Below are 72089 nucleotides of genomic sequence, written 5' to 3'. Positions count from 1 at the left end.
CATGCTCATATGCGTTCTAAGGCAGCAAAAAAATGGTATATCTGACGGGCACCGGAGCTCATGTTGAATGCAGACGAAGTTCCTCTATCCTGAAAAAAGTTGCACAACTCATTACGGACTGTTGAGAAACTATGTTTTGATGATACATGATAAATACATGATATGCTTTCATGAGATATGATAAATATGATATGCTTTCATATGTGAAACTGAATATGTTATATTATGACTGGATATGATGTGCTATGTATTTAACGAGTATTTGATGCAAGGTTATTTCACTTAAGAAGAGTGAAGACAACTTGATCAAGTGCAACTATTTGATGCAATCATACTACTTTGAAGAAAAAGCTTGATGGGCCATACATTCATAAAGATTATCCAAGAAGATCGGCTTCCTCAAGATGAAGACTTTTTTCTTCTTTAGAGTCATATGTAACAGAACCTTCAGAAGCATGCATATTTCATATTAGACTATATGCTTTGAAATCATACAAGCCATTTATTTACAAAAAGTTAAGCTTTCATAAAAGGATACGTTATGTATATTGTAGCATTTTAAAAACACCTTTTTGAAACAAATCATTGTACTTCCTACAAGCATTTATGAAAAAGACATTTTGACAAGATATAATAGCTCATGATTTCAAAAGCATTAATTGTACTTTCTTACAAGCATTTATGAAAAAGACATTTTGATAAGATATAATATCTCATGATTTCAAAAGCATTAATTGTACCTTCTAACATGCATTTATGAAAAAGACAACTTGAAAAGATATAAAAGCTAATGATTTCAAATATGAAAGAAAAAGACAAAATGAATTAATTCATAATACACAAACATTTACGTAAGAAATTTTGGTTCATAATACATAAGCCTTTATGTAAGAAAAGACAAAATGTGAAAAGATGTATTGGTTCATAATACATAAGCATTTATGTAAGAAAAGACAAAATGTGAAAAGATGTATTGGTTCATAATACATAAGCATTTATGTAAGAAAAGACAAAATGCATTAGTTCATAATACACAAATTTTTACGTAAGAAATTTTTGTTCATAATACATAAACATTTATGTAAGAAAAGACAAATTATGAAAAGATAATACACAAGCATTTATTTGAGAAATGACTATTTGTAATATAAGTATTACTCAAGCATTTAGTGTACTTCACAACCATTCATTTTAGAATTGACGATTTGAGAAAATAAATATTATTTTATTAAAATAAGAAATGACCATTTCTTTCTGTAAGCATTAAATGCCACCTCAAAAAGCATTTGAGAAATGACTATTTATTTATAAATAAAACCCATACTCAAGAATGTCGACTTACTTAAAGTCATCATTCCTTCTGTAAACATTAAATGCTATTCCAAAAAGCTTTTAAGAAATGACCATTTATAAATAAAGTACTCAACAAACATTTATCACACTTACATACATTTATTATAAGTGACGACTTGTAAGAAAAATATTAATATACTAATATTCATTAAATTGAGTAAAGACAAAATTACATGATAGAATATATTCCAACGTTCAATGTACTACAAACCATTAAATTGAGTAAAGACAAAACTACATAATAAACTACACTTCAACGTTCAAAAACACTACAGAACATTTATTATGAGAAAAGACCTAATACAAAGAATAACTCATTTAAAATACACCAACGAATAGTGTACTCCAAAAATGCTTCGTATGGAAAGAAGACTTTTTGAAAAAGCAATATAGTACACTTATCTTTTCACACTAAGTTGTTTTTGAAATGACCTGACTTCTCATAACCCAAAAGGACAATCATTTCAAAAAGACAACGACTAGTTTTCTAAAAGACTATATACAAACAGAACAGTGTGAAAATACAAGTAAGCTTTCAACGAGAAAAATTTCTGGTCGACACTCTGAGAAAAGAGCTTAGAAAAAGAAAGAGAAAAAGTCAAGAAAAGCTCTCAGAAAAATACAAGAGTGTGTAAGAAAAGAAAAAGATCATTCTGAGAATCTTCATACGTGCATTCATACTTTGCATATCATTTTGAAGGTTCTATAGGAAAGTGTTGTAACTTTCTGATTTCTGATTGTATCCCTTCTCTGTTGAGAGAAGTAGACCTCTGTGAAAGAGGGTGTTTTCCTTCTCTGTTGAGAGAAGTAGACCTCTGAGGAAGAGGGTGTTTTCCCTTCTCTGTTGAGAGAAGTAGACCTCTGAGGAAGAGGGTGTTTCCCTTCTCTGTTGAGAGAAGTAGACCTCTGAGGAAGAGGGTGTTGTACTATTTATCCGGTTACTCGGATGTTATAGTGGAAGGCTCAAGTGTTTTATTTGGGGACTGGATGTAGGTCAGTAACTCGGCCGAACCAGTATAAATCCTGTGTTTATTGTGTTGTGCCTTATTGCCTTATTTTTTATTTTATCAATCTGCATCGTATTTCACTATTCACCCCCCCTCTAGTGGAATTTCATTTGGTATCAGAGCAGGTTCTGCTGGTTTCGACATAACAAGTCTTCCGGCACAAAAATGACATCAACCTCTTATGCTCGTGATATCGAAGGTCAACACTCATCTCGCCCTCCTTTTTTTAATGGCACTAACTATGGCTACTGGAAATGTAGAATGATCATATTTCTCAAGTCTGTAGATTTTGCTGTATGGAATATCGTAGAATATCCATATTCTTCTCCTACATCAGACTACTCTTCATGGACTGATGAAGAAAGAAAAATGGCAAACTTAAATGCAAAAGCCATGAATGCTTTATATTGTGCCATAGACCAAAATGAATTTAACAGAATATCCATCTGTGATTCTGCTCATGATATTTGGCATTCTCTGAAAGTTATTCATGAGGGAACAAACAGAGTAAAAGAAGCTAAGATCTCATCATTGGTTCGAAAATACGAACTTTTCAAGATGATCAATGATGAAACCATTACTGAAATGTTCACTAGATTCACCAATATCACCAATGATCTTAAATCTCTGGGAGAAACTCATTCTCAGACTGATAAGGTAAAAAAGATCTTGAGATCTCTCACAACTGACTGGGAGAAAAAGACTACAACTATTGAAGAAGCCCAAGATCTTTCCAAGCTTACTCTGGATGACTTAATAGGCAATCTTATGGCCTATGAAGTTCATATGAAAGAAAGAAGGGAAGAAGAACAACCTACACAGAAAAATCTTGCCTTTCCAACTCTCTCAGAGGATGATGATTCAGAAAAAGATTCTGAAAATGCTCTTCTTACCCGAAGATTCCAACGCTTCATGAGAAAGGACAGGTTTTCCAAAAAGCTCAAAGAAAAGCAAGATAAAAAAGAAGAGACTATGTGCTATCAATGCAACAAGCCAGCTCACGTAAGACGTGATTGTCCTCTCCTAAAAAGAAAATCCAAAATCGAGGAACCAAAGAAGAGGTTCTTCAAGAAAAAGGCTCTACATGCTCAATGGGATGATTCAGAACCATCCACCAGTGAAGAGTCAAGTGATGATGAAGCTGAAACTGCAAACATGTGCTTCATGGTAGAAGAAAGCTCTGTAAGTGAAACTTCTGACTTTTATTTTGAAGAACTTCAAAATGCTTTTCAAGAACTTTTTGAAGAATCCAGAAAAATAATTCTCAAAAACAAAGTTTTAAAATCTGAGAATTTAGAGCTTTCCCAGAAAAATGAAAAACTCAGTATTGAAAATTTTGAGTTGAAAAAGAAAAATTTTATGCTCACTTCTGAAATCACTTATACTAGCTTCAAGACTAAAAATCTTCAAGTAGAAATTTCAGAATTAAAAAGTAAAACTGAAAACCTTATGAAAACAGTTTTCAAGTTTACCAAAGGAAAAGAGAACCTGGACAAACTTCTTTCCTCTCAAAAATTCTCTTTTTACAAGAATGGTATTAGTAACTCTCATTATAGTAAACCTTCTTGTATGAATCAAAATACCACTTTTGTCAAAGGTTCTATTGAACCTAAGCAGAAGTATTATAATTTCAATTCCATGCACTCCTCTAAGATTATAGATAAACCCAAATCAAAGTGGATATGGGTTCCAAAATCTAACAAAAAAAGACTCGATCGGGTACCAAAAAGAGTTTCTACTTGATCTATTGCAGGCATTGAAAAAGAAGAACAGATGGATATCAGACAGTGGATGTTCAAAACATATGACAGGACATCCAGATCTTTTTATTGTTCTTCATCATAAAGAAGGAGGAACCATCACCTTTGGAGATAACAACAAAGGTTTGATAATTGGTATTGGCAATATTGGTAATATCGATAAACCTCTTATCAAAGACGTTCTCATTGTTAAAGGTTTAAAACACAATCTCTTAAGCATCAGTCAAATGTGTGACATAGGATATAATGTCAGTTTTAAACATGATGCATGCCTCATAGTGGACACAAACGAAAATATTGTTTTAAAAAGTATAAAGAAAAATAATGTATATGAATTATACTTAGATAATATTACTGAACATTGTCTCATAAGTAAATAATGACTCTCAAAATTTATGGCATATGAGAATGGGACATGTTAACTTTAAATATATCTCTAAAATGGCTAAAAATAACTTGGTTCGTGGGTTACCTAAAATACCATTTAAAAGAGACTATTTTTTATGATGCTTGTCAATTAGGAAAATTGTCAAAATCATCCTTTAAATCAAAGAATGTTGTGTCAAGTAAAAGACCTTTAGAGCTTTTTCACCTGGATCCTTTTTGTCCTTCTAGGGTAGCTTGTCTTAATCATAATAAATATGCTTTTGTCATTATTGATGATTACTTAAGATTCACTTGGGTAATATTTTTGAAAAACAAAAGTAATACGTTTTGTGAAATTAAAATTTTATGAAAAAATTACAATATGAAAAATCCTCTTCAATTGTTAAAATTCGTAGTGACCATGGAGGAGAATTTGATAATGATTTTTTTTTATAACTTGCATGGTATTTCACATAACTTTGCCTTTCCTAGAGCTGCACCTCAAAATGGTGTAGTAGAAAGAAAGAATAGAACCCTTCAAGAATATGCTAGAACTATACTTTAACATAACAATCTTGCTAAATATTTTTGGATGAAGTTGTTAATACTGCATGCTATATTTCAAATAGAGTACTTATTAGACCTTTGTTAAATAAAGCTCCCTATGAATTATTCTATGACAGAACTCCAAGAATAGACTACTTTAAAGTCTTTGGGTGCAAATGCTTTATCCTGAACACAAAAGATATCCTTGATAAATTTGATGATAAATCTGTTGAAGGCATATTTCTAGGATATTCAAGTCATAGTAAAACATACAGAGTTTTCAATAAGAGTACTAATACTATTGAAGAATCTATGCATGTCAGTTTTAATGAATCTATTGGTCAATCTGTTCATAATAAGACTAATGATGATGATCTTGAAAGTACAGATTTTCTTTTAGATAACACAGCTGAATCTAATGAAGATGATCATCAAAGAACATTTGCTGAAATCAGAGATCATCCTCAAAAGCAGATTTTGGGAGACCTGACCAAGGGGGATCAAACAAGAGCTCAGTTAGAACATATTGCAAATATGGCCTTCATTTCTCAACTTGAACCTAAAAAGATTGATGAAGCCATCATAGACGAGTTCTGGATGCTAGCAATGACTGAAGAACTTAACCAGTTCCAAAGAAATGATGTGTGGGATCTTGTACCAAAACCAAAAGATCATCAAATCATTGGGACAAGATGGATCTTCAGAAATAAGCTGGATGAATCAGGTAATGTTGTAAGAAACAAGGCAAGGCTAGTGGCTCAAGGATACAATCAGAATGAAGGTATTGACTTTGATAAAACATTTGCTCCTGTTGCTAGATTTGAATCTATAAGAATGTTTTTAGCATATGCAAGCTATATGGATTTTAAACTATATCAAATGAATGTTAAAAGTATTTTTCTAAATGGTTTTATAAATGCACAAGTTTATGTAAAACAACCTCCAGGTTTTAAAAATGAACAATTTCCTGATCATGTTTTTAAACTAAAATGTGCTTTATATAGATTAAAACAAGCACCTCGTGCGTGGTACGAAACTTAAAACTTTTCTATTTTACACTCGAACTAAACACATTCAAATTAGACACCACTTTTTAAGAGAACAAGTCTTAAACAACATAATTAAACTCGAATTCATACCCACTAATCAACAATTAGCAGACATCTTCACTAAACCTTTGAAACATGAAGACTTTACACGAATTAGAAGAGAATTAGGAATATGCAAACTAAGCGACTTATAATTAATCACATTTATTAAGACTAAAACTTCTTATGAGTTCTATTAAAATCTTATTTTTCTTCTTATCGATGTTTTTTTTATATATGTATTTTTTTTTAACTATTCAAAGTCAAACTATATTCACGTATACTCTAAACACTCATAAAAACACATTCATCATGACACATTCTTTATGTCTTTCAACTTGTCATCTTTCAAGCACACATCAATAATAACTCCTTGTCCTATTTTCTTTTCACTCATATCCATAAGAAAAATTAATATTAAATAAAGCTATCATGACTCTGTTCACATCACTCATCTCATAACACCTTTTATCACTTTTGTCTTCTTGTGAAAACCTCTCTTACGATAAGCTATCCGAGATTCAACATGATATTGTGTTCCTCACTTATGTTATTTTTTCAAGTGATATATCCCTTTTCATGACTTCCTTTCCTCCTATTAAGACACTTCACTAAACTTTATGTTAAATAAATTGAGTGTTTATCCTTCTTATTTTCTTCACCACCTTTTTCAAAATCAAGCTGTCATATTTCACGTAAAATCTTACTACATCATCTGTTATATTATATCCTAAGTACAATCTATTATCATCCTTTCATCCTTCACACCTTTTATTAAAAATTATTCGAAAAACTTGTCCTTCATTTTTTTATTCTCATAAGTACTATTAGTACCATTTTTTTTTCTCTCTCTATCTCATACGAAGTGAGACTCCATCCGTGATCTTTGACCTCTTACAATTTATCTTTTTCAAAAACTATGTTCTTCAAGCAAAACATCAATTCCTATCAATCATAACTTTACTTTATATCATACATCAAGTGTTTGTTGTCCTTTATGACCACTCTTATCTCTCTACAAATTCGTATCACCCTTCTTTATGTCTACTTTTACTCCTTCCACGCATATCCATAAAAATACTTCTTATATAAGCAATTATTACTCTTCACTCATAAATATTTTTTGTCTCCTCATTTCATCTCTCGAATACATTTTTTTATTATATATTTTAGATTTTTGAATCCGACTCCTCCATGTCTATTCTTATTTTTTAATCTATCATTTATCAATTCTTATTTTTTTTTCAAATATACTTTTGACTCTTTCTCTTTTTGTCTCATCGTCTCTCTTACCACTAGTCAAAGTCAAAGTGTGTCCTTCTCATATTTACGTATACTCATAAAAATTACAAATATGAAAACACATTAATCATGAAACATTTTTGAAGTCATTCTTTTCTTTCAAAAATGTCATATCTTTCAAAGAACACATCACATGATCACCCTATGACCTATTTCCTTTCATGTCTATCCATAAAAACTATTTATATATTAAATAAGCAATTATGACATTTCTTTATCTCTTTCATCTCATATCACTCATTAATTATTTTTGTCCTCTTCTCTATCCATGTCTTATTTGAAAATCCATGTATGTCATCACTCTCTTCATACGCCCAACTTAAAATTTCTCATTATGTCTTTTCAGCTTGACTTTATCTCTATTCATCTCTCTCACATGAATTGAGCTCACTTCCTTCTTTACTCTGTCTCAAAACAATGGATCGCCCCATGTATTATTTGAAATCCATTTCTTGACTTGTTGTCTTCAACTTGCTTCAACCTGGTCTATAATATTAACTCTTCGACTCTGATCCCTCCTTTTTGTCAATGACAAAGGGGGAGAGAAAACCTACCTCTCCTATGTAGGAAAAAAATGTTTAACTCTTTATCTCATACACATGAAGTATACACAAACTTTTTTTATGTTAATTCTGGTGTTTTTTTTATGATTACTATTTCTATGCATTTTTTATTTATGATATCATATTTAAATCATCATAATATATATGGCTTAGTGACAGGGGGAGCATATATTGTCATTATCAAAAAGGGGGAGAATGTTGAGAAACTATGTTTTGATGATACATGATAAATACATGATATGCTTTCATGAGATATGATAAATATGATATGCTTTCATATGTGAAACTGAATATGTTATATTATGACTGGATATGATGTGCTATGTATTTAACGAATATTTGATGCAAGGTTATTTCACTTAAGAAGAGTGAAGACAACTTGATCAAGTGCAACTATTTGATGCAATCATACTACTTTGAAGAAAAAGCTTGATGGGCCATACATTCATAAAGATTATCCAAGAAGATCGGCTTCCTCAAGATGAAGACTTTTTTCTTCTTTAGAGTCATATGTAACAGAACCTTCAGAAGCATGCATATTTCATATTAGACTATATGCTTTGAAATCATACAAGCCATTTATTTACAAAAAGTTAAGCTTTCATAAAAGGATACGTTATGTATATTGTAGCATTTTAAAAACACCTTTTTGAAACAAATCATTGTACTTCCTACAAGCATTTATGAAAAAGACATTTTGACAAGATATAAAAGCTCATGATTTCAAAAGCATTAATTGTACTTTCTTACAAGCATTTATGAAAAAGACATTTTGATAAGATATAATATCTCATGATTTCAAAAGCATTAATTGTACCTTCTAACATGCATTTATGAAAAAGACAACTTGAAAAGATATAAAAGCTAATGATTTCAAATATGAAAGAAAAAGACAAAATGAATTAATTCATAATACACAAACATTTACGTAAGAAATTTTGGTTCATAATACATAAGCCTTTATGTAAGAAAAGACAAAATGTGAAAAGATGTATTGGTTCATAATACATAAGCATTTATGTAAGAAAAGACAAAATGTGAAAAGATGTATTGGTTCATAATATATAAGCATTTATGTAAGAAAAGACAAAATGCATTAGTTCATAATACACAAATTTTTACGTAAGAAATTTTTGTTCATAATACATAAACATTTATGTAAGAAAAGACAAATTATGAAAAGATAATACACAAGCATTTATTTGAGAAATGACTATTTGTAATATAAGTATTACTCAAGCATTTAGTGTACTTCACAACCATTCATTTTAGAATTGACGATTTGAGAAAATAAATATTATTTTATTAAAATAAGAAATGACCATTTCTTTCTGTAAGCATTAAATGCCACCTCAAAAAGCATTTGAGAAATGACTATTTATTTATAAATAAAACCCATACTCAAGAATGTCGACTTACTTAAAGTCATCATTCCTTCTGTAAACATTAAATGCTATTCCAAAAAGCTTTTAAGAAATGACCATTTATAAATAAAGTACTCAACAAACATTTATCACACTTACATACATTTATTATAAGTGACGACTTGTAAGAAAAATATTAATATACTAATATTCATTAAATTGAGTAAAGACAAAATTACATGATAGAATATATTCCAACGTTCAATGTACTACAAACCATTAAATTGAGTAAAAACAAAACTACATGATAAACTACACTTCAACGTTCAAAAATACTACAGAACATTTATTATGAGAAAAGACCTAATACAAAGAATAACTCATTTAAAATACACCAACGAATAGTGTACTCCAAAAATGCTTCGTATGGAAAGAAGACTTTTTGAAAAAGCAATATAGTACACTTATCTTTTCACACTAAGTTGTTTTTGAAATGACCTGACTTCTCATATCCCAAAAGGACAATCATTTCAAAAAGACAACGACTAGTTTTCTAAAAGACTATATATACAAACAGAACAGTGTGAAAATACAAGTAAGCTTTCAACGAGAAAAATTCTTGCTCGACACTCTGAGAAAAGAGCTTAGAAAAAGAAAGAGAAAAAGTCAAGAAAAGCTCTCAGAAAAATACAAGAGTGTGTAAGAAAAGAAAAAGATCATTCTGAGAATCTTCATACGTGCATTCATACTTTGCATATCATTCTGAAAGTTCTATAGGAAAGTGTTGTAACTTTCTGATTTCTGATTGTATCCCTTCTCTGTTGAGAGAAGTAGACCTCTGTGAAAGAGGGTGTTTTCCTTCTTTGTTGAGAGAAGTAGACCTCTGAGGAAGAGGGTGTTTTCCCTTCTCTATTGAGAGAAGTAGACCTCTGAGGAAGAGGGTGTTTTCCTTCTATGTTGAGAGAAGTAGACCTCTGAGGAAGAGGGTGTTTCCCTTCTCTGTTGAGAGAAGTAGACTTCTGAGGAAGAGGGTGTTGTACTATTTATCCGGTGACTCAGATGTTATAGTGGAAGGCTCAAGTGTTTTATTTGGGGACTGGATGTAGGTCAGTAACTCGGCCGAACCAGTATAAATCCTGTGTTTATTGTGTTGTGCCTTATTGCCTTATTTTTTATTTTATCAATCTGCATCGTATTTCACTATTCACCCCCCCTCTAGTGGAATTTCACGGACAATGTTGGGAATAACTTCATTTAAAAAGTACTGCATTTTGTCCTCAAGACGCTGACAGACACCATCCCAAGACATAGAAGGGTCATTAGGATGTTGAGAGTTGATGCTGGCGGGAGAACTCTGTGGGCCCGGACTGCAGGAGGCAACGACTGGTGTGGTGTTCATGTTACTCCCAAACCTGAACACACGACTCTTTTTGGGTTCACCGGTTGCAGTCACCCATGCTGCAGGATCAAAAGGCGGATGCTGAGTGGAGCCATCGCCATATCGCTTTACCATTTGTTGCTCGTATGACTCCTACAATGTAATGATTAGAATATAAACTAATAATTAGAATTACAATGTTTGTGATAACATAATTTATAGTAACTTGTCTATTACAATGCTTTTTAATAAAATAAATACATACCGATGTCACTCTCGCCTTCTCTGATACGAACTCTCCCGTGGTCTTACGTTTATGTGTTTCAACAAACACATCCTTGTATGGCACAATGCCTTCTTTTTCTGCTTCCTGCGAAGTGAAATGATAAAAGATTTAGTTAACAGATTTACAACAATACTTATAAAATTGACAATATATATATATATATATATATATATATATATATATATATATATTGATGAGTTACCATTTTCTTCTGGTGGCTCCCAAAAGTCCTAGATCCACTTGTGTGTAGATGGGCTTCGGGCATTTTCGCTTGATTTTGTGCAGCTTTCGCTGAGCGGTTTCGAAATGCATCCTCCGCCCACTTGTCGCACATTCCCTCCCAATAATCTCTCCTGATAGTAATAGGGTCATGGCCCTTCCACTGTAGTGGATCATCTATTCCGCCAGATGTTTTTTTTGCTGCAGTCTTCATATTGTGCAGCATGTCTACAAATTGATTGGCAGACACCTTCTTTCACACCTTCCTTACATCATGTTCCTCCATCGTAGTCGCGAAGCAATTCGAAACCTATATATATTTTCAGAAAGTTAGTAGACATGACTATAAAAAAAAATTAAATATGAAACACATTAACTATGACAAACAACTGTATATCGTGAATGGGGACTACAATCTGTCTATCCCCTCTTTTGGATACTCTTTCTATTGAGCGACCGGTCCTAGTAGATGTTGAAGTAGTGAATTCCTAATATCGTGTACTACTTCTTGTGGCTCAAACCTCGTGCTGCACATGAATTGGTACACAGTAAATATCAATATACAATATTTATAAGATATGCAATAAGTGAAAACGAAATACTTACGGTCGATTATCGATATACACTATTTGAATGAGTCTTCTTGTGCCAGACTAAGAAAACCCTGCATCATGTGTTGGCTCCTGACTTGTATGATCAACTGGTGTAGGTGGATCATGTACAAGCGAAACATCATCTGTAAAAAAATACGTTAAAAATTCTTAGAATACACATTTCAACTAATCAAGTATCCAATTAGTTAAATGATATACCTATCAAAGGAGACCGTGAAGATGAAGGCTGAGACTGACTACACTAGATGAACGACCACTGTAATTTCCACGAACCATATTCTAACAATTAAAAAATGTCATGCAATACATTCAAATTGTTTCAAATCATTCACATCAAGTATTTCAATACATTCAAATAATTCAAATCAAGTATTGCAATATATTCAAATCATTCAAATTATTCACATCAAGTATTGCAATAATACATTCAAAACATTCAAATCATTCACATCATGTATTGCAATAATATATTCAAAACATTCAAATCAAGTATTGCAATAATATATTTAAAACATTCAAATCATTGCAATACATTTCTATACATTCAAATCATTCACATCAAGTATTGCAATAATACATTCAAATCATTCACATCAAGTGTTGCAATAATACATTCAAAACATTCAAATCATTGCAATACATTTCTATACATTCAAATCATTCACATCAAATACTGCAATAATACATTCAAAACATTTAAATCATTGCAATACATTTCTATACATTCAAATAATTCACATCAAGTATTGCAATAATACATTCAAAACATTCAAATCATTCACATCAAGTATTGCAATAATACATTCAAAACATTCAAATCATTCACGTCAAGTATTGCAATAGTATATTCAAAACATTCAAATCATTGCAATACATTTCTATACATTTAAATCATTCACATCAAGTATTGCAATACATTAAAAACATTGTAATACATTCAAATAGAGGTTTGTATTACAAGATTTTGCTCACTACCTCGAGAATTCTTCCTCATCACTTGTTTGACTTTCATATTCTTTTTTTTCTTCATCTTCTTCTTCATTGTTTGCCCATCCACTTGGTATATCATTTGGATCACATTCTTCTATGAATGTTTCATCGACCAATGGCGATATGACATGCATATCATGCGCAACATCGTGACCATAAGAGAAGTCATAGATATCATCTGATTGATAGTAATCACTTTCTTCAGTTAACTTGTCTTCTTGTAACTGATCATTCTCAGGGTATAGTTTGGACTTCACCTTGCAAACTGTCCACCATTCATTTCTATCTGACTTTTTTATACTCGGATATGAAGTATAATAAACTTGTTGAGCTTGCGAGGCTAATATGAATGGTTCATATGTTCCAAACCATGATTTATGATTCACTTCCATAATGCCTGAGGCTTTGTCGACTCTTGTTGCAGTTGGATCAAACCAATGATACTTGAATAAAGTTACCATATTATTTATGCCTAAGTAAGTCAACTCCATTATTTTCTCTATAACACCATAGTAATCATGTTATTTTCACCGTAGCTGCTACCCTTGACACACACGCAACTATTCATCATTGATTTGTTTATACCATAGTCTTTTGTATGAAATCGATAACCATTTACGATGTACCTGTTATAACATTGCACAACTTTGGTTGGACCATTTTGTAAATCAATATTTCTTGATCTTTAACATCATCATGGCGGACCTACACACAAACATAAACAATGATTGTGATCACGACCAATTAAGTAACTTAGTGTTGTTTACAAGTACACAATTTATGTGAGCGTCCTTACCAACTCTTTCAACCACTCCACAAACTTAGTTTCACGTTCTTTTTATGCTTCTGCATCAGTGAGATGCGAAACTTCTCTTCACAACTCCATATCAAATCGTCTGCAAACCACAAATACTTATATTACCAAACCGTGTATGCACGTATAACACATAAAAAGATTTAGAATTGTGTTGCGTCTACATATACTTACTCGATGTATGGGTCGATCGCTGAGCAATTAAAAAGAATATAGATCTGTGATGCGTCTTGCTCTCGATCTGTCAAGAGTCTTGATCGGAAACTACCAAATGCATGCCCAAGTGGTTGAAATATCAACAGTTTGTCAACTACAATTACTTGTTCTCCATCATCATTACAAGGCGGGCATGTGTAACGTGTTGGAATGTGAGGTTCAAAGTACATAGATGAGAAATTTGAAATCTCTTCTAAAGTGTACTCCTCACAAATAGAGCCTTCTACTCTTGCTTTATTACAAACATTTTTTTTGAGGTCAAACATGCATCTGTCAAAAATATACATTTTAAATTTGAAATATCTGTCATTGAAGAGACAAATATAAGAAAACATATACCTTTCAAATGGGTACATCCATCGATATTGCACAGGACCACCAACCCTTAGTTCATATGGAAAATGTATGATCAAATGTTCCATAACATCGAAAAATGCTGGTAGAAAAATCTTTTCTAGCAGACAAACAGTAGTGATGACAGAGTCCTCAAGATTTTTTACATCAGATACTACGACTTTCGATGCATACAATGTTCTAAAAAATCCACTCAACTCAGACAATACCCCCCATATAGGTTTGTCTAACATATCAAGGAATGCTAGGGGTATCAATCATTGCATAAAGATATGACAATCATGGCTCTTCAACCCATATAACTGTTCATCGTCAACCTTCACAGCCCGAGCAAAGTTAGAGACATATCTATCTGAAAATCTCAACTGCCTCAACCATTGACATACCTGCTTTATTTGATCAGGTCCAAGCACGTACCTTGCCTTTGGTTTCAGTACTTTTCCATTATACTCTTTAAGTTCCAATTTTGGTCTTTTACATATTACTTTTAAATCCATATGGGCCTTTGGATTATTCTTTGTTTTCCCTTTAACATTCATTACTGTATTGAACACATTTTTCTCCACATGCATCACATCCAAATTATGTTGTATCAATAGGGTCGGCCAATATGGTAGTTCCCAAAAAATAGATCGTCCAATTGTGATCCTTCCCAAATCCAAGGAAGGGCGTCGGACTACGGGCATCTGTTAATACATCTAAAAAGTATAGCAATCTTCTTAAAATCTCTATGCCAGACAATCTTGTGGGTGGACCTTTCATTTCAGTTGTGCCTGCTCGAAACACATTCCTTTGTCATCGTAACGAATGGTCGCTGGGTAGAAATCGACGATGACACTGAAACCAGAAAGGCTTCCTTCCATGTGTCAATCTAAAAGTTTTTGTATCCTCTATGCAGTACGAACATGCCAACCTCTCATGTGTGCTCCGACCAGATAACATATCATATGCAGGGAAGTCACTGATTGTCCATAGACCAACAACCTTTATATTGATTTTTTTTTTGGGGGGCATCATACGTGGTAACACCATCATCCCACAGTACTTTTAGTTTATCAATCAATAGCCTTAAATATACATCAAGATTTTGGCCAGGTGAGGTCGGACTAGGGATCAATAGAGACAAGAAAAGATTTGGACGCTTCATACACAAGCTTGGTGGAAGGTTGTATGGAGTTACAAATACTGGCCAGCATGAGTATGAAGTTGATCTACCCCCAAATGGATTAAATTCATCTGTAGATAGACCGAGTCTAACATTTCTCACTTCCATTGCGAAGTTCTGATGAGTACGATCAAAGTGCTTCCAAGCTTCGGCGTAAACAAGATGCGTGATCTTGTCTTCATCATGTCGAACTTTATTTGCATGCCATATCATGTGTTTAGCTGTCCTTAAAGACATATACAATCTTTGCAATCTAGGAGTGATAGGAAAGTAGCAGATTGACTTGTATGAAACTTCTTTTGATCTCGTGCTACCATTGCCTCTTGTCTTTGGCTTGAACTGAGGATGCCCACATGACGGGCATGATATGTTGTTTTCCTGATCCTTAAAATACAACATGCAATGATTTCGACAAGCATTTATCTTTTTATACCCCATACCTAAAGCGTTGACCATAACTTTCGCACGATAGAAATTTTGTGGCAATTTCTTATCTTTGGGCAACATACTCTTCACAATCATGCACAAACGGTCAAAACATGATTGACTCAAATTATACTCGGACTTCAAATTCATTAGTTAAAGAACTGTAGACAAGATAGTGTGACTCTTGCAACCGTTCCAAAGTGGCTCATCAACATCTCTAAGTAAATCATAAAATCTACTAGCTGCATCGTTTGGTGATTCTTCATCTACTGCAGTTCTTATATCACTAGGACCCATAGCAGAACCGAGTTCTATTCCTGCGGCATCAAATATCAAATCTATATATGGATTATCATGCACCACATTCACCCGTGCATCAAAATTGTTTCTAAATTCTTCTCTATGAAACGTCCAATTCTGATAATCACTCACAAAACCCTTCCTGTATAGGTGATGTCTAACGCCATAAGGTTCTACAAATTGATTATTCTTACAAATCTTGCAGGGACACCTAATCCGACCAGTGAGATCCACTGTACTGACACTTGCAGTTGCAAATTCAATAAAACTTTCAACACCATCCATATATTCATGCAATAACTCATTGTCAACTATCCTACGGTACATCCATTCACGGTTTGCAGTCATTTTGTCGTATGATGTTACGAAATGTATCCTAACCAGTTAAAAGACAACCATCAGAATGCTATGATAAAGAAAATATCAAATTTATCATGCAATATATGATGTCATACAATCACAAGAATTATGATACATGCATTGATAACTTAATATTTTCATATGCAAACTATTTATAACATGATACATTAATTTGAAGCATACTTTCATTATACAATTTCATATGGAAGTCATAATTAAATTGAAAGTAACTACATGCAAGCATGGATACAATCACATCAAACATTGCAATACATGGAAATCATTCATATAAAAAAAATGTCAAACATGTACCTACAACAAACACACTTCAATATCTCGCTAACTACTACCATGAAATCCATACTCTAAAAATAAGAACACTTCTATTCTCGTACATTAAAATCATGCTCAGCATGATCTCCAAACTCCAACAAAGCAGTCTTAGATATCAACAACTAAGTGAGTGTGTGAACAGTAAACTGTTGCATCCAATAAATTAAATAACATATGATGCGCTTGCATCACTTACTCATCACGGGTATTCACTCGATTTGCCTTGTTTTTTTCACTTACTTAATACAGGTGGCGGGGCACAAGCGGGTTCCATTGAGAAATCTGTAAGAGACACTGTGTTAAAATGAAGTCACTTCCTGCCGAAAAAAAAACAAGGCAAGGTCGCCCCCTAGCCAGAAAAGCAGGGAGACGACCCCTGCCTAAATAAAAAAATCACACGGGGCGACCCTCTTCCCGAATAAAAAAAAGACAAGGGGGCGACCCCCTGCCCGAATAAAAAAACGAGGCATGGGGGCTATTCTTGCCGGAAAAAACAAATGAGGCATGGATCGCCTCCCTGCCGGAAAAAAAAAGAGGCAGGGGGCGACCCCCTGCCCGAATAAAAAAATGAGGCACAGGGGCAACCCCCTGCCGGAAAAAAAAACCCATGCAGGACCCGCCTCCTGTGCTGGAAAAAAAAAGTGGCAACGAGGTAGGGGGTCGACCCCCTACCTGGAAAAAAAATGAGTGGCAGGAGGGCGACCCCCTGCCGGAAAAGCAGGGGGGCGACCCCCTATCCGAATAAAACAACGAGGCAGGGGGGTCGACCCCCTGCCCGAATAATTAAACAACGAGGCAGGGGGTTTACCCCCTGCCTGAAAAAACAAAACGCGGCAGAAGGTCGCCCCCCCTGCCGGAAAAAACAAACGAGGCAGGGGGCGACCCCCTGCTCGAATAAAAAAATGAAGCACGGGGGCGACCCCCTGCCGGAAAAAAAAAGTGGCAACAAGGCAGGGGGGTCGACCCCCTATCGACAAAAAAAATGAGTGGCAAGAGGGCGACCCCCTGCCGGAAAAGGGGGGGGGGGGGGGCTACCCGAATAAAACAACGAGGCAGGGGGGTCGACCTCCTGCCCGAATAATTAAACAACGAGGCAGGGGGGTCGACCCCCTACCGGAAAAAACAAAATGCGACAGGGGGTTGCCCCCCCTGTCGGAAAAAGAAAAAAGCGGCAGGGGGTTGCCCCCCCCCCCCCCCAGCCGGAAAAAACAAACTAGGCAGGGGGGTCGACCCCTTGCCGGAAAAAATAAAATGCAAGGCAGGCGCCCCCCTGCCGCAGGTAAAAAAAACTGGGATTTACCTGCGGCGGGCGGGGGACGACGGACTGCGAACCGGGGGGTGACAGGCCAGGCGGCAGAACGAAGAGCGACGGGTGGTGGCCGACGGGCAGGGGAGTGCGTCGGGCGACAGAACGGGGGAAGACGGGTCGGGCGGAATGGGGGGCGACGGGCGGCGGCCGGCAGGCTAGAGAGTGCATCGGGCGGTGGAGGATAGCATCAGGAGACGGAGGGTTGCGTCGATCGGGCAAGAGAGATGAAACAGGAAAGAGGAAAAGGGGCTCTGATTAGGGATTTACGCAAAAATTAGTGACAGATTTGGCGACGGCTTAATTCCGTCGCAACTCCATCGTAAATTTATATGACCCCTTAGCAATGGAATATTTTCGTCGCTACTTGCATCGCTAAGTAGCGACGAAAAACTTTCCGTCGCTAAATCTGTCGTGTGTTGCGACAAAAACAGGTCGTCGCTAATCCGCCGCTACTTAGCGACGGATGTTTTTTCGTCGCTACATTCATCAATGTTACAAATCTTAGCGACAAATAAGTTTCCGTCGCAAAGTGGCGACGGGAAAAATCCGTCGCTAATATCCGTCCCTAATTGGCATTTTTCTTATGGTGTAAAGCCAAAGAGCAAGAACGTATTTTCCAATTACTCGCTGGCCTTGGATCTGATTTTGAACAAATGAGAAGTCAGATCCTTATGAATTCTGAGCTTCCTTCATTAAACTTTGTCTTTGCTACTCTTATGAGAGAAGAATCAAGAAGGAAAGTTATGAACCACGTTAGCAGAATTGAAACTCCTGATAAGACTACCTTCAGTGTTAAAGCAGAGTCCTTGAAAACTCTTGATGATCATGGAAAGGGTAAAAACAAGAAATGGTTTTGCACTCATTGCAAAAAAGAGGGACATTCACATGAACGATGATGGGTTCTACATGGTCGGCCTGGTACTGAAAAACAAAAAAAGGAATAGGTGCATGCTGCTACAGAACAAAGATCTGATAACACTCAAGCTTTAGACAAAATCTTTGATCTTCTCCAATCTTTAAAAGATGGACAGGCTGAAACTGCTTTCTCCCATTCTGCCATATTCTCTTCAAATAAAGGTATATCTTCTAACTCTTATAACACTTGGATAATTGATAGTGGAGCTTTAGAACATATTGCAAAAAATGTTTCTCTTCTTGAAGATTTCAATTATGATCATGGAAAAAGACTTGTTACTGTTGCCAATGGGAAAGTCGTTCAAGTGGAAGGGGTTGAAAAAATACACTTCTTTAATAATTAGTTTATTTCTAAAGTTCTTTACATTCCTCAATTTACATCAAACTTGTTGTCTGTTGCGAGAATAATTGAAGACTTTGATTGCACTATCACATTTTCTTCAACTAATGTATTGTTTTAGGATCGCCAGATGATGAGGACAATTGGTGAAGGAAAAAAAGTTCATGGACTTTATATTCTTGAGCAAAATTGTAGAGCTTTAATGACAAGGGGAGAAGAAAGCAAATCATGGCATCTTCGGCTTGGACATCCATCCAATTATGCTCTTGAAAGCTTATTTTCTGGTCATAAGTTTGATTACAATAATTGTGATATTTGTAGACTTGCAAAATTATCACATCGTCCTTTTCCTAATTCAGAGACTGTTTTTTCTTGCATGTTTGAATTGATTCATTTTGATGTGTGGGGACCAGCCCTCATTGACTCATATTCTGGTTTTCGATATTATGTGACCTTTATAGATGATTTCTCCAAACTTACTTGGATATATTTGTTGAAAACAAAAAATGAAGTGCTTTATAAATTCAGGGAGTTTTACAGGTTTGTTGAGACTCAATATGGAGCCAAAATTAAAGTTATTCGGTCTGATAATGGAACTGGATTTAAAAATTAGTTCGAGTTTTTTGCAAAAGAAAATGGCATTGACCATCAATTTTCTTGTGTTGGAACACCTCAACAAAATGGAGTCACCTAACGGAAAAATAGGCATCTGTTGGAAAAAACTTGTGCCTTACTTTTTCAAATGAATGTTCCTAAATACTTCTAGAGTGATGTTGTTCTTACTGCCTGCTATCTGATCAACAGGCTTCCTAGTAAACGTCTTGATGGAAAATCTTTGATGAAAATTCTCAAAGGAAGGAAATTAAGTTTTAGTCATCTTAAGACTTTTGGATGTTCTGTGTTTGTATCCACCAGCCCATATGAAAAGAACAAATTGACTCCTCGTGCTATTAAGTCCCTTTTTTTAGGATATTCTTTGTCCAAGAAAGGAGATAAATGCTATGATGTTACTCATAGTCGTTTATATATCTCTAGAGATGTTAGCTTTGATGAAGCTACTCCCTATTTTTCATAAAACTTTGATGAATCCAAAAAACTTCATCAGGGAGATATGGTATCAAATATATTTGATTCTATTGTGCTTCTTAATGTTAGTCCTTTTGATGTTGCGATACCAGTTGAAGCCGGCAATAGTGAAGCTATAACCCATATTCAGCCAAGTGATATCCAAGCCACACAGCCAAGTGATTAATTCAATCAGCCGGAGGAGCAATTTATAAGAAGATTAGAGAGAACTTTTACGCCACCGAGCTATCTTAGAGATTTTGTCACTTACATGACCACTGAGCATCCTATTGAAAAATGCATTGGTTACAACAATCTCTCAAAAAAAGGTATGTTTCTTTTCTTAGTTCTATTTGTGCAAGAACTTGCCACCTTTAATGAGGCAAAAAGTCAGGATATTCGGGTTAAAGCTATGATGGAAGAATTATATGCCTTAAATAAAAATGAAACTTGGGAAATTTGCAAGCTACCCAAAGATAAAAAGGTTGCTATAAGAAAAACGTGGATTGGTGACAGAAATTATATGTCGCTAATTTATGACAGATTAGTGAATGTCATATTCCATCGCAAGTCCATCCTAAATAAGCACTGATTTGGTTTTGCGATGGATTATATTTTGTCGCTAATTTTGTGGCTAAAATAGCGATGAAATATAATCTATCACAAAACATCAAAAATCTATCGATGAATATTAGCGATGGATAATATATGTCGCTAATCCATCACAAAATTTAAAAAATAAAAATAAAAAGAGCCCTGAGGCATACGCATTGAGGTGCACGCCTCATGCTGAGGCATACACGCTTTGAATTTTTTAGTCAAATGAGGGTCAAAGTCCTCATTTGACCAAAAATTAGGGTTTTTTTACGCAGTTTTAACTAAGCTAGTAGTAAAAAATTAGGTCTAATCCATAAGACACTGGGTCTCAAACATAAGCTCAAAAAAATTTCTTCTGGGGGGCACTGCCCCCGACGACCCCCCGCCTGCTGAACGCACAGCATGACCCGCACCGGGGGGAGCCCCCGGACCCCCCATACTGCAAGGGCAAAAACTCTAAATCAAGCTTCATAACTCATCAGTTGGACCTATGTTAAAATGAGTGAGTCCAAACCTGAATCCGACTAAGTAATATAGGTATCAAATCAAGATTCGGGTTTAATTGGATTTTTATAAGAAAAACTATACCCAGATCTGATAAAATGAAAACATGCATTTTCTAATATATATATATATATATATATATATATATTAACATTTGGTTGTTAATGCTAAAATGCATTTTCTAATTATGACATGATATTGTTAATGCTAATATGCATTTCATTGTTAATGTTAATTTTTTATTTAATGAATGCTCATGTTTTATTTCTTAAATACTTGCATTAGTGGCAAGACCACCTAAGTTGGCAATTCCAAGTCTATTACATCTACGAAATGCAGAAAGCAAATATGACCCATGTCAAGAGGAGAATCAGGCCAACATGTACTCTTTTATGTGCCAATAGAAAACCGTGTGCAACAAAACAAAGCAATAGAAGGGCTTTAGAAGCATTCAGTATTTATTTAACAGGAATCAAATGTTCACTAGCAAATAAAGCATGGTTAATGAATTACCATGGCTAACAAACCCATAATATGAAACAATTATGCCAAAGTGTATTGCACCAGTCTCTATCCACTTTACAGCAAAAACATATGTAGCTGTTAGCCCCCCCTGTACATAGCAAAGAAAGAGAAGTAAAAAAATCAATTTAAGGAAAGCATACTCAACAGTTTTGAAGAGAAACAATCTAATGAGACACTTCAGGATAGGCAGATAAACAATAATATGGAAAAGGATAGTTCCCTATTTTTCAAGTGTTTCTCACAATGGAAAGAACCATCAGATTCTATGGCACACCAACTAACTGTATGGCTTTGAAGGAGATGAGTTTTCAAATGGCAGTTGAATTATAACCTTAATGGTTATTCTTATATGGTCAAGAAACCAAACAATGTTAAAGAATTTATAAAAGTCATGTTTAGTGATTACAAGCAATAATGAAGATAATAGTCAAACAATCTGATGGTAAAAATGTATGCTTAAGGAAATAAGCAAATGCAAAAGCATGACGAAAGGAGTGCAGAGAGCCCAAATCAATAATAGCAATTAATATACAGAAAAAAAAGTCTTTACTGGTCTCCTTTTTATACTTCCTTCAACATGTATGTAAACACCCCAAATTTTCACCCTCATCCAGTGTTTGTCCATTTCATAGGTCATCACAGATTATTGTATATCATTGCATGTATTCTGCATTTCATTTCATCACATCTCATTGCATTACATAGCATTGCATGTCATCCCATCTCATTTTCGAGATCCAACACTCCTGTTTTCAAAACATTCAATCCAGATTTGAATTTTAAAGCTTTATTTCAAAATCAATTTCAAAACCTGGGTTTTTATTCAATACTCTGTCATTTTCCAACCCCAGGACTTTATATTTCAAAATATTTTCTCAAGGAAACAATCTGGATTCATTTCAAATTCAAATTTTAATCAATTTCAATTCACAGATGAGACCCATTGAGGTGGTGTCGCTTCTGAATTCCTCTATTCATCAAATTTCTCAAATTTTTGAAAGTTTCAGTCCGATCAGGACTCTGTCTCAGAGTCCTAATCCAGTCAGGAGTCTGTTTTTAAGTCTGTTTTACTTCCATTTTTAGTCTTTTCAGATTATTTTCAAAAGTTAGGTCATTTTACAGAGTCCAGTTAGTTCAGGACTCTATTTTAGAGTTCGGTCGAGTTAGGAGTCTAACCCTGACTGTGTTTTCTGACTTATTTCATCATTTCTTGATAAAATCTTTTGAAAATTCTTTCATTTGGCTTTTAAAATCTAAAATCTCAAAGTCCTAAGAGTTCAGGACTCTAACCCGGAGTTCCAGTTCACTTGAGACCCTATTTTCAAAGATCTTGAATTTTAATTATTAATTTTAACCCCTTTTCAAAGGTATTTTCAGTGTTTATTTCAAAATTTGCAAAACTCGATGTGGGCCCACTCAGTTGGTACCATATCCAGAGGAGTCCTGACCCAGTTAGGACCCTATGCCATTTCAAAAATTTTAATTTCAAAGTTTACTTTTGAAAATCTTTTGAAAACTTTCTCAATTTCAAGTTTTAAAATCATTTTTAAAAAAAAAAACTCAAGTAGGGCCCACTCGGGGTGGCGCCATATTCGAGTAAGTCAGGGCTAGACTAGGGTTAGTCATTGTCCTAGTTAGGTTAGAGGTTTAGAGGAGTCAAAATCAATTTTAAAAATCCATTTTATTTAAGTTTTAAACCATTGGTTTTAAAAGGTTTTAAATTCAGGTTTTAAAAACCAAATGTGGGTCCATACTAGGTGGTACCACATTTGGACTTTTTAGGGTTTAATTAGGTGTTAATTAAGGTTTAATTAGAGTTCATTTAGGGTTATAAAATCACAAAAAATCGTTGCCTTTAGTGGATTTATTAGAAAGAGTCCTAAAAAAATGAAAAACCTCTTAATTAACCCTAATTAAGTGACTTTTTGAAAAACTATAAAAAGGGACCTAAGGGGGGCTCTTTTCTCTCAAATTTTCGTGGCCTCTCTCTCCTCTCCAGCACCTCCACCTTCCTCCATTGCAGCTGCAAGCACCAAGGTAATATTTTTAATATTTTTTAGTTTTATTTAATACTTTTTCATGTTTTAAATCAATTTTAGCCATTGGTGTCATCCCCTTCATGGATTAAACCATGGATTCAACCTCAAGAACCATCAAGAATCAGCAAGAACGATCCAAGAAGGTGATCTAACCCTGTTTTGGATGATTTACAGAGATTTTAATCCATTAGAATTGATTTTAATATGATTCTTTACATTATTAACCAATAAAATATATGATTTACCCCTTTTAATGGGTTAAATCTATGTTTTAAAGGTGATATCAAATTCCAGCCATTGATTTCCTGTTTTTATTTTATTTTCATGGTTTATTTATGTTTGTTTTACGTTCTATATCATAGAAATAAGTTTTATTTACTGTTTTATGGTTTATTTTATTTATTTACATTAGTTAATGCATGGTTTGTCAAGTTTCTTAAATTTCTGTGTGTTTTAGGTTTAGAACAGTAAAGATAATGTTATTTCGGATTGAAGTTCTCATTGTTTATTTCTGATTTTTTTATATGTGGTGAATGCATGAGTTATTGAGTTACTGTAGAAAAATCAGAGGTTTTGGATCTCGGAAACCCTGTCAAAAAAATCAGACATCAAATCGGGTTTTTAAAGCTTTAAAATCGTGGTTAAAATCAAGAAGGTAACTTTCTGTGATGATATTTCTCTCATCTTATATCCGATTTTAGATATGTAAAGTGCTCTGGATTCACATTGAATTTATCTGGCTTCTGTGAAATTTTCAGATTTTTTTATCACTGTTTAGTATTTTTCCCCTTTTAGAGAATCTGTTTTTAAATTTAAAGCTCGTTAGGGTTTACAAAAACCCTAATCAGACTTGTGTTAGTCATAAATCCCAAACCACAGATCCGATTCTAGATCTGTAAAATGTGAGTATTGTTATTTTTATGTCTACTATTCACCACTAAAATTTCAGAGATTTTTGTTTAGTATTGCTATTTATGTCTGTATTTTCAATCTGGAATAGCGTTTTTAATCCCTGTTAAGAGTGATATATTTTAGCCCAGATTGCCGGAAGGTTTTCTCCCTAACCGTAGATGATTTTTCCGATCTGTAAATTGGTAAATCTCTGTTTTTCTTTATAGTTAGTCTCTGTAAAATTTCATAAGTTTCCATGGAGATTTGACCCCTGGTTCAGGTCTTGGACTGAGACTGGTTGGTGAATTAGGTCAAAAGTAGCATATTTTAGGGTTTAATGCAATTTTCGGATTAATTTAATGTCAAAAAATTATTTTTATAATTCCAATTCGACATTAAGGTTATAACAAGTGCAGGTACCAATTTTTATAGATTTTAGAATCCATTTGATGGCTGAATCAAGCAAATTGCAAAACCGAGTTCCTGAAATATCCAAAAACACTGCTAAAAATAACAAAATTTGTGATATTGTTGGATTTTCGTGCATAAGCATATATTTTTAGGGTTTAATCATGTTCATAATTATATTAGGATGCTTTAGGTGTAATTTTGTGCTCATTTGATTTCATTTAGTGCATAAAACCTAAGTTTTTACCAAAATCTATTTCTAAAAACCCTGATTTCAAGGCCATAGTCTTGCTATCGGGGGCAATTTGGTCATTTGACCTAAATTTCGAAATCCTTAACCCTAATTTCATATTTTTAATCATGTCATAGCATATGTGGTTTGAGTTTATTCCATTCAAATTTCAAAACTTGCATTTTATCAAAATATCTTTCTAAAAACCCTAATTTCAAGGCCATAGTCTTGTTATTAGGGGTATTTTGGTCATTTGGACCCCAATTTCGAAATTTCATATCTTATCTTCCTTATTTATTCCATTTTATTTCATATTTTATCAATTTTGATTTAAGGGAATCATGGAAAAGGCTTATATCTAGCAAAATCCAACAATTTCCTGATATTGCTGGATAAATCTAGAAAAGCCAACATATTTTCATTAACCAAGTTTTCTAGTTTTGCAGGTACATTGAAGACTTTATTTTTCATGTATTTAAATTTCAATAGTGATGTAATTTGTAATTAAACTTTGGAATAAGAATTTATATTTCCTGCTTAGCTTAGGTTGCATTGCATATAGTTTATTTTTTTTATAATTTTAATGTGTGATGGATGATGATTCATGCATATTTTTACAAATTCACCATGGTCTACACGAATGGCACATGCACTAGCTTTTATGAAGTTTATAAACTTGGTGGAATTTGTATTTATGGCCATAGTCAGAATACGAATGATACTCAGATTTATAATCTTCACATTAGCCACATTCAGCCTACACTCTTAGGCTAACTTCAAAATGCACTGCATTTCTCAAAAATACAAAAAGTATTTCTCAATTCCTCAAATCCATATTCATTCATTTCATGCATTTGTCAACTCCAATTCAAAATCCAAGTCAAGGAAATTGAATTCCTCAAAATCTCCTAAGTCTTATAGCAAAATCGATTTTCCCAAAAGCATTGAATTTCAAAGAATATTTCAAGTATTTCCCAAGTTCCAAATTCAAATTTTCTAAGTTAGAATTTCAATTTCCAAGTTTGAATTCAGAGAAACCAAGTCTCTCAGAATCGATTTTCACCAAATGTCAAGGATTCCTCAAAATCGATTTTATTTTTCTCAGAAGTACATTTCAAATCCCAATTCACGATTTTCCATGTGATACCTATTCTAAATATTTCAATCATTCAAAGCAAACATCATGTTTTCAAAATGGGCATTTTCTGAAAATTCATAGCACATGCCTGATTCTATGTGCATTTAGAAATTAGAATATGATTTAGACAAGTTGAATAGAGTAGAGCATAAGATTGATCCTTGGTTCAATTACCCCTGTTAAAGGTGGAAAGAACGGTTGAACCTCGTACCGACAGGCGAGTCCCATTCTACAGAATTTTCCCGCATTTTTAAACGGAGGCGAGTTATTTTCAAAATCTTTTCAAAGGTCAGTTTGACTCGCAAAAAGTTAAAAATTTTGCGATGATAACAATGTATGAAAACAATGTTTGCTTCTTCAAATATTTCAAAATTCTATCTCTTTAGGACTTAGAGCCTTCTGTTTGATTGCATGTGCTCATGTTTTTCAAAAATCACCCCACCTATATTGTCCCGGTCTTCACGTTGTTGGGCTCTCTTCCAGAACCATAGTTCGGGACAGAGCCTCACAACTGGGCCACCTATTTGGGTGAAAACCCCCCTGCCACGTACCAAGGGCCATAGTCCAACGTATATCGGCAGGTGCTCAAGGATGTTGGAAAACTTGAACCTAGAATCGGAGAAACTGATTTTATGCCACATACATTGAGCCTTGGCTTGAGTATATAGGCATAACTGGATTGGATACAGATGATCTGAGCCTTAGAGTTAGGATTAAGGTCCTGCAGCTATTTCAAAATTTGTGCATCTAGAGTCAGCTTTTAGGGAATGCTGTATGTGCATGCTTGTTTATGCAGAATTTGATTGAATATGTTATTTCCTTTTTATTTTCCATATTTTCCCCAATTTTCTAAAATACTGGACGATTTTCTCAAAATTCCCCAATCTATGTCCATGTACTGTCCATGTTCTAAAACCTTGGACGATTTTTTCAAATACTTCATTTTCCATTTTTCATCAAACCCTGGATGATTTTCTAAATTTCCTTTAATTTCCTTCAAAACTCCAGGTGATTTCCCATCTTTCCTGTCTTCTGGATCTCGAATTTCCTGCTCTATTTTTATCCTGCCTGCATTTTCCTCAAATTTCCTGTATTTTTCCAAGTCTTATTCCAATTTTCATGTCTTCCAGTCCGATGGCATCCAGTCAGCTTGATTCAGTCTTCCCTGAGGGTCACATCTCCTACGAGGTGCGACAAAGTCTTCCCGAACATCGAGTCCTCAGCACCGGATCCTTCTTTCCCCGGTGGTACTATTCATGGTTCAAGAACTTCTCTCATAGGTTTTCGGACCATCTGGATGAGTGTGGATTGGAACTGGCGTCCGCTGTGGGAAAGCAGACAGTCAACGACAACTTGATCCATGCACTAGCAGAGCGGTGGAATCCGAACACTTCTACCTTCTGGTTCCCGTGGGGCGAGATGACAGTACTGATGGATGAATTTTCAGAGATTATGGGATTGCCCGAGCCAGCCGGTCAGCCTGGAGATCCATTGGAGAAACAATTTTTGATCAATGTCAAGGGTCTGGACCCAAAAGATGCTTTAGCTCGCATGACGGGACGCAAGTCTTGGCCTCTGATTGAAGAGGATGGAAACGAATATGTGGACCTGCTCGAAATCTACAGACAGTATGGAACATTTGCAGAAGTCAGCTCGTTGTCCAGGACAGCTCGAGAGAGAATTCAGCACGCGATGGTTCTGTCCACGGTGGGATTAGCTTTCTTTCCCGATGGACGGAATTACATGGATATCAGAATAGTTCAGCTTCTAAGGAGATGGGGAAGTCGACGCCTCTCAATAGCCATGGCCGCACTCGCTTTTCTATACCGAGGGTTGACTCGTTTCGCACTCGGAGAGTCGATCCTAGTCAAAGGGTGCACCTATGCCTTGCAGTCTTGGTTCCTCTGACATGTGCCAGTCTGAGCCAGTTCCTTCAGATACAATGGAGAAAAGCTTCTTCCAGTTGCGCGATACCGGTTCCTGATCGACAACCTTCAGGAGGAAGAAGTCGTATGGGACTACTTTGATCGTCAGGAATCACCTCCCAGATATACTTATGCATATGGCAAGCAATTCAGGCTACTTGGCCCATTCTTCTGCGCATACTATCATCCAGAGCGGTGTGTCAGGCAATTCTCTCAGAGGCAGAAGCGCGTAGAGATTCGTCCACTAGCCGGGGTTCTGCCAGAATTCGATCTCGCATCAGATCAGTGGTCCGGAGCATACCATTCTGCCAGACATGGCTGAGAATCCTTTGTCAGTCTTACCATTTTTCCTGGTCCTCGTGTATCTTCTGATTATCCGGAGTGGTGGAAAATTGTCTGTCCCCCTCCCCTCTGTCAAGTGTATTATTGATAAAATCATGTTTTTCCCCTCAATAAAATTCCTTTATTTCACTTTGGTTTGATGACCTCGCCTAGGTAACAAGGCATATTTTCAGTTGTTTATCTTGCAAAGAATAGCAACACAATTGTCGTAATCCCAGCGACGACTCAATCCCTAGTAATGGGATATTATTTCAATTGTCTACCAAAATTCTCAACAAATATTTTCCTCCAAACCAAATTTCCTTCAGAAGCCTAACCATCAGTTCTGCCCTGCAGAGAGCGTCAGCAACATCCAAGAGAACATTTGTGATACCCGATGGTTCATATAAGATCCAGAAAGAAAACCACATCAGTTGAAGGCGTCGCGTATTCAGTAGCTTCAGAAGAAGAGATGGATTCACCTCGATCAATCCAGAGTCAGGGACAGCAGGCGGATGATGACATCGATCCTCAAATGTACATCATGTTCAAAAAAATGATGACCAAGATGCTGGCAGAGCAAGTTGAGGCCAGTACTGAGCAAATTCAGACCAAACAGAAAGATAAGGGTCATGCCGTCAAGAATGTGAAGATCAGCAAAAAGCAGAGTCGTCACGAGAAAATATCTGATGAGTCAGAATCAGCTGACGATGCTAACAAGGAATGCAAAAATAAATATGAATTCAAAAGGTCGACTCAGGGACAGGGGTCGGCTTACAAATCCAAAAACCAGTCTGTTGACGACCCTACCCAGTCACAGCTAAAAGACATGATGAAAATGGTCAAAGATCTGCAGGCCCGCGACAAGGGCAAGAAAGTCTTTACCAGCGAAGACTTCTATGATGGTTTAGATGGGGACGACAATCTGGATAATCTCCCCAGAAAATTTATCAAGTTTGATGGTTCTAGCGACCCTAAGGCTCATCTCGCCATGTTTTTCGCTGAATGTTCACGATTCAAGCGTGACAACCGGGCACTCTTCCTTTGCTTCCCTCGCAGTCTGGAGGGAACGGCAGCTAAATGGTACTCGGAGCACATCAACCCCATAGAGTTGAAAGAATTTGATAAGGTGGTGAATATGTTCATCGAGCGATTCCTCTTTAATGCCGAGGCGCTCCCGACCCTCAGCCACCTCTGTGGCCTGAAACAGAAAGAAAACGAGAAGGCCCGAGATTTTATCCACCGATGGAGGTCAGCTTGCAATAAGATGAGAGACCCGATATCAGAAGAGCATGCATTGTCACTAATCTTGAATAATTTTTCACAACCCTTGAAAGGTCTCATTTCCACGGCACCGTCAAAAACCTTCATCGAACTGACAGAACGAGCCGAGTGGCTCGAGCTAAGCATGGAAAACGGAGTTTATGAAGGCTTCATCTTTACACAAGGTAACAATCAGAGTGAGCAGAAGAAGAAGGCTCACTTCACTCTTTCTGCCAATGATAGCAAAAGCAACAAGAAAAATCATGATCACTATTCAGAGGGATCCAAGGGCCAAAAAGGAAAGTTCTCCAACAATGATAGGCTTCTTCAATCTAGTCCTCAGCATAAAGAGAAAGATCAAGAAAAGCCAAAGCGCAAGAATTGGAGTACGGATCGAAAGTTCACCCCTTTGGACCAAACACTAGAGAGTGTTCTGGAATACATGCTTGCAAAAGATATGATCCGTTTACCTAAAGCAGCTGATCCCGCAACAATCATGGGCAGATTCAAAGAAAGATTTTGCAAATTTCATCGGGCAGTAGGGCATGACACTGAGAATTGTTTCATCCTGAAAAATATCATTCAAGATTGCATCGACAAGAATATCCTTATTGAAGATGAGGAAGATACCAGTCGACCATCCTGAGCAAGTTTTCTAAAAATTGACAATGTCGAGACTATGTCACTTTCATCATTTTGTCATTTTGAAGGGACAATGTAGTCCCAGTTCTTCTATCAATTTGTTATTTCCTTCTTCAATGCATTAATAAATTTGTCAATCTTTCTTATGGCCTGGCGTCATCTTTTATATTCCTCATTTGCAAATGTTTAAATGTCTTCTTATAAGGGGTAACCTTTTTCAAAGTGCCTCTCTGATCAACCAAGAAGCTCATTGTCAGTTTTTACCTCGTTATCCTCAGAGAATTCTCATCAAATATCAATTATTTATCCTTTCATCCAATATCTTACTCCCCCATTACACTGGGGCATTATTTTGAAAATTGTCTTCAAAACATCCTGTATGCAGGCAGGATCAAACAAATCTCTCATTTTGCACACATGTGCACCCATTTACATTCATTTGCATTTGCATGCATTCATTTGCATTCATCTGCATCGATTTTCATTTGCATCGAACTACCCATTTAGGATAAGGGATGAATTCTGAGACTCGTGGCATTTGTCTAGGTCAGCGTGAGGGTAAAAGATTGAAAATCTCATATTACAATCATCAAGCGCTTTCTAAACACCAACCTTTTTCAAGTTCGTCCTGCGGGCCGAGTTTTTATCAAAACCATTTTTACCGGTCAACCTTCGGGTGAAGCCTACTTTCTAAATCTGGTTTTAACTGGCCGAACTTCCTAAATCCAGTTTTCACTGGTCGAACTTCTTAAATCCGGTTTTTACTGGTCGAACTTTCTAAATCCAGTTCTCACTGGTCGAACTTCTTAAATCCAGTTTTCACTGGTCGAACTTCCTGAATCCAGTTTTTACTGGTCGAACTTCTTAAATCCAGTTTTCACTGGTCGAACTTTCTAAATCCAGTTCTCACTGGTCGAACTTCTTAAATCCAGTTTTCACTGCTCGAACTTCCTGAATCCAGTTTTCACTGGTCGAACTTCCTAAATCCGGTTTTTACTGGTCGAACTTTCTAAATCCAGTTTTCACTGGTCGAACTTCTTAAATCTAGTTTTCACTGGTCGAACTTTCTAAATCCAGTTCTCACTGGTCGAACTTCTTAAATCCAGTTTTCACTGGTCGAACTTCCTGAATCCATTTTTTACTGGTCGAACTTCTTAAATCCAGTTTTCACTGGTCGAACTTTCTAAATCCAGTTCTCACTGGTCGAACTTCTTAAATCCGGTTTTCACTGGTCGAACTTTCTAAATCCAGTTTTCACTGGTCGAACTTCTTAAATCCAGTTTTCACTGGTCGAACTTTCTAAATCCAGTTCTCACTGGTCGAACTTCTTAAATCCAGTTTTCACTGGTCGAACTTCCTGAATCCAGTTTTTACTGGTCGAACTTCTTAAATCCAGTTTTCACTGGTCGAACTTTCTAAATCCAGTTCTCACTGGTCGAACTTCTTAAATCCGGTTTTCACTGGTCGAACTTCCTAAATCCGGTTTTTACTGGTCGAACTTCCTAAATCCAGTTTTCACTGGTCGAACTTCCTAAATCCGGTTTTTACTGGTCGAACTTCCTGAATCCAGTTTTCACTGGTCGAACTTCTTAAATCCAGTTTTCACTGGTCGAACTTCCTGAATCCAGTTTTCACTGGTCGAACTTCCTGAATCTGTTTTTACTAGTCGAACCCTCTAAATTCAGTATTCACTGGTCAGACTTTTTCAAAGCCCAGCGTTCGTGCAGGTACTTTTTTTTAAAATCCAGTGCTCATGCTGGTATCCTTCCAAAATCCAGTGCTCGTACTGGTAGCCTTTTAAAGTCTAGTGCTCGAACTGATATCCTTTAAAAATCCAGTGCTCGTACTGGTAATCTTTCAAAATCCAGTGCTCGTACTGGTAACCTTCCAAAATCCAGCACTCGTACTGGTAATCTTCCAAAACCCGGTATTTGTACTGGTAATTTTTCAAAACATAATGCTTGTATTGGCACATTTTCAAAATCCGGTGTTTGCACTAGTACACTTTAAAATTCAGTGTCCACTAATTTAAGTTTGCCTTTGGGATTCGAGTTCCGACTCGAATCTTCTTTCCTTCTGGTTAACCTAGTTTTCCTTCGAAATTCGAGTTCCGACTCGAATTTCCTTTCCTTCCACACCGGTTTAAGTTTTCCTGCGGGATTCGAGTTCCGACTCGAATCCTCTTTCCTTTTGGTTAACCTAGTTTTCCTCCAGAATTCGAGTTCCGACTCGAATTTCCTTTCCTTCCAACCGGTCTAGTTTTCTTTCAGGATCCGAGTTCCGACTCGAAGCTTCTTTCCTTCTAGTTGATTTAGTTTTCCTTCGGAATTCGAGTTCCGACTCGAATTTCTTTTCCTTCCAACCGGTCTAGTTTTCCTTCAGGATCCGAGTTCCGACTCGAATCTTCTTTCCTTCTAGTTAATCTAGTTTCCTTCGGGATTCGGGTTCCGACTCGAATTTCTTCTCCTTCCAAATTGATCTACCTTTCCTTCAGGATTCGAGTTCCGACTCGGATTTCTTTTTCTTCCATAATGGACCTAGTTTTCCTTCGAAGATTCGGGTTCCGACTCGAGTTTTCTTTTCCTTCAGAGTTGGTTTAGAAAATCCAAGTTCCGACTTGAATTTTCTTTCAAAATCCAATTCATCTAGTTTTCCTTGAAGAGTTGAATTCCGATTCGAATCTTCCCTCAAAAACCCAGTTTAGCACCTGGTCCATTCAAAGCTCACAAGTTGGAATCATTCCTTCTTAAGCTATGATCCTTAGGTTGAATTCCTATGGAATTGATAGTTCGTAGGATGAACTCCTGCGGAACTAATGTCGTTCTTAATTGAACCAATGTCGTTCTTAGGCTGAATCCCTATTGAACTCATGTTGTTCCCAGTGAACCAATGTTGTTCTTAATTGAACCAATGTCGTTCTCAATCGAACCAATGCCATTCTCAATTGAACCAATGTCGTTCTTAGGCTGAATCCCTATAGAACCCATGTCATTCTCAGTAAACCAATTCACAATTTTGACCTTCGGGTCAATCAATTTCCAATTTTCAATTATCAATTTCCAAATTTCCAAATTTCCAAATTTCCAATTTCCAATTTCCAATTTCCAATTTCCAATTTCCAATTTCAAAATTCCAATTTCCAAAATTTGACCCTTTTGAGTCACCCAATACCCAATTTCAATTATTTTCTCTTGCGAGAGACCCTTTGTATAGGGAGAGTTCGAGGGAGCTCGCTCTTTTCGCATGCTATCCAATTCGTTCACTTAGCCCCTTTTCAGGGAGAGTTTGAAGGGACTCGTGTCTTTGTGAACCATTTGCAAAACAAAATTCCAAATTTCACACAAGGAACCCTTTTTATAAGGAGAGACTCGACGGAGACTTGCTTTCCTTGTGGCCCCATAATTTCAGACTAGGCCATTTCATCATGAAGGACCCTCTTTTTAGGGAGAGTGTGATGAACTCGTTCTTTCATGACCAATCTACCAACCTCACAAATTTCGGCCCCCTTTCCATAAGAGAAGCCTAATGTTAGGAAGTTTTGACGAAAGCTTAATTTCTCTTCGAAAGTTCGTTTTGCAAACACCTCCTCTTTAGGGAAGAGAGGAGTAATTCCCAATTCTAATTTCTGAATCTTCTCCTTTGGGGAAAGGAGAAGAGAATTTTCGTCATTGATGTGTTGCGTTGTGCTTCAAATGCTCGCTTTCACAAAAGGATTTCAAGAAAATTTTGCCAATTTGTCATTAAATATTTGTTGATTTCAAAAATTTTTATTGCACAAAATTATTACCTCAGAATACCCTCAGTATTACTTCCGAAAGGACAAAGCTTTCGCGAAAAAGGATTCAAAGTTCAAAATTTTTCTATTGGCCAACCAAAAGGATGAAGAATAAATCCGCGATATAGCCAGCAAAGAGAATTCAATGTTGTTGCAAAGCCATGAGTGATTGATATTGATCGCAGTCAATGACACATTTTTAAAGACCATTCTTGAAAAATAAAGCAGTCGAAATATCCTGGGTGATACAGAAAAATCCACTCAATTTTCATATCTCCTCAATTACCTAAGCTGCAATTAAATATCTGCAAAAGGGATCTCTCAATTGTCGTCAAGATGAAGGCGAATTAAGCGAGTCGACCCCCGGGGCCAAAGAAGATTTGGATCATCTCCAAGATGACGGAGTTTGTGATGGATCCTTCCAGGGAAAGTTCAGATCACCGTCGAGATGAAGGCGAGTGTGATGAGCCTACCGACAAACCCTAAAAGATATTTAATTTCTGCTATCATCAAGAGATTCCCAACCAATGAGCCAATAACTATCAAGATAATCCCTGAGAGAAAAGAAGGATCAGAACATCTCTGAGATGAAGGAGTTTGTGACGTACCCTTCCCAAGAAAAAAAGAGAGAAAAGTCAGGACATCTCCAAAATGAAGGATGATGTAATTCCCAAAAAAATCCAAGAGAGCTCCAATCTGCTAAAAAAAAAAAGAGTGCAGAAAGATCACCATGAGAAAAGAATCCCAGGATATCAGACTGCCAAATCTATCAAGAATCTTCTTTAATTTTGTGAAATTCTTTTATCAATATTCTTTCACCAATAGCTCTCGCAATATCAAGAATACTTTCTTTCCCGTCCATATCAAGGAAATTGATAGGTTCCTTGAAAGAAAGCCAATCGCAAGCAATTTGAATTTAAATCTTGATTCTACGGAGTTAAGCTCAGTCGGAGGTAATACTTCAGGTAGAAAAGAGGGAATACTTTCAAAACAATGCGCATCACTTTCAATTATTTTGAATCAACAATAATTTTTAACATTTTGACAATATTTTCTAGCTATCCTGGCATGAAACGAGAGCTTGAGGTTCATCTTTGGTGCATCCTGACATCAGTTGTTATCCCTTTTAAGGACTTGATTACGGGAGTTTTCAAGGTTCCTTCCCTTCTTTGGTATAATCTGAGCGCACGGGCTCTCAGATTCGCACACTTCCCTGTGTCCCCACTGTCCCACCATAGACAGTCCAATTTCGGCCTGAGGTTAAGCCACCAATTTCAGCAAAAGGCAATTTCAAAAGTTAATTAGTGTCAGCAATGAGGCACCCAAAATCAATCCCTTTTCAAACTTTAGGGACCCCAATTTCCTTCCTTTTGCAAAACCCCTATCGGATTCATTGTGCGGAAATCCGAAGGTTCCATCACGGTCTCTTCTTTCGAGGATTTCATCCATTTTCTGCCCAATCAGGTTAAGGGTACAAACCTGAGCCTCCTTTGATGAGGTATTCCATTTTCTGCCCAATCAGGTTAAGGGTATAAACCTGAGCCTCCTTTGATGAGGTATTTCATTTTCTGCCCAATCAGGTTAAGGGTACAAACCTAGGCCTCCTTTGATGAGGTATTTCATTTTCTGCCCAATCAGGTTAAGGGTATAAACCTGGGCCTCCTTTGATGAGGTATTTCATTTTCTACCCGATCAGGTTAAGGGTATAAACCTGGGCCTCCTTTGATGAGGTATTTCATTTTCTACCCGATCAGGTTAAGGGTATAAACCTGGGCCTCCTCTGATGAGGTATTCCATTCTCTGCCCAATCAGGTCAAGGGTACAAACCTGAGCCTCACGTGGGGAGGTATTTCATTTCCCAATCAGGTTAAAGGTTAAGCCTGAGCTTCGTTCCATACGAGGTATTTCCCGTCTCATCCAGGTTAAGGGCAAAACCTGAATCTCATTTCTTTTTGAAATAAAATTTTCTCCTTATTCCCCATTTCATATCTACCATCATCATTTGAATAAATTCTTTCATACCGAGTCAGACCCATCTAACTGGGGCATTTTTATGGTTCAAATTTGGTATGTTTTCTTTGCCACTAAGCTCGGCTCACAACCGGCTTAGTAGCAAAGAGGGGCATCTGTAAACACCCCAAATTTTCACCCTCATCCAGTGTTTGTCCATTTCATAGGTCATCACAGATTATTGTATATCATTGCATGTATTCTGCATTTCATTTCATCACATCTCATTGCATTACATAGCATTGCATGTCATCCCATCTCATTTTCGAGATCCAACACTCCTGTTTTCAAAACATTCAATCCAGATTTGAAATTTCAAAATCAATTTCAAAACCTGGGTTTTTATTCAATACTCTGTCATTTTCCAACCCCAGGACTTTATATTTCAAAATATTTTCTCAAGGAAACAATCTGGATTCATTTCAAATTCAAATTTTAATCGATTTCAATTCACAGATGAGACCCATTGAGGTGGTGTCGCTTCTGAAATCTTCTATTCATCAAATTTCTCAAATTTTTGAAAGTTTCAGTCCGATCAGGACTCTGTCTCAGAGTCCTAATCCAGTCAGGAGTCTATTTTTAAGTCTGTTTTACTTCCATTTTTAGTCTTTTTTGATTATTTTCAAAATTTAGGTTATTTTACAGAGTCCAGTTAGTTCAGGACTCTATTTTAGAGTTCGGTCGAGTTAGGAGTCTAACCCTGACTGTGTTTTCTGACTTATTTCATCATTTCTTGATAAAATCTTTTGAAAATTCTTTCATTTGGCTTTTAAAATCTAAAATCTCAAAGTCCTAAGAGTTCAGGACTCTAACCCGGAGTTTCAGTTCGCTTGAGACCCTATTTTCAAAGATCTTGAATTTTAATTATTAATTTTAACCCCTTTTCAAAGGTATTTTCAGTGTTTATTTCAAAATTTGCAAAACTCGATGTGGGCCCACTCAGTTGGTACCATATCCAGAGGAGTCCTGACCCAGTTAGGACCCTATGCCATTTCAAAAATTTTAATTTCAAAGTTTACTTTTGAAAATCTTTTGAAAACTTTCTCAATTTCAAGTTTTAAAATCATTTAAAAAAAAAAAACTCAAGTAGGGCCCACTCGGGGTGGCGCCATATTCGAGTAAGTCAGGGCTAGACTAGGGTTAGTCATTGTCCTAGTTAGGTTAGAGGTTTAGAGGAGTCAAAATCAATTTTAAAAATCCATTTTATTTAAGTTTTAAACCATTGGTTTTAAAAGGTTTTAAATTCAGGTTTTAAAAACCAAATGTGGGTCCATACTAGGTGGTACCACATTTGGACTTTTTAGGGTTTAATTAGGTGTTAATTAAGGTTTAATTAGAGTTCATTTAGGGTTAGAAAACCACAAAAAATCGTTGCCTTTAGTGGATTTATTAGAAAGAGTCCTAAAAAAATGAAAAACCTCTTAATTAACCCTAATTAAGTGACTTTTTGAAAAACTATAAAAAGGGACCTAAGGAGGGCTCTTTTCTCTCAAATTTTCGTGGCTTCTCTCTCCTCTCCAGCACCTTCACCTTCCTCCATTGCAGCTGCAAGCACCAAGGTAATATTTTTAATATTTTTTAGTTTTATTTAATACTTTTTCATGTTTTAAATCAATTTTAGCCATTGGTGTCATCCCCTTCATGGATTAAACCATGGATTCAACCTCAAGAACCATCAAGAATCAGCAAGAACGATCCAAGAAGGTGATCTAACCCTGTTTTGGATGATTTACAGAGATTTTAATCCATTAGAATTGACTTTAATATGATTCTTTACATTATTAACCAATAAAATATATGATTTACCCCTTTTAATGGGTTAAATCTATGTTTTAAAGGTGATATCAAATTCCAGCCATTGATTTCCTGTTTTTATTTTATTTTCATGGTTTATTTATGTTTGTTTTACGTTCTATAGCATAGAAATAAGTTTTATTTACTGTTTTATGGTTTATTTTATTTATTTACATTAGTTAATGCATGGTTTGTCAAGTTTCTTAAATTTCTGTGTGTTTTAGGTTTAGAACAGTAAAGATAATGTTATTTCGGATTGAAGTTCTCATTGTTTATTTCTGATTTTTTTATATGTGGTGAATGCATGAGTTATTGAGTTACTGTAGAAAAATCAGAGGTTTTGGATCTCGGGAACCCTGTCAAAAAAATCAGACATCAAATCGGGTTTTTAAAGCTTTAAAATCGTGGTTAAAATCAAGAAGGTAACTTTCTGTGATGATATTTCTCTCATCTTATATCCGATTTTAGATATGTAAAGTGCTCTGGATTCACATTGAATTTATCTGGCTTCTGTGAAATTTTCGGATTTTTTTATCACTGTTTAGTATTTTTCCCCTTTTAGAGAATCTGTTTTTAAATTTAAAGCTCGTTAGGGTTTACAAAAACCCTAATCAGACTTGTGTTAGTCATAAATCCCAAACCACAGATCCGATTCTAGATCTGTAAAAAGTGAGTATTGTTATTTTTATGTCTACTATTCACCACTAAAATTTCAGAGATTTTTGTTTAGGATTGCTATTTATGTCTGTATTTTCAATCTGGAATAGCGTTTTTAATCCCTGTTAAGAGTGATATATTTTAGCCCAGATTGCCGGAAGGTTTTCTCCCTAACCGTAGATGATTTTTCCGATCTGTAAATTGGTAAATCTCTGTTTTTCTTTATAGTTAGTCTCTGTAAAATTTCATAAGTTTCCATGGAGATTTGACCCCTGGTTCAGGTCTTCGACTGAGACTGGTTGGTGAATTAGGTCAAAAGTAGCATATTTTAGGGTTTAATGCAATTTTCGGATTAATTTAATGTCAAAAAATTATTTTTATAATTCCAATTCGACATTAAGGTTATAACAAGTGCAGGTACCAATTTTTATAGATTTTAGAATCCATTTGATGGCTGAATCAAGCAAATTGCAAAACCGGGTTCCTGAAAGATCCAAAAACACTGCTAAAAATAACAAAATTTGTGATATTGTTGGATTTTCGTGCATAAGCATATATTTTTAGGGTTTAATCATGTTCATAATTATATTAGGATGCTTTAGGTGTAATTTTGTGCTCATTTGATTTCATTTAGTGCATAAAACCTAAGTTTTTACCAAAATCTATTTCTAAAAACCCTGATTTCAAGGCCATAGTCTTGCTATCGGGGGCAATTTGGTCATTTGACCTAAATTTCGAAATCCTTAACCCTAATTTCATATTTTTAATCATGTCATAGCATATGTGGTTTGAGTTTATTCCATTCAAATTTCAAAACTTGCATTTTATCAAAATATCTTTCTAAAAACCCTAATTTCAAGGCCATAGTCTTGTTATTAGGGGTATTTTGGTCATTTGGACCCCAATTTCGAAATTTCATATCTTATCTTCCTTATTTATTCCATTTTATTTCATATTTTATCAATTTTGATTTAAGGGAATCATGGAAAAGGCTTATATCTAGCAAAATCCAACAATTTCCTGATATTGCTGGATAAATCTAGAAAAGCCAACATATTTTCATTAACCAAGTTTTCTAGTTTTGCAGGTACATTGAAGACTTTATTTTTCATGTATTTAAATTTCAATAGTGATGTAATTTGTAATTAAACTTTGGAATAAGAATTTATATTTCCTGCTTAGCTTAGGTTGCATTGCATATAGTTTATTTTTTTTATAATTTTAATGTGTGATGGATGATGATTCATGCATATTTTTACAAATTCACCATGGTCTACACGAATGGCACATGCACTAGCTTTTATGAAGTTTATAAACTTGGTGGAATTTGTATTTATGGCCATAGTCAGAATACGAATGATACTCAGATTTATAATCTTCACATTAGCCACATTCAGCCTACACTCTTAGGCTAACTTCAAAATGCACTGCATTTCTCAAAAATACAAAAAGTATTTCTCAATTCCTCAAATCCATATTCATTCATTTCATGCATTTGTCAACTCCAATTCAAAATCCAAGTCAAGGAAATTGAATTCCTCAAAATCTCCTAAGTCTTATAGCAAAATCGATTTTCCCAAAAGCATTGAATTTCAAAGAATATTTCAAGTATTTCCCAAGTTCCAAATTCAAATTTTCTAAGTTAGAATTTCAATTTCCAAGTTTGAATTCAGAGAAACCAAGTCTCTCAGAATCGATTTTCACCAAATGTCAAGGATTCCTCAAAATCGATTTTATTTTTCTCAGAAGTACATTTCAAATCCCAATTCACGATTTTCCATGTGATACCTATTCTAAATATTTCAATCATTCAAAGCAAACATCATGTTTTCAAAATGGGCATTTTCTGAAAATTCATAGCACATGCCTGATTCTATGTGCATTTAGAAATTAGAATATGATTTAGACAAGTTGAATAGAGTAGAGCATAAGATTGATCCTTGGTTCAATTACCCCTGTTAAAGGTGGCAGGAATGGTTGAACCTCGTACCGACAGGCGAGTCCCATTCTACAGAATTTTCCCGCATTTTTAAACGGAGGCGAGTTATTTTCAAAATCTTTTCAAAGGTCAGTTTGACTCGCAAAAAGTTAAAAATTTTGCGATGATAACAATGTACTATGTCCCACTTTTTTTTATCATTATTGTTCAAGGTCTAAAAGTGACCTGCATGAACCATCTCAGACAACATTTCTTGATTATCTCTCTCTTCACTTTTTCATTTTGAAAAGCAAAGGAAACTTTGTATCAAAATGAATTGGACAGATTGAACGAAGGTTATCAAGTTCTGTAATATAACCATCTTCTACCAATCTTTTATAACAACAGGACTAGCAGACCTTAACCCAATTATACATGGATGAACAACTAGAATCAGTATATTATAGGAAACCACCTAATCATAAGGAGTTTATAGTTGTCAGACATAGGCTTGATTGTGTCAATGATGTGTAGTGGCATGTCTGGTGTTATGTCATGTCAATGCAGGATATGCATGCTAAGTCAAGTGTGTGAAAAATTAAAAGATTACAAAGAATATAATATTGTGTATGTGTGCCTATGTGTCTTTGCATGCCTGCTTATGTGCATTGAGTTGTTTACAAGTAGGTTGGAAGAATAGGGAGAACATAAGTTTGTGGAAACAAATACATGCTTTTATGAGTAGAAATACCTCTGCGTAGGCAGCTGGCTTAGCAAATCAATCAGGAACTCCACAAACCCCTCGCATTACAGGACACAAGCATCATCAACTTCATTGGCATCAACTGACTGCATCAGTGTAGTAACTACTTGCTTTTGTAATAAAACCTTAGAATCTAGTATCTGAAAATAATGGTCTACCATCAGCAATCTCTTTCATGCACATTACAAGTGACAAACAAGGCAAATGAAACAGGAAACTTGAACTGTCACAAATTAGTATCAACTTGATTTGTAACAGTCTAGCATATGAAAAAACAAGGTTGAAAGTTGGTACACATTTTATGGGCATAGCAAGTTATGGACATAAAACAAAGAAAAAGAAAAAACAAATTGAATAAAACATGAAGTAACAAACCTTATGCAAACAATGTTACACAATACCTCCAGAAATTCATTAATCAATCTTCTCAAGAATCTCACTTCAAGCACAACTGATGGATCATAAGCACTCCCTTCTCTCTTTGCCTTTTTGGCTTCTTTTCTAGTCATCTTTTTCCATTATTCAACTAGGTGAGGATGGAGGCAGAGTTCCACCTTGACACAAAGGAAAACAAAATTCATTTCTTTATTAAAATTGCAAACAACAAAATGTCAAAGAGATTGAAGAAACATAGAGGCCTGTCAAATTCATATGTAAAACAGTTTTTTTTATCAAAGAGGAAAGCAATTAAAGAAACAGAGAGGCCTCTCAAAAACTAGTTATTTGATTTCTTAATAATTTAAAAAATTGAGCACTCAAACCTTACTAATTGGGTTCATCTTTATAGTGTCTACAACCATCCCTCTAAATACTTTTGGTAGCATCAAATCCATACTTCATGAACATCTGGTGCACAATCACCATCAGTCAATTGTGCACCCTATACCCCTATCTAATAAGCAATGTGCTCCATCACCCATCACACAGATTGTGGCCAACTTTATGAAAGGAAAAAAGTTCAACATAAACAACCACAACTCATACACTCACAGTCGTAGCTACTTCCTGGATTTGCTTAATAGTAAAACCATCAAAGAAGTCATCATCAGTAATTGCCTTAATGACTGCAAGTGCAACAATATCATCAGCGCTCACTGGTGGTGCTAACTAGCTTCTGAAGGAGAAGACTATCAGCTTCATCACCCATTTCCCCATCAGAAGCATCATCTTCATCATCTTCCTTTGTCTTAAACCCATCCATATCATCATCACCTTCTTCTTTTGAAGCTAAAAGTAAGTAATTACAACCAAGAACAGAGACAATGACTTCAATAACCACAGTGTGTCACAATGAGATAACTCTAATATAAATCAGCCATCAAAACATGATACATCACCTGCAACTTGATCCTTGTAAGCAACAAGCATATCAAGGGTTGATCTGAACACACGCCCTAGGGATTCATTTGGTAAATGACCCGGTGGAAGGGCAACAAGTGATGTTAATCCCAAGCAACAAACCTTCTTATCATGTTCCCTGTTATCAATCAAAGACTTTGAAATGAACCCGTATATTTTTCAACAAAAATACTAGGGTAATCTTAACAGAAAATTCTAACTGACCTCTTAAAATTAACAGGTGCACCACTTTTTTTAACTTGTTGCAGCATCTGGAACCAGAGATTGAAAACCTCTATTGCAATACCAAGTTTATGTAATATGTTGAGTGTTAAAGTTGCATTATAGTAAAGGGCATTCGCTATCTGCAAATTCAAGTAGAGGTAGCTTCATCAGTAAAACATCTTATTCCATAAAAGACCTCACACAAGACAGAAAATTTTTTATTCGGTTAGTTGACATATCATATGTTTTTCAGTCCCCTACATTCTCTTTTTAAATATTGTTTTTTATCAGCCTTCTGTTGCAGAATCTGGGTCTTGACTACACTAACAAAGATGTTAGAAAGGTAAATTCAAAGCATAATAGTTCACAGTACAAGTTTGAAAAAGAAGTGTTGATCAACTGATTGTGTTGCAATGGTTTGAGAAACAGGTATTGAAAGCAATTTGTCAAGAAGTCCTAAAGGGTTATAAAATAGTGTTCAGTCGAGTGTTTCCAGCAAAATGTCCAGCGGACACTCACCCCCTTTGAAGAATGGCAGAGTATCTTGGTGCAACATGTTCTACTGAGATTGATTCATCTGTAACACACATAATCACAGTAGATCTAGGAATTGAAAAGTCTCGTTGGGCAGTGCAGCAAAAAAAGTTTGTGGTTGATTCCGGGTGGCTTGAAGAATCAAACTACATGTGGCAACACCGACCTAAAGAGTGGTTTCCTGTCACAAGTAAGAACAATAAGAGCAAAGCAGAAGCTTCCTGTAATAATTTCCCAAGTGAAAATCAATAGGTAGGATCTTCTGGATCAACTGAACCCTGGTTTGCAATTGAGTGTTTTGAGCACATTCTGCAGATGATTGTCACCCCCTTTGGATGGTTGCAAAGCATCTCAGTTCAACATGTTTCCCATAAATTGATTCAGTGACACAGTGCAACAACATAATTTATGGTAATCCTGTGCAGTTTGAAGCATCAAACTACTTATGGCAGTGCCAACCTGAATATTGATTGTTTAATCACGAGCAAGAACATTAAGAGCAAAACAAAAACTTCCTTCAGTCATTACCCAAGTGCAAATCAATAATTTGAGGTCTTTCTAATCAGCTAAACTTCTGTAATCGGTGATGACCGGCGTTCGGACGAAAGGGGAAACGTAGGAGAAAGAAATGAAGGGGAAAAAAGAAGGGAATGGAAAGGATAGCAGAGGGGAGAAGGCGGCTGATCCTCGACGTACCTAAGGAGGACAGTGGCCTCGCTGGGTCTTCGACGACAGCGTGAGTCGATGACATAGGTGGAGTGAGGAAAGAGGGAGGAGGAGAAGGTGGTGCAGTAGACAGGGCTTGTGGCAGCGGCACGGGGTCGGTCGGCGATGGCATTGCTCCTGAGAGAGAGAGCGAGGAAGGGAGAATTTTGTGCCCTAGATTTGCAGTTATATAAAAAAGTAGTGATATATTAGCGACAAAAAAAAACTTTCACAAAATTCATTGCTAATTAGCGATGAACTTTGCGACGAAAAAAAATTGTCGCTCATCCATCGAGAAGTTGCGATGAAGTTTGAGACAGAAAATTTGTCAATAATTAGCAATGGATTTTGCGACAGAATTTTTTTGTCGCTAATTTCGCAACTAATTTCAATTTTAGGGACGACTAGTTTTCTCTAGCTAATCCATCACAAATTTGTGATGGATTATTTCCATCATAAATTTTTGTCGTTAATTAACGTTTTTCTTATAGTGCAGGATGTCGATGGGTCTATAAAACAAAATATAAGAGTGATGGTACTATAGAGCGCTTTAAGGCTCGCTTAGTGGCTAAGGGATTTACTCAAACCTATGGTGTTAATTATGAAGAAACGTTTGCTCCAGTGGCAAAAATGAGTAGTCTTCGAATTCTTTTCTCTGTGGCTTGCAATTATAATTGAAAAATGTCTCAGCTTAATGTTAAAATGCTTTTCTTCAAGGAGATCTAGAAGAAGAAGTTTATATGCAGTTACCTCCTGGACACCCCCAAGAGGGAAATCCAGAACTTGCTTGCAAATTAAAGAAGGCTATCTATGGGTTAAAACAATCTCCGCGAGCTTGGTATCTTAAACTCAGTCTTGCTCTTGAGAAAAAAGGTTTCAAAAGGTGCATTTCTGATAATTCTCTCTTTGTTCTTAAAAATCATCATAATCTTACTGTTGTATTGGTATATGTTGATAATATTATAATAACAGGAAATGATGATGATGAAATTATCAGTACCAAGAAGTACCTTCATAAAGCCTTTGATATTAAGGACTTAGGAAAATTAAGGTACTTTCTTGGAATAGAAGTTGCCTACTCTAAAAAGGCATTTTTCTATCTCAAAGAAAATATGTCTTGGACCTTCTCAAAGAAACAGGTAAAACTGGATCTAAGCCTGTGGATACCCCCATTGAGACTAATGCTAAGTTTGATATTGATAAAGAAAGTCTTTCAAAAGGAGATGAACAATTTCAGAGGCTAGTAGGAAAACTTATATTCTTAATATGGCAAGACCAGATCTTGCCTACGCTGTCAGCGTTATTAGTCAATATATGCATGACCTAAAGCCATGCCATGTCAACGCTATTGACTGTATTCTCAGATACATCAAAAGTAGTCCTGGACAGGGTATTCTCTATACTAGAAATAACCATCATAAAATTGAAGGCTACTCTAACGCAGACTGGGCGGGGTCGTCAGACAGAAAGTCTACCACAGGATATTGTATTTTTGTTGGAGGAAATATTACTTGTTGAAAAAGCAAAAAACAAAACACGGTTTCAAGATCCAGCGCTGAGTCTAAATATCGTGCAATGGCCTCTAGTACTTGTGAACTGATACGGACCAAGTCTTTTCTCACTGAATTGAGAGTTAGCGTTGAAATGCCAATAAATATGTATTGTGATAACAAGTCAGCTATTCATATTGCTGCCAATCCAGTTTTTTATGAAAGAACGAAGCACATCGAGATTGACTGACAGTACATCAAAGAAAAAATTCAAAAAAGAGAAATATGTACTCCTTTCACCAAGAGTCAAGATCAACTTGTTGATGCTCTCACTAAGGGATTAAGTCGTGCACAATTTAAAAATCATCTTGAGCAAGTGGGGTTGTTTTGATATACATTCCCCACCTGAGGGAGAGTGTTAAGATTGTCTTTCCGTTTTGTGCACCCTGAGTCTTTTTTTCTTGTCTTTGGAAAGGTTTGCTTTCCCTTTCTTTATGTTTATCGCCTCTCATGGCTGGACTATATTAAGCCCTTTGTATTGCTGGTTTAATATACATAAAAAAGATCACTGGATGTAGGCCATACTGGTTCAACCAGGTAAAGTCTTCTTCGTTTCTTTGTTATGTTTCTTTATTCTTCAAAAAGCTTTAGTCCATGTTGACATAGTATCTGTTTCTGTATATATGTTATGTTGAGTTAACTATTAACAAATACAAGCATATTAAACCAAGGCCAAGCAAACTTCATGAAATCCAAGGGCTATGAAATGAACCATGCTATAGAAAATTCTTACGATGTTGGATCCTCCCAAGTATCAAAGCTCCATGAAAGTAACCCACACATCCCAAAGTACTGTGGGATGGCTTTGTCACTCTCTAAAAGATGTTGGTGTTTTCTTTTAGAGGTGCATGGTGTGGTCCAAAAGAGAGGCTGTTGCCTCCTACAAGAAAAACACTCACGGATAAAAAAGATAAAAATGAGGCACCACCAATTTACTTTTACCATTGCTGTCAGGCGTGCAGATGCCTCGATATTTCTTTTTACTGAGCCTGGTTGCTGTCTTTTATGGACTGGCCTTAAATATTTGTAGTAGATCGTGTACTTGTTCAAGGGGTTGTGCATAGGTTGGATTCAGATTATCCATGTCCAACAGTCTGGAACCTTGCATATATGTACCCAGATCCAGATCTTAACAAAAATTGCCTGTCAAATTGATTGGGCCAGGTCAGATCCAGATATGCTATAGAAATATCAAAACAACTACTAATTTTTTGAACTTATAACCTGAAGAAACCACACCCCGCAAGAAGACCTGGTCGCGCTGGCTCAGCCTGATATATCTATGGTCATCGTGCCGGCAGCATAAAACTCCGAGGCTAGGACCCCTGCCCCCGGGGCCTATGCTACGCATTGGCTTGCGCAGAGGGGTGATGCTCATGAGAATTGAACGTTGACTGCCCGTCTAGCAGACAAAGGCCCCACCCCACTACTTGGGGCAAAACAACTACTATTTGGATCCGACTTTTTGGACCCTATCTTTCCTAATCCAATAAAATTATATTGCCAAGTGAAGGATACCTCGGTGCATGCTTTTCAGGTGAGCATTTAAACCCATTTGCACCTCAAATCAGAAATACTGAAGGGTCAGATCTGACTGAGGACTACATCCAAATCTGAGTCCTCCCTCACTTCCTTGAAAGCACATGTGATTGTATAGCAGAGGCTCAACCTATAGCCAAGTCACTAATACATGAACCGGTTCCAGGTCTGAGCATGTTCATTTTGGATCCTACCCAACCTAACCAGATGAACACATGGGGCTCTGTCTAGTCCAACTGCTTAAGCGATCAAATATATACTGCCAGCCCAGCTCAATTACGCTTACGGGACTAATAGGCAGGCCGTGGGCCGAGCATTTGCCAACGGACCAGCCTATCAATTGACAGGCCAGGCTTTGACCGGGCCAGGCCTGGTCCATTAGCAGGCTGGGCTGGCCCGTTGCCCACCCTTACACATACACACATCAACCCAAGTCCTTTTTGGGATTTTCTTGACAAGGAAAAATGTCGTAATAAATGGATTTTTATTTTTTTCTTAAGAAAACATCTTAAAAATGTCATTGCATTTATAAGAAATATATATTAACATTAATAAAATCATGTTAAGAAATGGGATTTCATTGAAAAATAGGTGGATCTATTTGCGCCACTGCAGTCTACACACGCACCATAGTGCATATTTATTGCTAAAACTGAACTTGGTTCTGCCCGGTGGGTCAGAATAACTTTGTTGGATTGAATATGATAGGATCCAGGCCCACTAGGACCTGACCCAGTTTGTCTTGGCCCATATCGGATCCGGGTGTGGACCCACAAAAATCTGACCAATTTACTCTCTCTCTCATTTGGCACGTGTCCTGCTTAAGAGGCATAATTATTTTCTGAGAGGAATAAAACAAAACAAAAAAAACATAAGGGATCCGTCATTGGTCCCAGCTGAAGAAAACTGATGGTTTGGCCACAGACGCAGCACACTGGGCCAGCTCAAGAGGACTTCAAAAGACAGACCTTATGTTGGCAACATCCAACCAAAGCATGAAGCATAATCAATACCAACTCCAAGCAAAACCCTAAAAGTCTGAAAAGAGAGTTAAATTAACACCAACCAACCATTGTCCTAGTCTCCCTTCCCTCCCAAGTCTCTCAAAGAAGGCCATCCATTACCTTTTGTTCTTTGCAGAGTGTGGGAAAAGTATGTGGTGAGAAAAGCAATTGACTTTTCTGTTTTCCAAAGGTTGACACACTTTCACCATCACAAGAGAATCCCACCATACCCTTAGCTTGGCTTATCCTCAATAACAATTAATGGGTTATGATGGGTTACCCAAGAGTCAAATGGCTACACACTCTGCCTCAGAGTAATAAGAGTGGTCTCCCTGTCCCCTTGCAGTCATGATGGAGCTTGTGGTCCTTTTCCCCCCACTCCCCTTTAACCCTTAACTTTTCCCCTCACAATTCAGGAATACCAATGCAAGAGAGGCTGCTGCTTTTACCCCCCCACACCTTATATATATATATATATATATATATATATATATATATATATGACAGTGATTCAAGGCATGCATGCCTTGGGCCCACTGGTGATTTTGTGATACCTCTTGGGCCCATGTCCCCCTGGGTGGAGGGTGGGCCCACCTGTCAAACCTATTCGATGGTGTGGCTGGGATGGGCCCCTACACTCATGGAGAAAGGCATGGCTATTGAGATATGCACCTTTGCTTGCATCTCACACCTCCACAACTGCATGTTTCTTTGACTCCTTTTCAACTTTTGTCTTGTAAAACAAAAATTTGGGGGTATGAGATCTTTCCTTGGTTTCCACTGGGCAGAGGTACCAGAATTAATCGTTTAATGGGACAGTAGCTGGATGAACCAAGCCATAAAAGGCCTTAAAATCCTTAGGACTATCTTTTGTCTAATTAAAACATTACAAATTTACTGACATTTCAGGATCATTTAAGGCCATGAAGAAATGATTTGATAGCTCCGATGAAGATGAGAAGTCTCTGTGAAACGATTGAAGGTAGAAACATCAGTTTTTTTTATCATGCCTTTAATACCAACAAATAGATCAAGAAGTGTAGGGTAACGAAGGAAGAACAAGGGTAGGTACTTCAAGAAATGACAACAGCGTACCCCAGTCAGGCAAGACGATACAATTGCACGTACTCGAACAACCGACTCTACGTCCTAATGATCTCTCTTTTATATATAGTGATTGGTAGCTGCGAAATACATACGTACTAAATCCGTGTTCCAACGTGCTGATCGTCCATCACCCGCGTTGATGGACGGCCAGCACAAAACAAAAAATCACATTTTTGACGAGTTGTTCCGCCAAAGGGGCATTAGCTGCGAAAAAATTGTCGCCGCTAATGCTCTGGGCAGAAAAATGAGCATTAGCAGGGACAAAAATAGCTGCTAATGCTCCTTTGGGGGAAAACTCATCATTTTGATGCTGTTTTTTTTGCGCGTGACTGATCATCAACGTGTGTGATGGACGGCCAGTGCGATTGACCACCGATTTATTACCTAAGCATTTTGCTTGGCATGATGAATTTGCTAGGATTCAACCATTGGATTGTGTATTTTTGATGAAAATGTGATTTTTGAATGCTTGAATATTTATGAAGAATATGAGTTATTGATTTTAAAGCCTTAAAAAAATCTCATTTATGCATCAAAATAGGATGGTTCAGGAGTGTTCTTATGAAACTAAGCATGTAGATCACAATTGTAAGGTGAGATTCAAGAGAAAAGAATAAAAATTTTATAAAGATTACGGTTCACACATTAGTTCTCATATTTCCAGTTCTCATATTCTAATGACTATATATATATATACTTCATTAATTGCACTATGATCCTGGATATAATTTATTATTTCTCCTGTATCACACAGTTACATGATTGCAAATAACATAGAGAATGAGAGAGAGAGAGAGGATAATAACTTGGAATTTAAAAAAAAAAAACCACAAAGGAAAATCCCTTGTAAAAAGGAGAGAAAAGAGGATGGTGTTCCTCTGAAGAGTGCTCAGTTCGATGCATCATAAAACTTTTTAACACATCAAGATCATCAATATTGCTTGCCTGGCAATAATATCTCATGCCACGATGCAAGCGTTAAAAGAGGTCAAGTTTAGACCCATTTAAATTCAACAGATTTTTACAGAAGAAAGTGTCTAAGCTCCTCCTCCCTGAAGACACACATCTTCCTACTTTGAGAATTTATGTATGAGCCAACCATATATACCAAGAAGGGGCAGACACCATAACAAAGTATTGTCCACTCCTTGGAATCTTGTTATTTCTAAGCAGTTCTTCCTCATTACATATGCACGCCTGATTCATATTTTCCATGTAAAAGGCATGCGGCATGTGTGGAGGCACCTTTATTTATACTCAATGTACAAGGCATGCAGGATGTCCCCTCATATGAAAGAGATAAGCCTTATAAATAAACTGTTTATAAATCTTGTTATTTCTAAACAGTTCTTCCTCATTACATATGCACGTCTGATTCATATTTTCCATGTCGGCATGTGTGGAGGCACCTTTATTTATAGTCACTGTACAAGGCACGCAGGATGTCCCTTCATATGCAAGAGATAAGCCTTATAAATAAACTATTAATACATTTTTTAGCTTGTATAGGATAAGGACTCTTTATGAGTTATTCCCTGAGGCGGAGTCTTTATAATGAGGCTCTTTAGGAGGATATTGAATGGTAGGTGCCTCTTTGGGGGCTTCACCTTCACAAGAGTTCATATTCTGTGGACTCATTTTCTCTTGATCATATTGTAGGCCACTGGAACTGAGACTCTTCTCAACACCTGAATCATGTTGGACATAACTTGATCTTGGACTTCTTGATCCATATCCATATCTTTAACACTCCCATCATGTCTTTGGAAAGGGATCTCAAAATCATGAAAATGGGAATTGGAGTCTCCTGTTTGAAATACTCCGATCACTACATGGGGTTTACGGAAATACCCATTTATTGGGTCTTTTAACTTTAAGCATTTTAGCATCCCACCAAGTTCGGTAGCAGTGTTATATAGGATTTGGGTAGAAAAACTACTCCTCTCTCTCTCTCTCTCTCTCTCTCTCTCTCTCTCTCTCTCTCTCTCTCTCTCTCTCTCTCTTGTGCGCATGAGCATGTATGATTAATTTTAAAATTGGTAAACAAGAAAGATTTGAAGCAGGTTATATGCCCCCCCCTCTAAGACGCATTGTTTGCTACAGTGTGTGTTTGGGGTCTGAATGAGCGCCACGTATATAAGTTCGTGGGGCTCGTATCCTCGTGTGTGTCGGCATCACTTAGCATCGGAGTCTGATGCAGTTGCAAAGACTTAAGTACCCTTTCCCGCCATTCCTGCCAAGAAACAATGATTTGAGAAAAGGATAAAAATGTCCTCCATCTAGAAAAGTGAAATGACGGTTCGAGATCCTCCATCTACAAAAGTAAAAATGCTAGTTCTAGAATGATGTTAACTCTTCAAAGTCCAAGCATTTTATTTTCGCCCTAAGCAGTAAACTTTTACACCATCTACTGTAACAAGAGTGCCCTTTGACGTTGCACCCTTTGCAGTCGTCTGCTGCCCCCGGACCCTTTGTTGCCATCATCTGCTTCCACCAAAGCACCCTTTGCCATCGTCTGTTGTCGTCGGAGCACCCTTTGTCATTGTCTGATGCCGCTGAAGCACCCTTTGATGTCGTCTACTGTCATTGAAACATCATTTGTCGTCGTCTACGCAGTGGAGCATCGTTGCCACCATCGGCTGCGTCTACCTTCTGGTTCTGGGTGTTTCTCCTCCACTGTCAGATTACCAAAACTCGTATCATTTCGGTGAGTTTCATGTAAGGTTTCATTATGCAAACAAATTGATTTGTAAATTTGAATGTTAAATCTTACAACTGGTTTTACTATTCATGCTAAATAACACCTATTTTCATACCGAAACAAATCGATTTATACCTATCCACCTTCTGGGCGTTGAAAAATAGTTACCTTGTTACAACGATATGTACTTATGAAGGTTGCGATTTCAACAATGATTTATATGTTTGAAGTAATAACGGTTTAATAAAATTACCATGATTTGTACTTAAGTTTGATAAATCGTACATCAATGCTTATGCATGAAGCCCAAACATTACAACGATATGTACTTATGAAGGTTGTGATTGCTACAACGATTTATAAGTTTGAAACAACAACGATTTATACATTTAATGCAGTAGCGATGCGTATTTATGAAGTTACCTCAATTTATACTTAAGTTTGCTAAATCTTACAACGATGTTTACTTATGAAGCCAAATATTGTGACGATTTATAATGTTGGTGATTGTTTAACGAATTGAATAATTTGTAATATTATATACTTGGGGAGGCAGTTGTAACATATAATGATGTAGTTAAATGTATGTGTTGTGCAGGTTAGCAATGTCTAAGGCTTGTCAGACAAGAAATCCCCTGCCGTTCGATTTCATGAGACTTAATGAAATGATCCGTCATTCTCATCTATATGAGCGTTATGAAGGGTACCAAACTATAATGAAGATTGAGAATGATAAAGAAAGGGACAAAGCGTTGGAATTGTATTATGAGAAGCAATATCCATCATATATTGAGGCTGAAGATCAAAGGAAGCATGAGGAAGAACGATCACTGAAGAAGAAGAAGGATGATAAAGAGAAGGAAAAGCAAAGGCAAATAAAGGAGGAGGAGAGAGAGAGGGAAAGGGAAAGGCAAAGTAAGGAGGAGGAGGAGGAGGAGAGGGAAAGGCAAAGGAAAAAGGAGGAGGAGGAGAGAAAAAGGCAAAGAAAGAATAAGGAGGAGGAGGAGAAATAATAAGGCAATTGAAGAAGAAGGAGGAAAAGAGGAAAGACAAATAATGAAGATAGAAGAGGAAAGGCAAAGAAAAAAGCATCAGGATGAGGAAGAAAAGGAAAGACGAAGAAAGTTAAAGGAAGACGAGGAAGAGAAGGAAAGGCAAAGGAAGGAGAAGGAGGACGAGGAAGAGAAGGAGGATGAGGAAGATAAGGAAAGAGAAAGGAAGAAGCAGGAGAAGGAAGAGAAGAAAAGAGAAAGGAAACAGCAGGAGGAGGAAGAGAAAAAAAGGGAAATGAAGAAGCAGAAGGATGAAGAGAAGGAAAGGGAAAGGAAAAAGCAAGAGGATGAAGAGAAGAAAATGGAAAGAAAGGAAGTAATTGAAAAGTAGAGTAGCCAAAAGAGCGAAGGAATGAAAAAGAAAGTCAGAGGATAGAGGGAGGGGATGAAGAGGAGAAAAGTGTGACCAAGGTACGTAAATCGATCCTGTCTGTCATGATTTACTATGAGAGTTATTACTATGTATAGTGATTAATGTGATAGCGATTACTATATATAGTGATTACTGTGATAGCGATTGCTGTGGATTGAACATTTGCAATAGTATTTTTAAAAATATTTTTCAATGAAATATTTAGAAAATCATCAACCAAAAATAATAAAAACCAACTTTCCATGAATGTGGCGAGTACGGGTCGAATCCTCAGAGAATGGAAAAATATTCAAATTAAATCTAAAAGTTTAATTTATTAATATTATAAATGTTTACAATTAAGTTAAACACTACAACTAAGTACAAAATAAAAATTGAGTAAAACAAATCCTAGAATAAGCTGATCAAGCTTCTCCAGATCGCCAAGGGCATTTTCATCTTTTCACCACACATGTATTCACACTCTCATTTTGAATACACCTTTTGACCTGTTGTAAACTTATTAACCTCAAGGGTGATCCGACGAAAGAGGGGGTGAGATAGAGCGGTTGATGGAGTTGGTTTGCACACCCAACACGTCTTTGGAAGTCTGCAATGTTCTTTTACATTGTTTCACCCTTGTAGAAGCCGATTCAAGGAAGGGAAGAAGAAAGGGAGGGAGAAAACCGCATAGAAGTAGAGGCACGATCTAGCCTCGTTGATGTAGATGGCACACCACCTTGGCAAGCGTCTACACGGTCTACAGCACCTGCAAAAAAAGACACACAGCACTTCAAAAATAAAACACAACAAGAAATGAAAAAGAAAAAGGAAGAAGAAGAAAGAAAACATGTAATATAGGGGGCGAGTGAGAGGAAGGAGAAGAAAAAGAGAAGCAAGAAGGGGGAGAGAGGTTGGGCGTGTTTTCTGAAACTCCAAAAATGCCAGCACATTTTTTCCTAACTATTTATACTCTAAGTTATCACTAATTCAAAAAGATACCTAATTATAAAGTTAGTTTTCATAAAAATGTTAAGCTATGTCTTATTTGCAACTGGGTGCCTAAACGAGTTAGAAAGAGGTGGTTTTCAGAAAATATTTATGAAAAATACTTTAGATCATATGGGTTTATGGATATTTGGGGTTTGGGTTCAGTCCAAGATCCAAATTGAAGCTCTTAGGTCAAAATTGGATCTAGTCTACCTCAAAATTCGATCCAAAACCCTAAAAATGTGATATTTTCTTTGTTTTAACTCTGATTCAAGTGAAATTCAAACTGAGACCTCTTTGTATCTAAATACATCCATTCATAGGTTCTAAACCATTAAAAATATGTAAAAATGCATAAATATTGAATAAGAATTATGTGCATTTCATGCATCATCAAATACCCTCATGCTTGAATGTTTGTTAGTCCCTTAACAAACTAAACTAAACTATCTAAGTTATGAAGCTAGAAAGTAAACAATTATGCAAATAAAAATAAAATACCTAACTCACTTTCGTAGGGATCACGGTTGCATTTAGCTCATGCAACAATCCCTTTAAACCCCTCGGTTACCCTAGTGGACAAGTAAGGTCTCGTGAGGGTTTGCAAAGATGCTACCCACAAACATCAATGCCATGCAGGAGGTAAAAATTCTTTTTCAAAAATATTAGGCAATTAAGAAATGAGTTTAAACAAATATTTTATGTAATTTATACTCTCAAAACATATTTAGAATTTTTATGCCTCCACAGTAAAAACTTTTTTCCTTTCATTTTTTAAACTTGTAATTATTTATGAATTTTCCTCAGAAAGTCAAGTATTATCATATTCTTTCTTATTTATCATCACTTGTATGCTTTCTGCACAGTATCTCACAATTATTTATAAGCAATGAATTTTTTATTAAGCTTATTGTTTTTCTTTTGATTTTTATTTTTTAAATTTTTTTCAGTCGAGCACTATTTTAAATATTCAATTTCGTGACCCGTGTAGTGAGCTTTGGGTCAGTGACTCCCAGACCAGACGACCTTAGGGCACCAGATATAGAGTATCCCTCGAACTTAATTGCTCGAGTCACTAGACCTTTTATTTTAATATTGTATATATAGTCTTCTTCTTTATCATGTGCAATGTCTCTATCTATTAGGCTTTCTATGAAGTCCATGTAATGAGCCTTTGAGCCGGTGGCTCCCAAACCAGATGGCGTTAGGGCACTAGGTGTAAAACACCCTTTAGACTCTACTTGCTCGAACCACATAGGCCACAAATATCGACTAGACAAGAAGATGATCTCATTCATTATCCTTTTCGTCATGAGACTCAAACACTTCAACTTGTGTCTAAGTTCAGCTACTGGAGATCGCGAAGACATCAACAACTAAACGTAAGCTCTTTTTCTTTTAAGCTCATATCTCTAATTATTTTTTTTCTATTGCTTAGTTTTTCAAAAATATACTGTGCATACTTATACTGTAGTGATTCAAAACAATTCTAACATTCAAATACTATCTTTTCTTTGAAATTTACATAAATAATTACTCCTTTTAGATTAGTTCAGAAAAAAAAATCACATGTGGCTTAAAAAATTCTAAATTTTTAGATTATATAAAAAATACTCATAAATGCTACAAACTTGTTTCTTAAAGACCTAATTTTATGAGTTTAAGCTACCTGAACAGAAAAAAATTTAGTGTGCATCTAAACCATCCCCCCATGCTTGAATGACACTGTCCCTAATGGCATACAAAAAAGCAAACATGCAATGCAGATGCACACTAAAGAACAAGAAATGAATACGAGAGAAAAGATAGATACAACCTGATATGTGTAGGGCCTCTTGAGCTGATGGTTGACTCAACTTCGCACCACCACTATACATATACGAATGCATAGTTTTCTGCTGATCTGGCCAATGATATGCTCCCGAAGCCGTGTCATGTGTCTGGTAACTGCAACTCATCCATTGAAGCATCAAATGATAAAGCATACATGTATGACAAAAATGAAATCCAAGTCAAAATAAAAACAAAATAAATAAAATTCTATTCCTACTATATACATATGATACACTGTCTCTGCTCATATTTCGAAAACCTAAATTTTCTTGCCCTTGGGATTCATCACAGGTTGGCTCGGTCGACTACCCTCGGTTCTCCTCGCCAAAGCGTATGCTAACTGGCCCATCTGTGTTTCAAGCTTAGCTATGGACTGGGTATGGGAGTTAAGCATCTAGTTACACTTCTCCATAGCATTATGACTAGAGGTTTTCTCCTTCTGCAATACTTGAAGAATCTTCTTCTCAAAAAACAATTGTAAAGTTGTCTCTTGAGGAGTAACCATGGGAAAGGTAAGAAAGGGTTGGGAGTAACTGTGCCTCTGATATGACTGAGTGAAAGTGCTAGGCCTAACCTAGTGAGATTAAGGGGCAGGGACTGGGGCTTGCTGGTTTTTCCATGAAAATTGGGGTGGTTTCGCCAACCTGAATTGTATGAAGAAGAAAATGGATTATTCGGGGGATTGGTGAACCCCTTAGCAGCCTGAACTTGTTCATGAATAAATTCAGGATACTGAGCTGTCGAAAGTCACTCAGTGACAATGTGTCAGACTAGCATAGAGAGTACACACCTGATGGATGGGGGGTGGGCCCATGAGAAGTTGATCCAGCTTCTGCGAAATCATATCAACTTTGCTTTGCAGCACAGCAGTCAGATTAATCTCAAGAACACCACCTTCCTTGGGGATGTTGGGTGTGGGTCTCTCAAAATGAGAGCTAGAGGCATGATGTAACGAATTTTCAGCTAATGTGTCAAACAATCTCCATGCCTCATCTTCGATCTTCAACATGAATGTCCCCCTGCAAGAAGAATCGATCATCTGACGGTTCTTGTCAGACAATATATCATAGAAACTTTGCACCAGTTGTCATCTCAGCACCTGATGGTGGGGACATTTCCTTAGGAGATCCTTCATCCTCTCCCAGGTCTCATAAAATTATTTGCCATCTAGTTCTGAGAAACTAGTAATGGCTCGCCTAAACTGGTTCATCCTACCGATGGGAAAATATTTCCTCAAGAACTTCTAATGCATATGATCCCAAGACCCTATTTCTATAGAATTTAAGGATTTTAGCCAATACTTGGCCTTGTCCTTCAATGAGAATGGGAAAAGGGTCAATCTCAAAGCATCTTCCTTAAAATTCTGAATCTTCACTATAGAACAAATTTCAAAGAACTCATCAAGATGCCTATAGGGATCCTCATGACTAAGGTCGTAGAATGATGAGAGCATCTCAATGACACTGGCCTTAATCTCGTAATGAGGCGCTCCTACATCGGGTCTCTGAATGCAGGATGCCTGGATGTAGTATGTGGGAGTGAATTACTCCCTCAGAGCACGCGGAAGAGCTAGAGCTGGAGGATCCATGTCACCCATTCCTTTCGGACTTCGAGGAGAATGCAAAATTCTCTCTGGGTCTTCGATAAAAGGATGCAATGGAGTACCCAAAGCTCTTTGCCCCTGTATACACTAGTGCTAAGACCAGATGTATGGAAACGAACCTAATTCTACCTAAACTAAACTGAATACAAAAATAAAATCACAAAAGGAAAGAGTAAATATCAATAAACTACTCTAGACTATGTCAGAATTAATCTACAAAATTAAAATAACAAAAATAAATCTAATTCTAAATTAACAAATATAGAAAATCACAAACTATGTTTTCTAAAACTCACTAGTCTATTCACTCCTTGAGGTATGTAATTCAGTGAATCATAGGAAAACGGTACATAAATCCTATATTTACTAACTATGTTAATCCTAGTAACTAGAACAAATAAAAATAATTAACTAAACAAATATTAATAAACTAAAATCTCAGAAATAATAGAATATAATCATCGTTCCCCGAAAACGGTGCCAAAATTTTGATTGAACTTTTGCAATAGAACTTTTAAAAGATATTTTTCAATGAAATATTTGGAAAATTGTCAACCAAAAATAATAAAAACCAACTTTCCATGAATGTGGCGAGTACGGGTTGAATCCTCAGAGAACGGAAGAATATTCAAATTAAATCTAAAATTTTAATTTATTAATATTATAAATGTTTATAATTAAGTTAAACACTACAACTAAGTACAAAATAAAAATTGAGTAACACAAATCCTAGAATAAGTTGATCAAGCTTTTCTAAATCGCCAGGGGTATTTTCATCTTTTCACCACACCTGCATTCACACTCTCATTCTGAATACACCTTTTGACCTATTTTAAACTTATCAACCTCAAGGGTGATTCGACGAAGGAGGGGTGAGATAGAGCGGTTAATGGAGTTGGTCCACACACCCATCACATCTTTGGAGGCGTGCAATGTTCTTTTACATTGTTTCGCCCTTATAGAAGTCGATTCAAGGAAGGGAAGGAGAAAGAGAGGGAGAAAACTGCATAGAAGTAGAGGCACGGTCCAACCTCATTGATGTAGATGGCACACCACCGAGGCAAGCGTCTACACGATCTGCAGCACCTGCAAAAGAACATACACAGCACTCCAAAAATAAAACACAGCAAGAAATGTAAAAGAAAAGAGAAGAAGAAGAAAGAGAAAACATGTAATAGAGGGGGGGGGGTGAGAGGAATGAGAAGAGAAAGAGAAGAGAGAAGGGGGAGAGAGGTTGGGCGTGTTTTCCAAAACTCCAAAAATGCCCAGCATATTTTTTCATAACTATTTATACTCTAAGTTATCACTAATTCAAAAAGATACCTAATTATAAAGTTAGTTTTCATAAAAATGTTAAACTATGTCTTATTTGCAACTAGGTGCCTAAACAAGTTAGAAAGAGGTGGTTTTCAGAAAATATTTATGAAAAATACTTTAGATCATGTGGGTTTATGGATATTTAGGGTTTGAGTCCAGTCCAAGATCCAAATTGAAGCTCTTGGGTTAGAACTGGATCCAGTCTACCTCGAAATCTGATTCAAAACCCTAAAAATGTGATATTTTCTTTATTTTAACTTTGATTTGAGTGAAATTTGAATCGAGACCTATTTGTATCTAAATACATCCATTCATGGGTTTTAAACCCTTAAAAACATGTAAAAATACATGAATATTGAATAAGAATGATGTACATTTCATGCATCATCAACTGTGATAGCGATTACTATGAACGATTTATTGTTATAGGTATGATTATGTATAGCGATTACTGTGATAGTGATTACTATGAACGATTTACTGTGATAGCGATTACTATAAATGATTTACTATGATAGCGATTACTGTGAACAATTTATTGTTATAGGTATGATTATGTATAGCGATTACTGTGACAGTGATTACTATGTATAGCGAGTGCAACGATTATTACTTATAGCGATTACTATATACAACGATGTGTAGAAGTACAAGTGAGACTAATTTTGATTTGATACGAATAATATGCTATTTTGTGTTACAGGGAGGTCACAAGAGAAGTAGAGAACCAGGTGAAAAGCTCAGAGGGCGGTGTCAGTGGCATGTAGTTTTGTCGTGGTATGGATAACTGAGTGAATATCAGAAGGATCGATTGCGAAATATGCACTTTGGCAACCTTCTAGACCAGTATTCTTTTGAAACGTAGTGAACACCATGACCTACCTGGTAAATAAGTGAAATAATAAGACGAACACATTTCAGTTTGATTCTTTTGAGATCACCACGACCCTAGAAGATGTAGCATGGATTACGGGCCTTAAGTGCCATGGAAGTGTTGTCCTATTATGGGATTCAAACTATACCGCAAGAAACAAGTGCATGGCCCTTCTAGGAATGTCGATGGAAGACTAGAGGCAATGTATTTCTGGTGGAAGCAATTCTACATCGATGAAAGTTTATTCTTTTTGTAATAAATGAGAAAGTTAGTCCGCTACATGTGCATCTGAAAGAGCTGACCAAGAGTTGTGCGGCTTCCTTCTTTATTTTTTTGGACTCACTTTATTTTTTATTTGTCTGGTTCGAGAATAAGATACATGTGGCTATAATTTTTGGAAGACTTAGATAAAGTCGACAACTATGCATGGGGTACTGCTATGCTCGCACACTTGTAGAGTCAACTTTACCATGCGAGTAATGATATAAAAACCGTCACAGGGTTTTGACCATTTGTCCAAGTAATTGTTTATTACATATTTTGTAGTTGTAGACTAAGATAGTTGAAGGTTATAGTCTTACTAATATATATGATTTTGTAGGCCTGGTTGTGGGAGCATATTGTCGCCTTGCGTCCTCAGTGTGACTTTGTGATTTGTGGTTTTTCAAAAATCGGCCGGTAGGCTAGAATAAATGTAAAGCAAGATAATGCTAAGTTCATTTTAGATGGTCTGCAATTAAATGAGGTAAATAGTTTAAAATCTTTTATAATTGTTTCAGCATTTATCATTCATTAGTATAAATCATTGAAATGTTTAGCATTCTTAAGTAATCATCACTGCAGGATTTTTACTTTATTAGTACAAATCGTTCTAATGTTTAACATTCTTAAGTAATGATTGTTGTAGGATTTTGTATTTCTTAGTATAAATTGTTATCGCTTTAGCATTTAACTTTCGTTAGTGTAAATCATTGTAATCGTTAGCATTCTTAAGTAATGATCGTTGCACAATTTTGTATTCCTTAGTACAAATCGTTATCGCTTTAGCATTTAACTTTCATTAGTATAAATCATTGTAATTGTTAGCATTCTTAAGTAATGATTGTTATAGGATTTTGTATTCCTTAGTACAAATCGTTATCGCTTTAGCATTTAACTTTCATAAGTGTAAATCATGGTAATCGTTAGCATTCTTAAGTAATGATCATTGCAGGATTTTGTATTCCTTAGTATAAATCGTTATCGCGTGTAAATCGTTGTAATCATTAGCTTTCTTAAGTAATGATCCTTGCAGGATTATTTCTTCGTTAATACAAAGCGTTATCTTTTTAGCATTTAGCATTCGTTATTATAAATTGTTGCATATGTAGCATTCATTAGTGTAAATCATTTTAATATAAAGCTCTCATTAGTAACAATCATAATATATTTGGCACACATTATTATAAATTATTTTAATATTTAGCATTCATTAGCATGAATAATTATGTCTATACCTAAACCATAATCTCCAATGTACAAGTTATGTGGAGATCGTATGGAGACCAAGAGATTGTTGCTCAGGCTGCGAGATTGTCTGCCTGCGATATTTGGTTGTTTAGCAATTATGAAGCTGAGTTGCAGCATAGTAGTCGAGTTCTCCTACAAGCTAGCTTGGGACAGTCTACCCTAAAGCAGCCTGTGGAAGTGAGAAGTAAGATGAAAAGTGGTGGGGCCAGGAACGTGAATTGGCACGATCGCTTCAGGGAACAATTGGATAGCTAGAACAAAGGAGGTGTTTATGCCATAGCGTATGATTATAAAGAACGACAATATGACCCCAACTATTTTAAAAAATATTGGGAACCCATGCATCAAAATCTGGAGATTTAGAATAAGGAACATGGAAATGTTGGGAACCCATATGTCCCTTTTGTCTCCCATCATGGCATCTCCCATCATAGAAAACACGTCCATTGTGTCCCTCCGGCTACAACAATGATTCTCTCAGTTACAATACACGATGAGGAGCAAACACAGTTTATAAAAAAGAAGGTAGACTCTGCCACAAGGTTTGAGATGATGGAGAGGGAGAATAAGGAGTTACAGAAGTAGGTGAGGAATTTGGGGAGACAAATGCTGCCACTGGTAGAGCTGATTACCAGTAGTTTTAATAAGATCACGGGAACCAAGAGGCCATTGAGGAAAGAGAGTCCACCAAGAAAGAAAAAGAGACGATTTGTATGTCAAAGTCCATCTGAGTCATCAAGTACCACTAAATAAACATTATATGATTTTTTATCCTGATATTTATTTATTGTAATTCTATAATTCTTTATTGTAATTCTATAATTCTTTTTTGTAAAGTGACATTCTATAAATGTATAATACTTTTTTTAACAAGTGTAACACACAAGTGCCACTGAACAAATTATTGTAATGTTTGACCTTCATTAAAAAAAATGAAGATGCATTTAGCGTTGTGTATTGCGCAAATCATGAAATGCTTTTATGAGCATTCTTTATATTGTGATTTATACAAACATTGATAAAAGGATGAAACAATTTGTATATATAAAGACTATGTACTATCATGATTTTCTACATCACGATCTGTATAGCCATGCCACAAAAGCCCATCAAATAATCAAACCAAATATGTTTGAATATCTTATCATGATTTGCCCTTATGAGCTTTGTCTAAGCGAACAATACGTTTCATCGCGATTTACATAAATCGACATGATGTTTAGACTTAGTAAAGAAAAAATTGAGTTAACTTCAAAGATACAGACGTCATTGTGTAAATCATGTGGGACAATATCTAGTATAATGATTCAGATATATTATATGTACAATGATTTGTCTTATCGGGATTTATACTGACTGATAAAAGGCGAATAAATACAAATCTAATTAGAACCACAATTCTTTAAGTATCATAATATAATAATGTTTTTCCTTTAGCGATTTGCTTTTATGAGCTATGTCTATGTGAACGATATGTCCATCGTGATTTACACAATGATTGATTCATAAAAGGTGGAAAACAAAAAAAAATAAACAAATCGACACAATGTTTAGACTTAGTAAACTACAAATCCTGAAATAGTAGCAAATCGATTTCACTATAACGATAGTTGCTATAGCGATTTGCTTGATACCAATTGTTCTCTCGCGAATTAATTTTACAAGCTTTGTATATGTGAACAACATGTCCTACCGCGATTTACATAATGACCGATTCATAAAAGGCGAAAAAAAAACAATAAACAAATTGACACTGTGTTTAAACTTAGTAAATTATAAATCAAGTTAACTTCAACGATACATTACAACCACATTCATTTACAAAATATATGGGTATTTAGTTACAATACATGACCAACATCATCAAAGAAAACAGATATCATCATCAACATCATTCCCACATCCAAATAGTTATGTACTTCGAGTGCAATCTAGGTGCGCATGAAATCCAACTTGCTTTCAGGCAGAACTGAAGTATATTGAAGGTATGGATTGCAACATGCAGAGAAGATGCAGCCCGCATGACTAACATCTTCAGTTTACTAAGTGGCCTTTGCTAGTTACAATACATCGTGGAAAGCTATTTATGGGAGGTTATTTCTGTCAAACACATATCTATCTTTTAGATACGCCCATTTTTATAGAAGAGATCATAAAAACAACCATATCGTTCATCATTGAGTTCATTTCCTGCTGCAAAAATGATTCTATGTGCAGATGAGGGTACATCCTCTCCAAGAAAATGAGATCAAAATGATTCTATGTGCAACTGAGGATACTCCCACTGCACTGCACCATTTTGTCATAAAGTATATCAAAGATTAGGCAGATATTTTTTCAACTGTGAAGTATGGTTTGCGAACAAAGGAGGGATCGACAGTAGGAATAGATGGACATCAGCATCACACCATGTCTATCATGCAGAATATTTGTGCTTGCTTCAGTATGGTGGCAACGATTGAAGATGATTATGGTCGTTATATTCTGTGTAAGCTTCGATATACTTCACGACAAATACGCCACAATCGCATGTGTCATGAATATATTGATACATACATAAAAGATAACAACCATAATCATCATTGAAGATTATACAGATCTTTCCTCATAGCGTGAAACAACTATGTTATAGCATAGAAGGAACACAGAAGAACAAAGAAGAAAGAAAAATACAAAGAAGAAGAAGAAGACGAAGGCGGAGGAGAAAAAAGAAGAAGAAGAAGTTACGCTGCTACAGAAAAGAGGAAGAGAGGTTAAATAGATTAGGGTTTTAGACGTGGACAACGGGTCGGGTCAGGTAGGGTTTTACAGAGATCTATATTAGGGTTTTACATAGAATAGGGTTTTACCCACATGTACACAAATCGACACGACATTTAGACTTAGTAAAGTACAAATCAATTTACAACTTGATATAAATATTTAAGTAAAAGTTGTAAATCGCTATCACTATTTTATAGAAGGTGTTCTATCACGATCTGTACAGCAACAAACATAAAGCAAAAATGATTTATCCTATCGCGATTTGCGTTTATGAGCTTTGTCTATGTGAATGATGTCTTATCACGATTTACACAATGCTATATTAGTAAGAACCTGTTATTATAAATCATTAACTCACATTTAGCACTCATAAATAAAATCGTGATTTACACAATAATGCTATATTAGTAAGAATCGGGATTAGGGTTTGTTGTCCTATCACGATTTGCTTTTACGAGCATTTTTTATGTGAATAATATGTTGTATCGCGATTTACACAATGACTGATTTATAAACAAATTGATGCGGTGTTTAGACTTAGTAAACTATAAATCAAAGAAAACAGACATCATCATATGCCCAATCGCGATTAGGGTTTAGGATTTAGGGTTTAGGATTTTAGGGGTTTAGACTTTATGGTTTAGGCTTCAAGGTTTGGGGTTTGCAATTTAGGGTTTAGAGTTTAGGGTTTAGGGTTTTAGGGGTTTAGGGTTTAGAGTTTTGGGTTTAGGGTTTTAGGGGTTTAGGTTTTAGGATTTAGGTTTAGGGTTTTAGGGGTTTAGGGTTTAGGGTTTAGGGTTTAGGGTTTAGGGGTTTAGGGTTTAGGGTTTAGGATTTAGGGTTTAGGGTTTAGGGTTTTGTTATCATCGCAAAAATTTCCCCCCCTCCCTCCGCGAGAGTGAGAAACGATTCTGTGAGTCAAACCCGACCAAAGTTTTGAAAATGGTTTTTGAAAATTACTCACCTCCGTTTTGAAATTTTGTGGGAAAATTCTGTCGAATGGGATCCGCTTGTCGGTACGAGGTTCGACCGTTCTTGGCGCTTTTACCAGAGGTAATCGAACCAAGGATCAAATGTGTGCTTTAACTTGACTCAAATATCTAAAGTATGCTCTATTTTTCCTATAATGCATAGAGAATCAGGCATGTGCTATGGAATTTTTGAAAAAATGCAAGTTTGAGAAATATGATGTTTGCGTGGAAAGTTAAAATATGCTTGGAAAATGATTGGAAAAGTGCTTGAAAATGAAATTCCTGGGAAAATTGAATTTCATTGAAAATAAAAAATTTGCATTGGAAAATGAATTCTCAGAAAAACTTGAACTTTTGAGAAGATCGATTTTGAAATTTGGATTGCTTTTCTGAGGAAATGGATTTGAGAATCTTGAGAAAATCATAAAGTTCATTGGAAAATGATTTTGAAATGGAAAATTGATTCTCAGGAAAACTTGGATTCTGAGAAAACCGATTTTTGAAATTTGGGTTTGAATTGAAAATCAATTTCTAAAGAAGATTTGAGAATTCTAAGAAACCAACTTCTGAAATAATTCCAGGAACTTTGGAAAAGTCAATTTTTGGGATTTGAAAATGAAATTGAGAATATGGAAACCTTGGAAAATACCTTGAAATCTCATTTGAAAATTCAGAGTTTTGAGAAAATCAAATCCTGAGAAAGACCTAGAAATTTTTGGGAAAACTGTTTTTTTTTCTGAAATAGAATTGGAAAATGAATTTGAAAATAATCCAAATTGAATGAATGAATGAATTTGAAAGATATTTTATTGAGGAATTGAGAAAATCCTTTTGAAATTTTGAGAAATATAGAGCATTTTTTAAGTTAGCCTAAGAGTGTAGGTTGAATGTGGCTAATACGAAGATCATAAATCTTGGTTTTCTTCGTATTCTGATTATGGCCATAAATACGAATCCCACCAAATTTGTGAACTCCCTAAGAGTTCGTGCACATGTCATTCGTGTCAACCATAGTGATTTTGGAAAATGTGCATATGCATTATACATCGAATATTGAATTTTTCAAAAATTAAACTATATGCAATGTAGTCCTATTCTAAGCTGAAAAGTAACTCTTATTCCAAATTATTACATTTGATATTACATTGAATTGAAATAAAATAAGCAAATAAAAGTCTTCTTCTTGAATATTCCTATAAAACTAGAAAACAATGTTAACACAGAAATGTAGGTTTTTCTGAATTTATCCAAAAATATTGGAAATTATCGGATATTATTCAGATATATACTCAAATTCATACCCCCTTTGATATAAACATGAGAAATAAGTAATAAAATTCGAAAATAAACTTTGGAAATTCAAAATTGGGGTCAGAATGACCAAAATGCCCCTAATGACCTTGAAATTAGGGTTTTCTGAAAGAATTTTTTTAAATTTTGGAAATTTAAAAATCAAATGAAATAAAATCAAACATAATATGATGAAATATGATGATATGCATGAAAATTTATGGAATTAGAAATTGGAATTTTGAAATTTAGGTCAAAATGACCAAAATACCCCTAATAACAAGACTATGGCCTTGAAACCAGGGTTTTCTGAAATAAATTTTGCAAAAATGAGAAATTGAAATACAAATGATATTGAAATTAACTCTAATATGACATGACATGCTTATTTACATGATAAAAACCCTAAAATGGCAAAAAATATCACAAACTATCGAATTTAACTTGATTTTTGCCTGATTTTCGCTTCTGAATTTAAAAGTAAACTAACATACAAAGAAAATGAACTTAGAATTGAGACAAATTTGGCATGGACACCTAGACTAAACCTAAAAACAGCATGAAGCTCTAAAATCTATTTTTTGTTATTTTTTTTAATGTGGAAAATAGCTAAAAATCCTAAAAATCAAGATTTTGCCTAAAATATTAATTCTAAATGGGATTTAGGGTACTAAACTTCCATAAAATTTTCCCAAATTTTATGGAGTGACATAGGACAGTTAGGCAAAGATTTTTTCCTTTTACATATTCTGGTTTTAACCTATGGTCGGAGCTGGGCAGCTCCAGTAAGTCGGATCAGAATTCGGCGACTCTAGGATTTAGGGCAGACAGACAGGTTTCGGGAATATTTATGGGAAAATAGCAGACAGATGAGAAAATGGATGAAATTATAAGAAAATGCCCCTGACAAACAGAGAAAGATTTCATCTTTTTATAGCATTGGGATTCGGATTACGGTTTGAGAGAGAGCACATGATTATCAAAGATCTGGATCTCTGAAATTCTCAAACATGAGAATCTGTCAAACTGAAAAAATAATTCTGGGAAAAATATTTAGGGTATTCTAAAAATTCCCAAATTTTGGGAAATGACAGAGGGAAGGGTTAAGAACAACTTCCATGTTGAAAGTTTTGACAGACGGCCTATGGGTTGAACGGACGCGGTGGGTTAGGGTCGGTCTAGACCCTGACAAGGAAAAAGTGGTATTTTCCTAGGGGCCTGGGAAAATCGATTTTTAGCAGGGATCAAAACTTGTTGGAACCTAAAAATTTACTGTAAAATAGTACGTTCTTACAGGGGCTCATGGTATTTTTTTGAGGGAAATTCAGATCGTCCATCTAGGAGATCTTGGGTGCTCTTGTCTGCTAAAATAGAATTTAAAATTTCGGAAAATGTGAAATCCCAATTTGGGATTTTATTTATTTTATGGAGCTCCGAATTTCAAATTAACCCAATCTTTTTGCAGGAGTTTAATGACACATAAGTCTAATGATCATGAAATTTACTAGATTTATGAACGAAAAATCTTACATGAAATCCTAACTGAATTCTACGCATATACATAAAATTGTAAACCACCAATGGAACTTCAATAAGGCTAAATTAAATAAGCAAAATGAATATGAAAATAACGCAATAAAACTATACCTGTTGTCTAAAACATGAAAGCTATATAAGAAATGAAAATGAGACCAAAATTAACAGGGGCATAATTCATCTTGATATGGGCTATTGCGAGGGATCTGATCCATCCTTTGAATGGATCCCTTCTCTCACATGTCCAAACATCCATCTTCATAAAAAAAAAAAGAAATATTTTAGCTTGCTTGAACCTAGTTTGGGTTTCCTACGATCATCATACAACATGATTCATGCTAAACTCATGAAAGAAAAGGGAAAATAGGCTTTACCTTGGTTTGCCTAGATTGATTGAAGGAAGGTTGATGCAGAGGTGGCTTGTTTGAGTTGCTGGGAAGGAGTGCCTTCAAGGTAGATAGATCGGCTGGAGGGATGCTATGGCTGCAACTGGATGGAGGTCCAGCTAAAGGTGGTGCCTTGCTGCAAAAGAGGTGTCGGCTGGAAGTGTTGGAGATGGCTTGGATGTGGAGCAGTTGCTGCCAGGCGTGAAGGAGGTGCTCCTGTGGTGCTGCCAAGGATGGAGGTGTGGTTGTGGCTGCAAAGCAAAACCAAACTAACAGTGATAGTCAGAGGAAAAGATGGAGAGAGGTAAGGGCTGAGAGAGAGAGAGAGAGAGCTGTTGGGCGTTTGATGGCTGATCATGTAATCCTTTGGGTTGAATACTTAGGGAAAAATAAAAATTTCCCTAAGTTTTCAATGGAAAATGGCTTTAGTGAGAGGGGAGAGAAGGAGAGAGCTGGAGAATACGTGAATGGGCTGGGCGTGTGATGGCTGGACAATAGGGAAGGGAAAGAAAGAAAGGAGGGAAAGAAAGGGGAAGAAAGAAGGAAAGAAGAAAGAAAAGGGAAAAGGAAAGAAAGAAGGAAGATAAGAAAGAAAGAAGGAAAAGAAGAAAGAAAGGAAGAAAAAGAAAGAAGAAGAAGGAAAGGAGAGGAAGAAAGAGGAAGGGATAGGGGCTGGTCGACCCCCTTATGGGTCCCACCTTAGCTAAAAATAAATAAATAAATAAAAAGTAAAGAAAATAATTTTTTTTCTTTTTATATATATTAAAAGGAAATGCAAATGGATAGGCCATCTCAGAGCGGCTCCAAATTCTAATTTTGAAATTCATATTGAAGATTAGAGGGGTAAAATAGTCTTCTCAAAAAAAATTTAGACAAAATGAGCTATTTTTGGCAGTTTTTGAAATGAGCTCGGATTTTGAAGTTCAATACCCCGTTGCGAAGCAAATCCAGTGTAGAATTTGAAAATTTGAGTTTGAAAGAAATCCAGATTGTTTTTCTCGAGAAAATATTTCCAAATTTAGAATTCTGGGGGTAAAAATGTCAATTTTGGAAACCTAGGGTTTGAAATTGATTTCTGAAAACTTTTAAAACTCAATCTGGATTGAAATTTATAAAATTGGAGTTCTGGACTTCGAAAATGAAATGAAATGAAATGTGGTGAAATGTTATGAAATGCCGAGAAATGATATGAAATGATGAGAAATGACATGAAATGCCATGCGAAATGCTAACCCTGAATAAAGAAATTTAGAGATTAGACCTCGATTGGCAGTTATACCAGTTCAAAAAGTGTTAAAATTGATAAAATTTGCAAAATGATTCAAGAAATGGCTTTCGGGTTCTATCAGGCCAGAGTGACACTGAAAATTGGAGTTTGAGCTGGATTGAACTGAAATGAACTGGATTGAGCTGGGTTCTAGGGTTTCAGAACTCAACTGGACTGACAAGACACTGACTCAACTGAGTTTCCCGAATAGATTTTCAAGAAAAGCTGTCATTTTTAGAGAAATGACGAGAAATTGTCACTGGACTGAAGTGAATTGCAGACCAGAGTTGTGTTTGAGCTAGAACAAAGGTCAGTAATACTGAGATGAACTAAAATCAAAGCTCAAACACTAGCTCAATTGACTGAACTTAGTTCAATTTCAGCTGAAAGAGCTGAAACAGACTAAAATGGGCTCTTGGACATTTGAAAATGGTTTTGAACTGAAACTGAAACACTTGAACTCCTGGTGAGCTTAAGCTAGACTCTGAGGAATAGGATTGACTGAGAATGACTGACTTGAAGACAATTGGCTTGGATTTGAGTAAGAAATGAGCTCATTTCTGAAGAAATGGTCCCATTTTGGCATGAATGGTCAGAAATAAAAATGGTCTTCTCACTGTGAGCTCAGGCGAGCTTGAAATGACTGATATTCTAACTGTTCTGAACTGACCAATGAGCTTGGTTGACTCCGACTGACTAGGGTCCGGGATGTCCTAGGGGTAAATTGGTAATTTTCTAAATGAAAGTTGGTAAAATGGTAGTTTTCTAAAACAAACTCGGGATTTGACTCCTACACTGACCTAACAGGGTTGGCCTCCACACGAGGGATGTGTCTGAAATGAGTGTGAAAATTTTGGGGTGTTTACAAGTTTAGGGTTTAGGTTTTTGGGATTGGGGTTTAGGATTTAGGGATTAGAGTTTAGAGTTTGGGGTTTAGGGTTTAGGGTTTAGGGTTTTATGTTTTAGGGATTGGGGTTTAGGGTTTAGGGTTTAGGGTTTAGGGTTTAGGGTTTAGGGTTTAGGGTTTAGGGTTTAGGGTTTAGGGTTTAGGGTTTAGGGTTTAGGGTTTTAGGATTTAGGTTTAGGGTTTTAGGGGTTTAGGGTTTAGGGTTTAAGGTTTAGGTTTTTGGGTTTTATGTTTTAGGGATTGGGGTTTAGGGTTTAAGGTTTAGGTTTGAGGATTTAGGTTTAGGGTTTTAGGGTTTGGGGTTTAGGTTTTAGGGTTTAAGGTTTAGGGTTTAGGGTTTAGGGTTTAGGATTTAGGTTTAGGGTTTAGGGTTTAAGGTTTAGGGTTTAGGGTTTACGGATTAGAGTTTAGGGTTTAGGGTTTTAGGGTATAAGTTATAGGGTTTAGGGTTTTATGTTTTAGGGTTTAGGGTTTAGGGTTTAGGTTTAGGGTTTTAGGGTTTAGGTTGTAGGGTTTAGGGTTTATAGTTTAAGGTTTTAGGGTTTAGGGTTTAGAGTTTTAGGGTTTAGGGTTTAGAGTTTTAGGATTTAGGTTTAGGGTTTTAGGGGTTTAGGGTTTAGGGTTTAGGGTTTAGGGTTTAGGGTTTAGGGTTTAGGTTTAGGGTTTTAGGGTTTTAGGGGTTTAGGGTTTAGTAAAATTTGAGGTTACTTCATAAATACAAAACGATTTATAACTTGAGACCGATTTAAGTCACAATTGCAAATTGATTTCACTGTAACAATTTGTCCTATCGGGATTTGCTTTGATGAGCTTTGTCTATGTTAACGATTTTTCTATCACGATTTACACAATGAGTACTAAAAGATGAAAAAGCGGGACAAAAAATAAATCGACATGATGT

At 36.0% G+C, this 72089-nt stretch overlaps 1 pseudogene across 1 annotated transcript; it reads right to left on the bottom strand.

Annotated features, from left to right (window-relative positions):
- Positions 1–42919: 42919 nt before the first annotated feature.
- LOC149822134 (importin beta-like SAD2 pseudogene) lies at positions 42920–44763 on the bottom strand (annotated as a pseudogene). The gene is made up of 4 exons (XR_016425780.1): positions 44629–44763; positions 43399–43538; positions 43173–43312; positions 42920–43062 (listed from the first exon to the last, which is right to left on the bottom strand). The product of XR_016425780.1 is annotated as an importin beta-like SAD2 pseudogene (transcript).
- Positions 44764–72089: the final 27326 nt, after the last annotated feature.

Source organism: Nuphar pumila, chromosome 11, assembly GCF_984573655.1.
Source record: "Nuphar pumila chromosome 11, dmNupPumi1.hap1.1, whole genome shotgun sequence".
NCBI classification, from domain to species: domain Eukaryota; kingdom Viridiplantae; phylum Streptophyta; class Magnoliopsida; order Nymphaeales; family Nymphaeaceae; genus Nuphar; species Nuphar pumila.
This window is presented reverse-complemented; position numbering and strand designations above follow the sequence as displayed.